This window comes from Bombina bombina, chromosome 4 (assembly GCF_027579735.1).
Source record: "Bombina bombina isolate aBomBom1 chromosome 4, aBomBom1.pri, whole genome shotgun sequence".
Classification (NCBI taxonomy): domain Eukaryota; kingdom Metazoa; phylum Chordata; class Amphibia; order Anura; family Bombinatoridae; genus Bombina; species Bombina bombina.
This window is the reverse complement of record NC_069502.1, coordinates 228143552-228215640: the sequence shown is the minus strand read 5'-3', so window position 1 is coordinate 228215640 and position 72089 is coordinate 228143552. Positions and strand designations below refer to the sequence as shown.

The 72089-nt window shown below is 38.4% G+C and overlaps 1 protein-coding gene across 1 annotated transcript; it reads left to right on the top strand.

Moving 5' to 3' along the window:
- Positions 1–39033: 39033 nt before the first annotated feature.
- Positions 39034–63046, top strand: LOC128657183 (galactose-3-O-sulfotransferase 4-like). Its single transcript, XM_053711431.1, has 2 exons — positions 39034–39252; positions 62201–63046. Exons 1-2 carry the CDS (start codon positions 39073–39075, stop codon positions 63044–63046), a joined length of 1026 nt encoding a protein of 341 aa, XP_053567406.1. The 5' UTR covers positions 39034–39072.
- Positions 63047–72089: the final 9043 nt, after the last annotated feature.

Below are 72089 nucleotides of genomic sequence, written 5' to 3'. Positions count from 1 at the left end.
AATTTATTTAAAGGTTTCTGGGTAGTTTTCTTTTCAGCTTTATGTTGTTTTTTGTTGGTGGGCATTCCCCACTATTGAAAGGGAGAGCTTAGGAGATATAGGGGGCAATGCCCTGGTGAGGGCAAAGTAATAAGCAACCTTAGGGTTAATGTCTCAATAGGTAAAGTTGTGTAGTCTGTCTTAGGAGATACCAGGCCCTGCTATTGCTATTTAATTATTGGCAGTTCTGAGCCCCTATTTCTTTTATGTGATACTGTGATGCAGTGTTTCCACGTAGGGCACCGTTTATCTCAGGCACTCTCTCAAGAGCCTGCAGTTTTAATTTTGATCTGCTTTGCAATTTTCTATCAGGCCTTGGATGTAATCTGCCTCGTGTGCGCAAGCTGCCTTGTATTTAGGGGATGATGGCAGCGTTTTAACTTCCTATATAGCCCTGTGCCTCCTGCTCGTTATGCTTGTGTGAGCGTCGTTTGGAATGGGCTTAATCAGCAGCGGCTGTGTGTATGAAGGTGCGACTCTTACCCGCTCTGGGCGCGCGGCTGCAGCAGGCTCTATGCCTGTCAGATCTGTTGCTGTTCTGCACTTGTCTGGATGCGTGAGCCGCGGTGCTGCGAAGAATCCGATCCGTCTTTGTGTCCGGGGCACTGGTGCTTAGCAGAGCCTGAAGTGTACAGGTCTCTATGTTGTGCCGACTGGGCCTCCTTTTCTGGTAACAGGTCAGTGTCCACTTTCGTTTGCAGATGCGAGGTAGTAGCTAGACAATAAGTAGCCGAGCTGTTTCAGGTCAACCCCCAGGCATAGAAAAATATTTTATAAGGTCCAGTTGGCCATATTTATTTGCTGCATAACCTCAGGGACTTGGAGCCGATCTATAGTGCGGCCATTCGCCTGCGTGGCCAAGCTCCGCCCCTGCGTGGCCAAGCTCCGCCCCCATATCCCTATTTGATGCCCAAATTATCAAAAGATCATCAATGTATCTCACATGGAATCGCTCCCACCACCCCATAAAGAGGTTGGCATAGGAGGGGGGGCAAACTTCACCCCCATTGTGGTTCCACGTCTCTGGAGGTAGAATTTACCAGAAAACATAAAGAAATTCTACTCTAGAAAAAAAATGAATAACTCTAATCAGAAAACCTTTTACTTCCAAGGACAGATTAATGTATAGATCAAGAAAAAATTCAACTGCCTCCAAACCAAATGTGTGTGGGATTGAGGAATACAGTGAAACAATGTCAGCTGCCATCCAACAGTACCCCTCATCGGACACAGTACTTTCCATTTTAGACAGAGTGTGCGTAGTATCCCTAAGATAGCTGGGGAGTTTGCATACCAAAGACTGTAGAAATTGATCCACCCAGTTCGAGAGTGGCTTGAGGAGAGAGCCTATACCCACAACTATAGGCCTCCCCTTGACATTCTCCAGGCCCTTATGTACCTTGGGGAGATGGTGGTAGATGGGTACAATTGGGTTCTCGACCAATAGATACTTCATAGTTTTCTGGTCGATTATGCCATTTCAACACCATCATCCACAAGATGTCTAAGTTGATTTTTATAACGCTCTAATTTGTCTCTATGTAGAGGGTGGTATGTTTTTGTATCCCCAAGTTGTCTAAGGGCCTCATTTATATACATTTGCCTGTCCATTACTACCACAATACCTCCTTTGTCCGATTGTTTGACTACAATATTGAGATTGTTCTGAAGTCTAGACATAGCTTCTCTCTCTCCCCTGGACAAATTTGAATGTTGGTTAAGTATATCTGATGATAGTTCCTTAAGATCTTCAACTACCTTTTTTATGAAAGACTTCTAAGGACTTACCCCTAGTGTGTATTGGATACAATTGAGATCTTTTGTGCAGACTAACTTGTGTGATGTTAGTAGTGACCTGTTTACTTATATCAGATCCTAGTAAATCCTCTAGAGAGGTTAAAGCACAAACATCAACAAAGGGTAGGTCATCATGAGCATATTCTCTAGGGCTAGTTTCGAAATTACTCCTTTCTAAGGATATTTCATCTGATGAGAAATATTTTTTCAGAGTGAGATCTCTCACAACCTTGTTCACATCCAGTATCGTCTGAAACAGGTTGAAATCTCTTGAGGGAACAAACCCTAAACCATAGGTTAGGACTTTCATTTTTGTTTCAGAGAGCTGGTGTGAAGAGAGTTTAATGACCGTATTTGTTGGTATTTTTTCTTTGATTTTTCTTTCTGCCCCCTTAATAGGTACCGTGTATTTTGTTTCCCTTTTGTGGTCCTACACTTGGGGTCTCTGTGTACTGAGTCCACCCCTGGTGGTTGTTGGTTGGCCCACTGAAAAACCTGGGTATTGGTGGTTACTTTCACAGGTGTTTGTGTCCCTATTGCTGGGCCCTGTGATTGGCAAGCCCCAGTAATAGAACTAATCTTTTGTTTAGGCTTATACCCCTGGGAACTAAATTCTTTAAGTATCCCTCTGTTATAGGTCATACAGTAGGTGTCTATTATTTCAGTCATATTATTTGTAGCCTCAGAGGAAGGTAAGCATTCATCAGTTTCCGGCTCTGGGCCCGATTGGTTATCAAAACTATATGCAAACCTGTCTTCATCAGAATGCTCAGGCTCTGAGTCGGAAAATGTAACCTTCTTCTAAGACTCATTATTCCAACGTCTATTTCTCCAATTACGTCTCCAATTATTTTTGTTTTTACCTTCCCCTGTGTTTCTGTATCTGGTTGGTTAAACCAGGATTTATTATGCTGGCAGCGGCGGCGCCATATATAGACAGTCCTTGTTATGTAATCTTTCTGATCCCTTATGAATTTTGCTTGTTTGACCTGAATAACTAGTTTTCTAGACTCCTGCATTGTGGCTCTCAGTATATCATCAAATTGGGGATAGATATCACATTGCTTGAACTTATTCATATTAATATGTAGCTTAAATCTAGAATATATATACATTTTTTTCTTCCCCCTAACAGCATTGCTATGTTAGATTATGTTATATCAAAGAATATTATTGATGTACGTGTCCCCATGTATATAAGTGTATTTACCTATGTTTGGATGTTGAATTGTTGCATTGTTTTGGATATGTACATATTTCGATATATATACAGTACATATGTATCTATAGTTATGTACATATCTCGTTATATACATTGTGCATCTATAGTTATAGTAAATTTGTCTTTGGAAATCCGTTTGTCTATTTTTATGCTGTCATAATTACAACCCATAGTTTCTATTGTTACTCTCTAGGAGAGTTTCTTTTCATTTAGTCACTTCTGTACATATAGGGTTTATCAGGATACTCATTGGTATCTACCAATGAGATTGCTTTTATTTTATTTTAAAAAGTGGCACATGTGTGTTAGTTTTAGGTCTATGATTATGGTCTAAACGATCGAAACCGGTCAGAATACTCTGTCCTTCTTCATTCCCTTTCACTTACTGTAGAGCCTGTTGCTGTTTTCTTTTAAATGGATTACTAATAATGATCATTTTTTTACTACCCTATGATGAGCCTGGACTGAGACTCTTGATACCCCTTTCTGCTATGTCTTCATTCATTCTACTTATTATTTATTCTTATTATTGGTTACTTAAGGGGCTGCTGAATACTGTAGCACTGATATATAAGATTGCCAGATGTCCTCCACAAGAATACTATACAATCTGTCAGTGACTAGGCATGATGATAGATGGGGTCACACAATGCCGCCCCCCCCCCAAAAAAAAAGTCCCTACTCTTGATTACATTATGCATATTTTTCACAACCCAGCAGTCACTATACCCCTGGGCTGTCAGTAATACAAATAAATAATTTTATCTTTTTGTCTAACAGTAGCACACATTTTTTCTGCCTCATATTTGTAATGCATTGAGACATAGGAGGCCTTTTACATTTAGCTAACTCTCAAAGACTTTAAAAGACAGTTAAGTGTCCAGTATTTTTGTGAATATTTACTAGACAGCCTGCTGATATACCAGACTGTCCGGTTGAATACCGGACACATGGCAAACCTACTGACATAAAGGCCTTTTTATCCGGGAATGCAAAAAACATATTATTTGCTTAATATTGAATTAGATAAAATGCATTAATAAATGAATAATGCATAAACCCGCACAAAATCATTTCTGGATGGATTGGAATGTTCTGTGGCAGAACCATAACATAGAGGGGTAGACTTATCCATATCATCCATATGATGCATGGACAGTTTTGACTTCAGTGATCACACTTCCCTTGACCACGTGTTTTGCACAAAATGGACACATTGAATTCAACACAAAAAGGAGGTTGTGAAAGGGCAAAGCTGTTTTGTTTTTTTACGTTTTTCAGTATTCCAAGTAAATTTTGAATAATTCTATTATGTTGCGCATGTGCAATACACTTGGAAATGGTTGCAGATGCCATTTTAGATGCAATATATGGTCTATATTCATTAAACATATATTGAGCACTACACCTATGTATATATACTTAATAGACATATACAGGTACATGATATTGCATTCAGCTAACGAAATCTGCAGGAAACCTGAGAAAACCAAAATCATGACTGCAACATCTAAAAATGGTTGCATTCTTCAAATACTTGTTTTTTTTATTTCATGCTCACAATTTTGTGATTCTACGTTACAGTAAGTTTATCATCTTAAATGGGATTTCTATTGGCAATCGTGTATTTATGATGAGGATTTAACAGTTTACCATTCTGTCTTGTTTACTGGCAACTAAAATCAAATGTATGTGTTTTTATAGGAAACTGAAATCCCAAATACAATATCTAGAACCTCATGGAGCCATCTTCTTTCAATAATATATATCTATCAAACACATCTTGTATTGTACAGTGAGGTTTGGAACTTTGTTGATATTTTCAAACTCGTTACTTAGCGTTTTTTTTATATATAAGTATTTTTATTATATTTTTGTAACATAACAATATACATTTTGGTTATTGGTTACATAAGATGTATAGAGATACATTAACACTCATTCTCTTATCTGGGCTCCAGTGTGTCTTATCATCAGTCCAGATCATCTGCTGGTCAAAGGACAGGAAACACAAACACAGCATATCGTATCAACCAGCTTTGTCCTTTGAAAATATGTCTAGCTTAAGCTAGTGACAAAAGCATAATATATGAGTAATGCAAATATGGTGTCGTGGATGTGTGTGTGTAATAGAGCTGTATGCGTGCATTAAGTGGTGTGTTCTCTGCTCCCAAATGACTATAATATCTATTATGAAGTATTTTTGGCCTGAGTAGCTATAGTATAGTTTCTCTAAGTTAAGTATGTGTGTTACCTCCTCTTGCCATTGAGAAAAAGAAGGGGCCTGATGTTTTTTTTCCATGCCCTAGGTATCAAATGCTTAGCACAGCCCACGGAGGGGGTATGCGTGAAAAGAACCATTAGTAGATCGAGGGCAGTGGATGATCCCAGAGTTTTGTTGACACAGGCCAAAATCTAGTACCACAAAAGTGTGAGTCATGGGCATGACCACCAAATATGGGACATGGTGCCTATCTCACCACATTGCCTTCAGCATAGCGGCGAAACTCTGGGATATATGGTGTGCAATATACGGGGTGCTGAGTACCATCTAGCTGTCATGTATGAAGGTTTACGTTTGGAGAAGCTGCGCCTTAAACCACTGTGAATAAGTGAAATATGGCTCTGGTAATGTCTGGAGTCTGATAGAGTTTCTCAAATGGTGTAAGTGGTCTTAATATTTCTCTCTTATAGCAACTAGTAAGGACAGTGTGTCTTGCTTGGAAATAAACGTACCATCTATGAAAAGGGTGACCTTTGTCCTCAAATAGCTCTGTTTGATTATTAAAGAGAGATTTTTTTAAAGAGATTTTTAGTCAGATGGTGTATGGAGATGTCTGGAGGAGACTCTGACTCAGAGTGCGGTATGTTAAGGTCAGGGGATAGGAAAAGGGAGTTGTTAAGGAGTGGTGTGAATGGTGAAATTGGTGTGGAGATGTCCTTGTTCTCTAGTAGTAATTTTACCCAGACTTCAAGTGTGGCTGAAACATATCTGTTATGGCTAGTGCTAGAGGGCCTGTCCTTTTTGGGTAACCAGGGAAGAGTGGATAAATGTGGAGCTTCAGTCAGTTGGGATTCCAGTTGAACCCATGGCTTAGATGGAAATTGTGATTCCAGGCTATTATACAGGCTAGATTGGCTGCTCTGTAATAATTTTTCAAGCCTAGACGTCATCTTCTTTACTAAGATATAGTGTATGTGGCGCTACTCTAGTTTCATAGTACAACCAGATAAAGTGTCAAAAAGCTATTCGGTGATGTAAAAAAGCTATTCGGGAGATTTATATGGAGGACCTAAAACAAGTATAGATATTTAGGTATAATCATCATCTTTATCATGTTTATGCGTCCTAGCCAGGAAAGGTGATTACTTAGCAGTTCTATGATTTACAGTATGAGAGCTGTTAAAGGGATATGAAACCCAAAATATTTATTTCAAAATTCATAGAGATCATACAATCATAGACAACTTTTCCAATTTACTTTTATTATCAACTTTGCTTCATTTTCTTGGTATTCTTTATTTTTAAAGGAGTAGCAATGCAATACTGGGAGCCAGCTGACCACATCTGTAAGTCAATGAAAACAGGTATATATGAGCAGCCACCAATCAGCATCTAACTCCCAGTTCCTAAGCCTACCTAGGTATTATTTTCAACAAAAGATACCAAGAGTACAAAGCAAATTTGATAATAGAAGTACATTCGAAAGTTAATTAAAATTGTATGCTCTATCTCACCGGTTCCCAAACTGTGGGGAGCCCCAGACCTCCTAAGGGGAGGCGCGTGAACAGGATAGGAAGTGTTAATTTTTTTTAAACAGTGACAAGGAGACTGAGCGCCTCCTGAGCACCTTCTAAGGATCATTGCCAGTGGAGGCTCCTCCATAGGTGCACATAGCCCCCCTATTGGAAACATTATATTTATTTACTCAGCCAAAAAAGGTCCAAGTCAGACTTTGTTTGAAGAACAAAAAAAAAGGCTTTTGTTTTAATCGCACGTGTGGTAGAGTCTAGATGCCTGGCATACCCATTTACACTTTCTCTTAAGTGCCTGCAGGACCGCTCCAACCCAGCCCCTAGCCTTTCCTAATCGCAGAGTTTTTGCTGTGCGAGTGAGATGCAAACATCACCACTCACCAGGTCACATGCCGACAGGTGATCAGTGCAAAACCGCAGTGCGGGCTAGTCTTTGAGTTGTGAGGTGCTCCTTTAGTTAGCTGCAGACTAGTTGTTTGTTACTAGATTAGTTGTAAAAAGTTTGTTTAAAAAAAAAGACAGCAGTTAACTGCTGCAGACAGGCAGGAAACCTTTTTTTGCATATTATAAGGTTTTAGTTTTTAGTCAATCTGACTGCTACATTTACTTGCATTAGCAGCCACCCAGTTTGTTTGGCTTTGTCAGTTCTAGACTGAGTCCTGACTGTGTGTTCTTTTAAATATACAAAGACGTGGTGGACGATGGGAGTCATATAATATATCAAAAGTCCACTCTACAGGATTACCCTCCTAAGGACATCTGCCTGGGTGCATAACTATATTAAATAATCCACAAAGCAAATGCACTCTCAGGTGTTTGGATGAAAAAAGGATCAAAACTTAATGAAACGTTTTCGGGGACAACCTCCCCTTCATCAGCTTAACAACACAAAAATAATTTCACACTTAAATAAAGCAAGTGAAACAAAACATCTTAATCACACACCTGTGAATTCACTCTGAAACGCCAAAATTACTGTGTTTAGAACGTAAGCCATGCGTTCCAATAGCAATCTAAACCAGAAGTGATCAGAGTATTCGTCTCTTCCGGTGTGCTCATGTCAAATCTGTGCCAGCCATATTACTATTTGAAATGTATAAACAAAATTACAATGTGTCATTATAATACATATGCCTAACTCTTGTAATGTGTCAGCAACGATAGTGTAATCTCATACATACTATTCATTAATCTTAGTTTCATATTGACTCTTATGCTGCCCACAACACGTAACCCTAGTGGGTGTGGTTATACATCTTGCATTGAACCCGCCTCTGTGCTGACCATATGCGTATGCCACAATGTGGACTGGTTGAGACGCAGATGATGCGTTCCAGCATGTAAGATATCCGGGAATGACACTCTACGTCACTTCCGGTCTGTGCCATGCATACAGCATTAGACCTGCAAACTATCTAACCTGGTTATTAACCATTCTCCAATGTTAACAACCATTTGCCCAACATGTAATAGTACACTGAGACACTACAAACGTATACACCCAGTGATCTTTATGTCAAATAGTATTCCTCCATAAGATGGGCTTATGTTTTAACGCTTATCTCCACAGTAACATACTATGCTAGTGTCAGGGCCGCCATCAGGGGGTGACAGGGGTGACTCCTGTCAGGGGCCCAATGGGCCAGGGGGGCCCCATGAGGCAAGAACTAAAAAAAAAAAGATTGGGAAATGTTATTACAAGGAGTAAAGTATTAGAATTTGAGAGGATTTCTGAATGTGCACTAAACCACTATGCACAGTGTGAGACAGACTTGGCACTTACTTTGTACAGTGTGTGTCTGACTTACTTAGAAAATGTTTTTTATTTCTTTGTGCAATTTCAGATTTTAACTTCAGTGTGGTAGTAGTTGTATGGTGGGGCCAGGGGTCCATAAAAACAATTTTTTTTAGCAGCAGTGTATTTATGATTATTTGACAATGCTGTAGAAATTAGGATGTGTGTATGTCTTTGTGTGTTTTCTGTGGCTGTCTCAGTGAGCCTAGTGTTATCACATTACAACACGTTATACTTACTATAACACTGCTGGATGATGAAAATATGTTATAAGTCCAGAAAGACTGGAAAATTAGTTAGTGAACTATAGGATCGGTAACATAGTCCCCATGGTAAGACAGTGCAACCTAACTGGTGTGACTGGAAATAATATAGTATGTCTTATACCCTTTGAGGCTATATCAAATGTGGCATTCACAAAGGAAAAATAAGAAAAAAACTTATGTCCATAAAACATAATATACATAAAGAAACAAATAAAAATATAGATTGCAAAAAACAAAAGTAATTCAGTTGCAATTGTTATAACTCATGTGTTTCCTTTTCCTGGTATTGATCACCTAGTTTATGCACATTCTATTTAACATCAAAGGTGCGATTACTCAATGGCATAGCCACGCATGAACACTACCATCTATTGGCTAAGTGATACATGAGCACTCCGTGATGACAGTATAGGGGTGTACATAAACTGGATATACCCAGATACTGATAACAGTGTGTCCCAATACAACAAATAGAATCAATACACATTCCATGTCCACAAGCAAATATTGTCCCTTGATAGGAGACTTCCATAGGTGATGAAACCTGTGTCCAGTTGTAGCCTGGATGTCTCAAATGGTATATGCACATAATAAGAGAGTGACCTATTACTGTGGTCATATGACTTAAATGGTTGTATGGGGAACCTTTCATGCCTATCCCCAATGGATGGATAGATACATACATCCGGCCGTGTGTGGCTCAAAACCCTTGACACAACAGTGGAGACAACAGTACCCGCACCCCTGGTATGTAGTGCAAGGAGCAAATCTGTAATAAAGGTGACCGAAGGTATGGAGAGAGGGGTTTTCATTATGTGCTAACACCACCTGAACAGGGTACCACTTGTATCAATAGGTAACTGGAGTGTTAACATGCTCATGGTGACTACTTGGGATGTGAGTGTCACCCCTGACATGCATAGATCTTTGGATAGTCCCGTGCATGTACAGGATAAGGGTATTATGCAGAACAGACATACCCCATTCTGAGGTAAGCTCACAACATTCCCCTTGTGTGATATACTCCGCCTATGATTGCACCCCAGGTTTGTGACTCCAACCTATATCAGTGATTTGAAATCAGGTGGTGAATTTAAACCTCCCGGGTATATAGTCCCCAGCCTCTATATCCATTCAGCCTCTCAGACGAGCAATGCTTTATTTCTATCGCCACCTTTATCCAATCTGGGTATGTGGTCGATCAAGATGTAACAAATGGATAATACTTGATGTGACATTTGGGCACAATGCCGTGCGACAGGTTGTTCCGATTCCCCTTTGTCTAACGCCAACCGTATTGCTCGTCTATGGTTTGCCATTCTTTCACAGAGTGTCCCGATGGTTTTCCCCACATGAAATTGGGAACATGGGAAAAATAACAGATATACTACATGTGTAGTATTGTAGGAAAGTGAGTGTACAATGGTATATGTCCGGTTAGTGTGCGAGTGGTGGAATGTTTTAGTGGCTATGAGACTATTGCATGCAGTGCATCCCAAACATCGATATGAACCTCTGATATTAACTCTTGCTGTAGTCATATAACTCAGTTTAAGGTCAGTTTTGACCAACATATCGTGCAAATTGGTCCCCCTTCTGAAGGCCACCATGGGAACCAAATTGTGGGCAAACGGGAGTTTGGGGTCAGAGGTGACCACCGGCCAATGTGTCCGCAAGATCTTTCCAGCATCTGTGGTGTTCGGTGCAAAAGTGGTAGCCATGATCATTCTTTTACCTTCTGTTGTTTTTGCTTCCTTATCAATGAGAGTTTGTTGGGTGAGAGATGAAACTTCCTCTAATGTGTCGTTGATAACTTGTGGTTTATATCCTCGTTGTAGGAACTTTGTTTGAATCTGCCACAATTGGGAGACAGCTGTGGCGCCATTTGCGTTCTAATCATCTGTGATTTTACTATGCCCCTGAGGAGTGCTGGAGGGTGACAGCTATTGGCGCTAAGTATATCATTCCTGTCTGTGGGTTTGCTGTACAATGTGGTACCCAATACCTGATCTTGAATAAAAATACTGAGATCCAAAAAATTAATTTCTCTGGTGTCCTATGTCATTTTGAACCTGACTGTGGTGTCCATGTTATTAAACAAGTTGAACCATTCCACAAGCCTCTATTGACCCCCACGCCAGACCAAAAAGGCATTGTCAATATATCTTACATAAAGGACAATTGAGGAATGGTCACTGCTCCAGAGGTGTTCATTTTCGAACTCAGACATGAAAATGTTGGCATAGGATGGGCCCATGTTTGACCCAATCGCTGTGCCTGCCACTTGGAGGTAAAATTTCTGTTCAAACCGGAAATAATGTTTGTGTAGACAAAATTCAATGAGGGTCAACAGAAACTCAATGGGTGGCCCAACATAATGTGTGCCCTGCTTGAGGTGTTCCCTGACAGCTAGCAATCCGATAACATGAAGAATAATTGTATATAAGCTGTTAACGTCTAAGGTTGCCAAAATGTCCCCTTGCTCAATTCTGACCTCCTTGAGTCACCTAATGAGGTCATTGGTATCTGAAATATAGGACCTAATGCGCCTCACGGTGGGTTGTAACAATATGTCAATATATTGTGCTACTGGTTGGGATAAAGATAAAGATAAACTATGGGGCGACCCGGAAGATTGTCAAGTGTTTTGTGTATTTTGGGCATAGTTAGTGTACAACACTGGGATTCTAGGATATTGTGTTGAACAGAATTCATACATATGTTCTGTCTATGTGGCCCTGTTCTAACCCCAGTGTCAAAATGCTGTCAAGTTCTTTTTTGAAAGTGGTGGTAGGATCAATAGGTAATTCTCTATATGTATTAGTGTCTGCCAGTTGCTGCATATCAGATCTGTAGTCAGTATAGTTAAATAAAACTATTGCTCTGCCCTTGTCGGCCGGTCTGATGACTCTAGATGTGTCATCCTGCAGAGACTTGATGGCCCTCTTTTCAGTGGCATTTAGATTGTTTCCAAGCCTTATTCTGTCTTTCATTGTCTAGGATTAATAAATAGTATGTATGAGATTACACTATCGTTGCTGATACATAACAAGAGTTAGGCATATGTATTATAATGGCACATTGTAATTTTGTTTATACATTTCAAAGTGTAATATGGCTGGCACAGATCTTTGACACGAGCACACACCGGAAGTGACAGTCACAGTGCCTTAGCATGCTGAGTTATCTGTCCGGTGGTTTAAATTATACCCTTATCTGGCACTAAAACTATATACAGTCCTATCAAGAAAATTAGTTAGAAAACACGATCTGAAATTGCATTTAAACACATCATTTAATCATTATGCATATTCGTTATTGCAATATAACGAAGATATACTGTTTGCAAAAGCAAACCCAAAATATTCATTTCCAAAATAAGCCACATTAGCTATATCAACACTTTAGTCTTAGCAGGTTATTGAGGGTACCCTTTGAGTAGAAATTCAGGGAGCTCCCTGATAAATAGTTGCACCCATTCACCGGTTCCGGGTTAATTTGTGTCCAAGTATTTTGTACAGATCACATCCACAGGTGTCAGGGTAATTGCTTGTGTGTAGCGTGAGGCCCCATTAGTAAGCAAGGTTAAAGTCAAGCAGTCTCCCCCATGTAAATACACAGTCTATTGGTAACATAGGTGTAGGCAGGGTAACTAGTCAGCCCTTCACATTTCCTTCAGATATTCTCACTTGACTAACGATCTGTCCATGAGTGGGGCTTAGTCTATGACTCACCTTACCCTCCTGTTATCACTCAGCATTAATCCGGTGTATAGTTGACAGCGGGCGGGGGGTTTTTTTTTGTTGCAGATTGCAAACCTTATGCTTACCAGCTCAATCCAATATGGGCATTCCAACACTTCCTTTTTGGATTTCACCTGGTTGCAGAACTTGCAAAGTTATCCAGTGTTCCTTGCAGAGGTAAAGTGTAGCTGCCTTCTAAATATATATATATATATATATACGCTTCTTGGCCGTCTGTACTTACAGCAGTGATCAGTGGCGGCTTGTGGGTTATTCAAATGGAGGTTCACTATATATATATTATGGGCTCAAAATTTCAAGAACTAAGCTACTAGCCAGGTCAAAATGTTACTCGCCACTTCTGATCCCACCCATCTTCTGACCAAACCACGCCCACTGTCTACCCACACCACGCCCATTGCCCCGCCCTGTCTTTTGCATAATTTTTGTCATTGCAAACACCTTCTTGTGCAGTAATTTTAATTTTGTGTTTATTTTATACCATAACAAATTAGTACATGCAGTAATAAATTAACAAAAAAGTGCATAACAGATAGCAACATCAACAAGGGGTTATAGGTTTATACTAATGTAATTAAATCCTTGGCTTCTGCTTGTAATTAAAGCTCTACCAGAGCTTTTCGCTGTGAAAGCTGATGTCGTTGTATGAGATTCAATCTTAATGATGGTAATGAGCAGGAACAGACTGGGATCAAAAATAGGGTCAAAGAATTAGAATACAGAATACTTTAAAAACAGGTGTACAACATTTTGGGGCTTTCAAATATGTATTTAAACTGAAGATATGTAAGGAAAGAAAGAAATGGAATATAATATAATTGAAAAAAATTAACTATTTTTATGTAGAAATTATGCAACATACTCTCCTGTCTTATTTCCTGTTAACAAAGTAAAAGCTATTGTTATACATCAGAACCACAGCCAACAATCAAGAAATGTGCTTCTATGCTCTGCAATTCTTTACAGTAATACATACAGTTTGTCACTTAAAAAGAAAAAACTATGATGGATCTGAGTAAAACATTCATCTTTAAGTCCCCTAGTTGTCAGGAAAAGATAAAATATGTTGTCTTGCATTAAAATTTTTCTATAGGTGGAGAACATTAAGCTGCAAACATAATATATTTTAAGAAATTTGAATCAGTATTATGATAAATCACTACTATTAAAGAATCTGTGGAAGCATTTGCTTGTTGCACAGATATGGGGAAATTATTTTTTGAATAATACATTTAATTATACATTTCAACTAAAGAATATTAACACAAATATTTTATCTTGGGGTTTTGAGATTAAAATATGGATTCCAGCAAAGAGTTCAGGCGTGGCCTTTTACTTTGTAGTCACTACTACAGTATATTGATGCTGTGGATCACTAACCCCTATCTTTAGATCCTGCAACAGTGCAACTGGTCTTTGCCGAAAAAAAAAAAAAACGTTATATACCTGTTAGGCTCTGGTATCCTAGGAGGGAGAAAGACATAATAGAACCTTTAGGGTTATTTAATGCGCAGCCTACTATAATTCTTTTGCACGCTGTTGGCAAAGAGGGGAATCTCTCAGTGACATTTTCTCAGTTAAGAAGTAGGTTGCACGTTAAATAACAAGTGTTTAAAAAACGGGTTAAAGGCGCTCAGAAATGTCCCCTATAAGCTCCTATCTAAACCTACCCTTCCCTAGGTAAGGTAAAGACAAGAGTAAAAACATAATTTATGTAAGAACTTACCTGATAAATTCATTTCTTTCATATTAGCAAGAGTCCATGAGCTAGTGACATATGGGATATACATTCCTACCAGGAGGGGCAAAGTTTCCCAAACCTTAAAATGCCTATAAATACACCCCTCACCACACCCACAATTCAGTTTAACGAATAGCCAAGAAGTGGGGTGATAAGAAAAAAGTGCGAAAGCATATAAAATAAGGAATTGGAATAATTGTGCTTTATACAAAAAAATCATAACCACCACAAAAAAGGGCGGGCCTCATGGACTCTTGCTAATATGAAAGAAATTAATTTATCAGGTAAGTTCTTAAATAAATTATGTTTTCTTTCATGTAATTAGCAAGAGTCCATGAGCTAGTGACGTATGGGATAATGACTACCCAAGATGTGGATCTTTCCACGCAAGAGTCACTAGAGAGGGAGGGATAAAATAAAGACAGCCAATTCCTGCTGAAAATAATCCACACCCAGAATAAAGTTTAATGAAAAACATAAGCAGAAGATTCAAACTGAAACCACTGCCTGAAGTACTTTTCTACCAAAAACTGCTTCAGAAGAAGAAAACACATCAAAATGGTAGAATTTAGTAAAAGTATGCAAAGAGGACCAAGTTGCTGCTTTGCAAATCTGATCAACCGAAGCTTCATTCCTAAACGCCCAGGAAGTAGAAAACTGACCTAGTAGAATGAGCTGTAATCCTTCGAGGCAGAATTTTACCCGACTCGACATAGGCATGATGAAATAACGATTTCAACCAAGATGCCAAAGAAATGGCAGAAGCTTTCTGGTCTTTCTAGAACCGGAAAAGATGACAAATAGACTAGAAGTCTTTCGGAAAGACTTAGTAGCTTCAACATAATATTACAAAGCTCTAACAGCATCCAAAGAATGCAATGATTTCTCCTTAGAATTCATAGGATTAGGACATAATGAAGGAACCACAATTTCTTTACTAATGTTGTTAGAATTCACAACCTTCGGTAAAAAATTCAAAAGAAGTTTGCAGCACCGCCTTATCCTGATGCAAAATCAGAAAAGGAGACTCACAAGAAAGAGCAGATAATTCAGAGACTCTTCTGGCAGAAGAGATGGCCAAAAGAAACAAAACTTTCCAAGAAAGTAATATAACGACCAAAGAATGCATGGGTTCAAAAAGGAGGAGCTTGAAGAGCCCCCAGAACCAAATTCAAACTCCAAGGAGGAGAAATTGACTTAATAACAGGTTTTATACGAACCAAAGCTTGTACAAAACAATGAATATCAGGAAGATTAGCAATCCTTCTGTGAAAAAGAACAGAAAGAGCAGAGATTTGTCTTTTCAAGGAACTTGCGGACAAACCTTTATCTAAACCATTCCTGAAGAAACTGTAAAATTCTCGGTATTCAAAAAGAATGCCAAGAAAAAAGATGAGAAAGACACTAAGAAATATAAGTCTTCCAGACTCTATAATATATCTCTCTAGATACAGATTTACGAGCCTGTCACATAGTATCAATCACAGAGTCAGAGAAACCTCTTTGACCAAGAATCAAGCGTTTAAACTCCATACCTTAAAATTTAAGGATTTGAGATCCTGATGGAAAAAAGGACCTTGCGACAGAAAGTCTGGTCTTAACGGAAGAGTCCACAGCTGGCAAGAGGCAATCCGGACAAGATCCGCATACCAAAACCTGTGAGGCCATGCCGGAGCTACCAGCAGGACAAACGAGCATTCCTTTAGAATCTTGGAGAATACTCTTGGAAGAAGAACTAGAGGCGGAAAGATATAGGCAGGATGATACTTGTAAGGAAGTGATAATGCATCCACTGCCTCCGCCCGAGGATCCCGGGATCTGGACAGATACCAGGGAAGTTTCTTGTTTAGATGAGAAGCCATCAGATCTATTTCTGGGAGTTCCCACATTTGAACAATCTGAAGAAATACCTCTGGGTGAAGAGACCATTCGCCCGGATGCAACGTTTGGCGACTGAGATAATCCGCTTCCCAATTGTCTATACCTGGGATATGAACCGCAGAGATTAGACAGGAGCTGGATTCCGCCCAAACCAAAATTCGAGATACTTCTTTCATAGCCAGAGGACTGTGAGTCCCTCCTTGATGATTGATGTATGCCACAGTTGTGACATTGTCTATCTGAAAACAAATGAACAACTCTCTCTTCAGAAGAGGCCAAGACTGAAGAGCTCTGAAAATTGCACGGAGTTCCAAAATATTGATCGGTAATCTCACCTCCTGAGATTCCCAAACCCCTTGTGCCGTCAGAGACCCCCACACAGCTCCCCAACCTGTAAGACTTGCATCTGTTGAGATTATAGTCCAGTTCGGAAGAACAAAGAAGCCCCCTGAACTAAACGATGGTGATCTGTCCACCATGTCAGAGAGTGTCGTATAATCGGTTTAAAGATATTAATTGAGATATCTTTGTGTAATCCCTGCACCATTGGTTCAGCATACAGAGCTGAAGAGGTCGCATGTGAAAACGAGCAAAGGAGATCGCATCCGATGCGGCAGTCCTAAGACCTAAAATTTCCATGCATAAGGCTACCAAAGGGAATGATTGTGACTGAAGGTTTTGACAAGCTTATATCAATGTTAAACTTCTCTTGTCTGACAAGGACAGAGTCATAGACACTGAATCTATCTGGAAACCTAAAAAGGTTACCCTTGTCTGAGGAATCAATGAACTGATTGGTAAATTGATCCTCCAACCATGATCTTGAAGAAACAACACAAGTCGATTCGTATGAGATTCTGCGAAAATGTGAAGACTGAGCAAGTACCAAGATATCGTCCAAATAAGGAAATACCAAAACCCTGTTCTCTGATTACAGACAGAAGGGCACCGAGAACCTTTGAAAAAATTCTTGGAGCTGATGCTAGGCCAAACGGTAGAGCCACAAAACTGGTAATGCTTGTCTAAAAAGAGAATCTCAGAAACTAAAAGTGATCTGGATGAATCGGAATATGCAGATATGCATCCTGTAAATCTATTGTAGACATATAATGCCCTTGCTAAACAAAAGGCAGGATAGTCCTACAGTTACCATCTTGAATGTTGGTATCCTTACATAACGATTCAATATTGATAGATCCGGAACTGGTCTGAAGGAATTGACCTTCTTTGGTACAATGAAGAGATAGAATAAAACCCCAGCCCCTGTTCCAGAACTGGAACTGGCATAATTACTCCAGCCAACTCTAGATCTGAAACACATTTCAGAAATGCTGAGCCTTTGCTGTGTTTACTGGGACACGGGAAAGAAAAAAATCTCTTTGCAGGAGGCCTTAACTTGAAGCCAATTCTGTACCTTTCTGAAACAATGTTCTGAAACCAGAGATTGTTAACGGAATTGATCCAAATTTCTTTGAAGAAAACGTAATCTGCCCCATACCAGCTGAGCTGGAATGAGGGCCGCACCTTCATGGGTACTTAGGAGCTGGCTTTAGGTTTCAATAAGGCTTGGATATATTCCAAACTGGAAATGGTTTCCAAACTGATACCGCTCCTGAGGATGAAGGATCAGGCTTTTGTTCCTTGTTGTGAGGAAAGGAACGAAAACGATTATTAGACCTAAATTTACCTTAGATTTTTTATCCTTTGGTAAAAAAGTTCCCTTCCCTCCAGTAACAGTTGAGATAATAGAATCCAACTGAGAACCGAATAATTTATTACCCTGGAAAGAAAGGGAAAGCAAAGTTGACTTAGAAGACATATCAGCATTCCAAGTTTTAAGCCATAAAGCTTTTCTAGCTAAAATAGCTAGAGACATATACCTGACATCAACTCTAATGATATCAAAAGATGGTATCACAAATAAAATTATTAGCATGTTATAGAATAATAATATTGCTATAAACTTATGATCTGTTACTTGTTGCGCTAAAGCTTCTAACCAAAAAGTTGAAGCTGCAGCAACATCCGCTAAAAATATAGCAGGTCTAAGAAGATTACCTGAACATAAGTAAGCTTTTCTTAGAAAGGATTCAATTTTCCTATCTAAAGGATCCTTAAATGAAGTACTATCTGCCGTAGGAATAGTAGTACGTTTAGCAGGAGTAGAGACAGCCCCATTAACCTTAGGGATTTTGTCCCAAAAAACTCTAATCTGTCAGATGGCACAGGATATAATTGCTTAAAAGTTTAGAAGGAGTAAATGAATTACCCAAATTATTCCATTCCCTGGAAATTACTTCAGAAATAGCATCAAGGAGATTAAACACTTCTGGAATAACTACAGGAGATTTAAAAACCTTATTTAAATGTTTAGATTTAGTATCAAGAAGACCAGAATCCTCTATTTCTAATGCAATTAATACTTCTTTAAATAAAGAACGAATAAATTCCATCTTGAACAAATACAAAGATTTATCAGCATCAACCTCTGAGACAGAAACCTCTGAACCAGAAGAACCATTATCAGTATCAGAATGATGATGTTCATTTAAAAATTCATCTGAAAAAAGAGAAGTTTTAAAAGACTTTTATGTATACTAGAAGGAGAAATAACATACATAGCCTTCTTAATGGATTTAAAAAATAAAATCTCTTATGTTATCAGGAACACTCTGAAAATTAGATGTTGACGGAACAGCAACAGGTAATGTAACAGTACTAAAGGAAATTTTATCTGCATTAATAAGTTTGTCATGACATGCAATACAAACAACAGCTGGAGAAACAGATACCAAAAATGTATAGCAGATACACTTAGCTTGGTAGCTCCAGCACCGGGCAGCGATTTTCCTGAAGTATCTTCTGACTCAGTTGCAACGTGGAACATCTTGCAATATGTAATAGAAAAAACAACATATAAAGCAAAATTGATCAAATTCCTTAAAAGACAGTTTCAGGAATGGGAAAAAAATGCCAGTGAACAAGCTTCTAGCAACCAGAAGCAATAAATGAGACTTAAATAATGTGGAGACAAAAATGACGCCCATATTTTTTAGCGCCAAATAAGACGCCCACATTATTTGGCGCCTAAATGCTTTTGACGCTACATCCGGAACGCCGACACTTTTGACGCAAAAAAACGTAAAAAAATGACGCAACTTCCGGCGACACGTATGATGCCGGAAACAGAAAAAAAAATTTGCGCCAAAAAAGTCCGCGCCAAGAATGACGCAATAAAATGAAGCATTTTCAGCCCCCGCGAGCCTAACAGCCCACAGGGAAAAAGTCAAATTTTTTAAGGTAAGAAAAAAAGATTGAAACAAATGCATTATCCCAAGTATGAAACTGACTGTCTGAAAATAAGGAATGTTGAACATCCTGAGTCAAGGCAAATAAATGTTTGAATACATATATTTAGAACTTTATAAAAAAGTGCCTAACCATAGCTTAGAGTGTCACAGAAAATAAGCTTACTTACTTACCCCAGGACACTCATCTACATGTTGTAGAAAGCCAAACCAGTACTGAAGCGAAAATCAGCAGAGGTAATGGTATATATATAAGAGTATATCGTCGATCTGAAAAGGGAGGTAAGAGATGAATCTCTACGACCGATAACAGAGAACCTATGAAATAGACCCCGTAGAAGGAGATCATTGCATTCAAATAGGCAATACTCTCCTCACATCCCTCTGACATTCACTGCACGCTGAGAGGAAAACCGGGCTCCAACCTGCTGCGGAGCGCATATCAACGTAGAATCTAGCACAAACTTACTTCACCACCTCCATAGGAGGCAACGTTTGTAAAACTGAATTGTGGGTGTGGTGAGGGGTGTATTTATAGGCATTTTAAGGTTTGGGAAACTTTGCCCCTCCTGGTAGGAATGTATATCCCATACGTCACTAGCTCATGGACTCTTGCTAATTACATGAAAGAAAACATAATTTATGTAAGAACTTACCTGATAAATTCATTTCTTTCATATTAGCAAGAGTCCATGAGCTAGTGACGTATGGGATATACATTCCTACCAGGAGGGGCAAAGTTTCCCAAACCTCAAAATGCCTATAAATACACCCCTCACCACACCCACAATTCAGTTTAACGAATAGCCAAGAAGTGGGGTGATAAAAAAGTGCGAAAGCATATAAAATAAGGAATTGGAATAATTGTGCTTTATACAAAATCATAACCACCACAAAAAAAGGGCGGGCCTCATGGACTCTTGCTAATATGAAAGAAATGAATTTATCAGGTAAGTTCTTACATAAATTATGTTTTCTTTCATGTAATTAGCAAGAGTCCATGAGCTAGTGACGTATGGGATAATGACTACCCAAGATGTGGATCTTTCCACACAAGAGTCACTAGAGAGGGAGGGATAAAATAAAGACAGCCAATTCCTGCTGAAAATAATCCACACCCAAAATAAAGTTTAACGAAAAACATAAGCAGAAGAGATTCAAACTGAAACCGCTGCCTGAAGTACTTTTCTACCAAAAACTGCTTCAGAAGAAAAAAATACATCAAAATGGTAGAATTTAGTAAAAGTATGCAAAGAGGACCAAGTTGCTGCTTTGCAGATCTGGTCAACCGAAGCTTCATTCCTAAACGCCCAGGAAGTAGAAACTGACCTAGTAGAATGAGCTGTAATTCTCTGAGGCGGAGTTTTACCCGACTCAACATAGGCAAGATGAATTAAAGATTTCAACCAAGATGCCAAAGAAATGGCAGAAGCTTTCTGGCCTTTTCTAGAACCGGAAAAGATAACAAATAGACTAGAAGTCTTACGAAAAGATTTCGTAGCTTCAACATAATATTTCAAAGCTCTAACAACATCCAAAGAATGCAACGATTTCTCCTTAGAATTCTTAGGATTAGGACATAATGAAGGAACCACAATTTCTCTACTAATGTTGTTGGAATTCACAACTTTAGGTAAAAATTCAAAAGAAGTTCGCAACACCGCCTTATCCTGATGAAAAATCAGAAAAGGAGACTCACAAGAAAGAGCAGATAATTCAGAAACTCTTCTGGCAGAAGAGATGGCCAAAAGGAACAAAACTTTCCAAGAAAGTAATTTAATGTCCAATGAATGCATAGGTTCAAACGGAGGAGCTTGAAGAGCTCCCAGAACCAAATTCAAACTCCAAGGAGGAGAAATTGACTTAATGACAGGTTTTATACGAACCAAAGCTTGTACAAAACAATGAATATCAGGAAGAATAGCAATCTTTCTGTGAAAAAGAACAGAAAGAGCAGAGATTTGTCCTTTCAAAGAACTTGCGGACAAACCCTTATCTAAACCATCCTGAAGGAACTGTAAAATTCTCGGTATTCTAAAAGAATGCCAGGAAAAATGATGAGAAAGACACCAAGAAATATAAGTCTTCCAGACTCTATAATATATCTCTCGAGATACAGATTTACGAGCCTGTAACATAGTATTAATCACAGAGTCAGAGAAACCTCTTTGACCAAGAATCAAGCGTTCAATCTCCATACCTTTAAATTTAAGGATTTCAGATCCTGATGGAAAAAAGGACCTTGTGACAGAAGGTCTGGTCTTAATGGAAGAGTCCACGGTTGACAAGAGGCCATCCGGACAAGATCCGCATACCAAAACCTGTGAGGCCATGCCGGAGCTACCAGCAGAACAAACGAGCATTCCTTCAGAATCTTGGAGATTACTCTTGGAAGAAGAACTAGAGGCGGAAAGATATAGGCAGGATGATACTTCCAAGGAAGTGATAATGCATCCACTGCCTCCGCCTGAGGATCCCGGGATCTGGACAGATACCTGGGAAGTTTCTTGTTTAGATGGGACGCCATCAGATCTATTTCTGGAAGTTCCCACATTTGAACAATCTGAAGAAATACCTCTGGGTGAAGAGACCATTCGCCCGGATGCAACGTTTGGCGACTGAGATAATCCGCTTCCCAATTGTCTACACCTGGGATATGAACCGCAGAGATTAGACAGGAGCTGGATTCCGCCCAAACCAAAATTCAAGATACTTCTTTCATAGCCAGAGGACTGTGAGTCCCTCCTTGATGATTGATGTATGCCACAGTTGTGACATTGTCTGTCTGAAAACAAATGAACGATTCTCTCTTCAGAAGAGGCCAAAACTGAAGAGCTCTGAAAATTGCACGGAGTTCCAAAATATTGATCGGTAATCTCACCTCCTGAGATTCCCAAACTCCTTGTGCCGTCAGAGATCCCCACACAGCTCCCCAACCTGTGAGACTTGCATCTGTTGAAATTACAGTCCAGGTCGGAAGCACAAAAGAAGCCCCCTGAATTAAACGATGGTGATCTGTCCACCATGTTAGAGAGTGTCGAACAATCGGTTTTAAAGATATTAATTGAGATATCTTCGTGTAATCCTTGCACCATTGCTTCAGCATACAGAGCTGAAGAGGTCGCATGTGAAAACGAGCAAAGGGGATCGCGTCCGATGCAGCAGTCATAAGACCTAGAATTTCCATGCATAAGGCTACCGAAGGGAATGATTGTGACTGAAGGTTTCGACAAGCTGTAATCAACTTTAGACGTCTCTTGTCTGTTAAAGACAGAGTCATGGACACTGAATCCATCTGGAAACCCAGAAAGGTTACCCTTGTCTGAGGAATCAAAGAACTTTTTGGTAAATTGATCCTCCAACCATGATCTTGAAGAAACAACACAAGTCGATTCGTATGAGATTCTGCTAAATGTAAAGACTGAGCAAGTACCAAGATATCGTCCAAATAAGGAAATACCACAATACCCTGTTCTCTGATTACAGACAGCAGGGCACCGAGAACCTTTGTAAAAATTATTGGAGCTGTAGCTAGGCCAAACGGCAGAGCCACAAACTGGTAATGCTTGTCCAGAAACGAGAATCTCAGGAACCGATAATGATCTGGATGAATCGGAATATGCAGATATGCATCCTGTAAATCTATTGTGGACATATAATTCCCTTGCTGAACAAAAGGTAAGATAGTCCTTACAGTTACCATCTTGAACGTTGGTATCCTTACATAACGATTCAATATTTTTAGATCCAGAACTGGTCTGAAAGAATTCTCCTTCTTTGGTACAATGAAGAGATTTGAATAAAACCCCATCCCCTGTTCCGGAACTGGAACTGGCATAATTACTCCAGTCAAACTCTAGATCTGAAACACATTTCAGAAATGCTTGAGCTTTTACTGGATTTACTGGGACACGGGAAAGAAAAAATCTCTTTGCAGGAGGTCTCAACTTGAAACCAATTCTGTACCCTTCTGAAACAATGCTCTGAATCCAAAGATTGTGAACAGAATTGATCCAAATTTCCTTGAAAAAACGTAACCTGCCCCCTACCAGCTGAGCTGGAATGAGGGCCGCACCTTCATGTGGACTTAGAAGCAGGCTTTGCCTTTCTAGCTGGCTTGGATTTATTCCAGACTGGAGATGGTCTCCAAACTGAAACTGCTCCTGAGGATGAAGGATCAGGCTTTTGTTCTTTGTTGAAACGAAAGGAACGAAAACGATTATTAGCCCTGTTTTTACCTTTAGATTTTTTATCCTGTGGTAAAAAAGTTCCTTTCCCACCAGTAACAGTTGAAATAATGGAATCCAACTGAGAACCAAATAATTTGTTACCCTGGAAAGAAATGGAAAGTAAAGTTGATTTAGAAGCCATATCAGCATTCCAAGTTTTAAGCCATAAAGCTCTTCTAGCTAAAATAGCTAGAGACATAAACCTGACATCAACTCTGATAATATCAAAAATGGCATCACAGATAAAATTATTAGCATGCTGAAGAAGAATAATAATATCATGAGAATCACGATGTGTTACTTGTTGCGCTAAAGTTTCCAACCAAAAAGTTGAAGATGCAGCAACATCAGCCAAAGATATAGCAGGTCTAAGAAGATTACCTGAACACAGATAAGCTTTTCTTAGAAAGGACTCAATTTTCCTATCTAGAGGATCCTTAAACGAAGTACCATCTGACGTAGGAATAGTAGTACGTTTAGCAAGGGTAGAAATAGCCCCATCAACTTTAGGGATCTTGTCCCAAAATTCTAATCTGTCAGACGGCACAGGATATAATTGCTTAAAACGTTTAGAAGGAGTAAATGAATTACCCAAATTATCCCATTCTTTGGAAATTACTGCAGAAATAGCATTAGGAACAGGAAAAACTTCTGGAATAACCACAGGAGCTTTAAATACCTTATCTAAACGTTTAGAATTAGTACTTCTTTAAGTAAAGAACGAATAAATTCCATTTTAAATAAATATGAAGATTTATCAGCATCAACCTCTGAGACAGAATCCTCTGAACCAGAGGAATCATCAGAATCAGAATGATGATGTTCATTTAAAAATTCATCTGTAGGGAGAGAAGTTTTAAAAGATTTTTTACGTTTACTAGAAGGAGAAATAACAGACATAGCCTTCTTTATGGATTCAGAAACAAAATCTCTTATATTATCAGGAACATTCTGCACCTTAGATGTTGAAGGAACTGCAACAGGCAATGGTACTTCACTAAAGGAAATATTATCTGCTTTAACAAGTTTGTCATGACAATCAATACAAACAACAGCTGGAGGAATAGCTACCAAAAGTTTACCGCAGATACACTTAGCTTTGGTAGATTCAGCACTTGACAGCGATTTTCCTGTAGTATCTTCTGACTCAGATGCAACGTGAGACATCTTGCAATATGTAAGAGAAAAAACAACATATATATAAAGCAAAATTGATCAAATTCCTTAAATGACAGTTTCAGGAATGGGAAAAAATGCCAAAGAACAAGCTTCTAGCAACCAGAAGCAATAAAAAATGAGACTTAAATAATGTGGAGACAAAAGTGACGCCCATATTTTTTCGCGCCAAATAAGACGCCCACATTATTTGGCGCCTAAATGCTTTTTGGCGCCAAAAATGACGCCACATCCGGAACGCCGACATTTTTGGCGCAAAATAACGTAAAAAAATGACGCAACTTCCGGCGACACGTATGACGCCGGAAACGGAAATAGAATTTTTGCGCCAAAAAAGTCCGCGCCAAGAATGACGCAATAAAATGAAGCATTTTCAGCCCCCGCGAGCCTAACAGCCCACAGGGAAAAAGTCAAATTTTAAGGTAAGAAAAATGTTAAATTAAAATGCATTATCTCAAATATGAAACTGACTGTCTGAAAATAAGGAAAGTTGAACATTCTGAGTCAAGGCAAATAAATGTTTGAATACATATATTTAGAACTTTATAAACAAAGTGCCCAACCATAGCTAGGAGTGTCACAGAAAATAAGACTTACTTACCCCAGGACACTCATCTACATATAGCAGATAGCCAAACCAGTACTGAAACGAGAATCAGCAGAGGTAATGGTATATATAAGAGTATATCGTCGATCTGAAAAGGGAGGTAAGAGATGAATCTCTACGACCGATAACAGAGAACCTATGAAATAGACCCCTTAGAAGGAGATCACTGCATTCAAATAGGCAATACTCTCCTCACATCCCTCTGACATTCACTGCACGCTGAGAGGAAAACCGGGCTCCAACTTGCTGCGGAGCGCATATCAACGTAGAATCTAGCACAAACTTACTTCACCACCTCCATCGGAGGCAAAGTTTGTAAAACTGAATTGTGGGTGTGGTGAGGGGTGTATTTATAGGCATTTTGAGGTTTGGGAAACTTTGCCCCTCCTGGTAGGAATGTATATCCCATACGTCACTAGCTCATGGACTCTTGCTAATTACATGAAAGAAATCACAGATTATATAGACAAGGAGCGCTCAACCTTAGAGCGATAGAGGACTGGAGAGTGATAACACAAATGCAATCTTAAAAAATCTTTCAACAATTTATTGATCTATTGGTTTGCAAACAAAATATTGGTAAACAAGTTATTTAAAAATTCAATCAATGCTAAAATTTAAAAAGGGGATGTCTCCCCTAAAAAATAACATAAAAGTTGCTCTCATATAACTATATTAAAAAACAAGATATAAATGCTCAAAAAACTCAAAAACTCTGACCTTTATAAACTGCTATTTAAGGCCTAGATTTGGAGTTCGGTGGTAAAAGGGCTGTTAACGCTCCGCGGGTTTTTTTCTGGCCGCACCATAAATTTAACTCTGGTATCGAGAGTTCAAACAAATGCTGCGTTAGGCTCCAAAAAAGGAGCGTAGAGCATTTTTACCGCAAATGCAACTCTCGATACCAGAGCTGCTTACGGACGCGGCCGGCATCAAAAACGTGCTCGTGCACGATTCTCCCATAGGAAACAATGGGGCTGTTTGAGCTGAAAAAAACCTAACACCTGCAAAAAAGCAGCGTTCAGCTCCTAACGCAGCCCCATTGTTTCCTATGGGGAAACACTTCCTACGTCTGCACCTAACACTCTAACATGTACCCCGAGTCTAAACACCCCTAGCCTTACACTTATTAACCCCTAATCTGCCGCCCACGCTATCGCTGACCCCTGCATTACACTTTTAACCCCTAATCTGCCGCTCCGTAAAACGCCGCCACCTACGTTATCCCTATGTACCCCTAATCTGCTACCCCTAACATCGCCGACCCCTATGTTATATTTATTAACCCCTAATCTGCCCCCCACAACGTCGCCGACACCTGCCTACACTTATTAACCCCTAATCTGCCGAGCGGACCTGAGCGCTACTATAATAAAGTTATTAACCCCTAATCCGCCTCACTAACCCTATCATAAATAGTATTAACCCCTAATCTGCCCTCCCTAACATCGCCTACACCTACCTTCAATTATTAACCCCTAAACTTCCGATCGGAGCTCACCGCTATTCTAATAAATGGATTAACCCCTAAAGCTAAGTCTAACCCTAACACTAACACCCCCCTAAGTTAAATATAATTTTTATCTAACGAAATAAATTAACTCTTATTAAATAACTTATTCCTATTTAAAGATAAATACTTACCTGTAAAATAAATCCTAATATAGCTACAATATAAATTATAATTATATTATAGCTATTTTAGGATTAATATTTATTTTACAGGCAACTTTGTAATTATTTTAACCAGGTACAATAGCTATTAAATAGTTAAGAACTATTTAATAGTTACCTAGTTAAAATAATAACAAATTTACCTGTAAAATAAATCCTAACCTAAGTTATAATTAAACCTAACACTACCCTATCAATAAAATAATTAAATAAACTACCTACAATTACCTACAATTAACCTAACACTACACTATCAATAAATAAATTAAACACAATTGCTACAAATAAATACAATTAAATAAACTAGCTAAAGTACAAAAAATAAAAAAGAACTAAGTTACAGAAAATAAAAAAATATTTACCAACATAAGAAAAATATTACAACAATTTTAAACTAATTACACCTACTCTAAGCCCCCTAATAAAATAACAAAGCCCCCCAAAATAAAAAATTCCCTACCCTATTCTAAATTAAAAAAGTTACAAGCTCTTTTACCTTACCAGCCCTGAACAGGGCCCTTTGCGGGGCATGCCCCAAGGATTTCAGCTCTTTTGCCTGTAAAAAAATAAATACAATACCCCCCCCCCCCAACATTACAACCCACCACCCACATACCCCTAATCTAACCCAAACCCCCCTTAAATAAACCTAACACTAAGCCCCTGAAGATCTTCCTACCTTGTCTTCACCATCCAGGTATCACCGATCCGTCCTGGCTCCAAGATCTTCATCCAACCCAAGCGGGGGTTGGCGATCCATAATCCGGTGCTCCAAAGTCTTCCTCCTATCCGGCAAGAAGAGGACATCCGGACCGGCAAACATCTTCTCCAAGCGGCATCTTCGATCTTCTTCCATCCGGTGCGGAGCGGGTCCATCTTGAAGCAGGCGACGCGGATCCATCCTCTTCTTCCGATGTCTCCCGACTAATGACGGTTCCTTTAAGGGACGTCATCCAAGATGGCGTCCCTCGAATTCCGATTGGCTGATAGGATTCTATCAGCCAATCGGAATTAAGGTAGGAATTTTCTGATTGGCTGATGGAATCAGCCAATCAGAATCAAGTTCAATCCGATTGGCTGATCCAATCAGCCAATCAGATTGAGCTCGCATTCTATTGGCTGTTCCGATCAGCCAATAGAATGCGAGCTCAATCTGATTGGCTGATGGGATCGGCCAATCGGATTTAACTTGATTCTGATTGGCTGATTCCATCAGCCAATCAGAAAATTCCTACCTTAATTCCGATTGGCTGATAGAATCCTATCAGCCAATCGGAATTCGAGGGACGCCATCTTGGATGACGTCCCTTAAAGGAACCGTCATTAGTCGGGAGACATCGGAAGAAGAGGATGGATCCGCGTCGCCTGCTTCAAGATGGACCCGCTCCGCACCGGATGGAAGAAGATCGAAGATGCCGCTTGGAGAAGATGTTTGCCGGTCTGGATGTCCTCTTCTTGCCGGATAGGAGGAAGACTTTGGAGCACCGGATTATGGATCGCCAACCCCCGCTTGGGTTGGATGAAGATCTTGGAGCCAGGACGGATCGGTGATACCTGGATGGTGAAGACAAGGTAGGAAGATCTTCAGGGGCTTAGTGTTAGGTTTATTTAAGGGGGGTTTGGGTTAGATTAGGGGTATGTGGGTGGTGGGTTGTAATGTTGGGGGGGGGGGGTATTGTATTTATTTTTTTACAGGCAAAAGAGCTGAAATCCTTGGGGCATGCCCCGCAAAGGGCCCTGTTCAGGGCTGGTAAGGTAAAAGAGCTTGTAACTTTTTTAATTTAGAATAGGGTAGGGAATATTTTATTTTGGGGGGCTTTGTTATTTTATTAGGGGGCTTAGAGTAGGTGTAATTAGTTTAAAATTGTTGTAATATTTTTCTTATGTTGGTAAATATTTTTTTATTTTCTGTAACTTAGTTCTTTTTTATTTTTTGTACTTTAGCTAGTTTATTTAATTGTATTTATTTGTAGCAATTGTGTTTAATTTATTTATTGATAGTGTAGTGTTAGGTTAATTGTAGGTAATTGTAGGTAGTTTATTTAATTATTTTATTGATAGGGTAGTGTTAGGTTTAATTATAACTTAGGTTAGGATTTATTTTACAGGTAAATTTGTTATTATTTTAACTAGGTAACTATTAAATAGTTCTTAACTATTTAATAGCTATTGTACCTGGTTAAAATAATTACAAAGTTGCCTGTAAAATAAATATTAATCCTAAAATAGCTATAATATAATTATAATTTATATTGTAGCTATATTAGGATTTATTTTACAGGTAAGTATTTATCTTTAAATAGGAATAAGTTATTTAATAAGAGTTAATTTATTTCGTTAGATAAAAATTATATTTAACTTAGGGGGGTGTTAGTGTTAGGGTTAGACTTAGCTTTAGGGGTTAATCCATTTATTAGAATAGCGGTGAGCTCCGATCGGAAGTTTAGGGGTTAATAATTGAAGGTAGGTGTCGGCGATGTTAGGGAGGGCAGATTAGGGGTTAATACTATTTATGATAGGGTTAGTGAGGCGGATTAGGGGTTAATAACTTTATTATAGTAGCGCTCAGGTCCGCTCGGCAGATTAGGGGTTAATAAGTGTAGGCAGGTGTCGGCGACGTTGAGGGGGGCAGATTAGGGGTTAATAAATATAATATAGGGGTCGGCGATGTTAGGGGCAGCAGATTAGGGGTACATAGGGATAACGTAGGTGGCGGCGATTTGCGGTCGGAAGATTAGGGGTTAATTATTGTAAGTAGCTGGCGGCGACGTTGTGGGGGGCAGGTTAGGGGTGAATAAATATAATATAGGGGTCGGCGGGGGTTAGGGGCAGCAGATTAGGGGTACATAAATATAACGTAGGTGGCGGTCGGCAGATTAGGGGTTAAAAATTTTAATCGAGTGGCGGCGGTGTGGGGGGACCTCGGTTTAGGGTACATAGGTAGTTTATGGGTGTTAGTGTACTTTAGGGTACAGTAGTTAAGAGCTTTATAAACCGGCGTTAGCCAGAAAGCTCTTAACTCCTGCTATTTTCAGGCGGCTGGAATTTTGTCGTTAGAGCTCTAACGCTCACTGCAGAAACTACTCTAAATACCGGCGTTAGAAAGATCCCATTGAAAAGATAGGCTACGCAAATGGCGTAGGGGGATCTGCGGTATGGAAAAGTCGCGGCTGAAAAGTGAGCGTTAGACCCTTTAATCACTGACTCCAAATACCAGCGGGCGCCCAAAACCAGCGTTAGGAGCCTCTAACGCTGGTTTTGACGGCTACCGCCGAACTCTAAATCTAGGCCTAAGCATTTTATTGCCTTTGCATATTTGAGACCAGGTATACTATAATTTTGCTCATGAGAGAGTTTTTAGAGCATTTATATCTTGTTTTTTAATATTGTTATATGAGAGCAATTTTTATGTTATTTTTTAAGGGAGACATCCCCCTTTTTAAATTTTAGCATTGATTGAATTTTTAAATAACTTATTTACCAATATTTTGTGTGCAAATCAATAAATTGTTGAAAGATTTTTTAAGATTGAATTTGTGTTATCACTCTCCAGTCCTCTACCGCTCTAAGGTTGAGCGCTCCTTGTCTATATAATCTGTGATTTTGCACATTAAATAACCCTAAAGGTTCTATTATGTCTTTCTCCCTCCTAGGATATCAGAGCCTAACAGGTATATAACGGGGGAGTTTCTCGGCAAAGAGGACAGACCACTATGCTTGGTTAATGCCCTGTCGGCAGTTGGGAATACTTATTATTGCAGACACAAGCAGTGAGGAGCTGCGGATGTTAGCAGAAGCCATGGATTTGCTTTCAGGAAAATAAAAACAAAGCATACTCACCAGCATGTTGCCCAAGCTTCTTCTTAAGTTCTCTGTGACTCCAGTTTGACGCTGTAAGGTGGCGCTACATTTTAACCATTAAACGCTGCTACACATGCTGCTAATAGTGAGTGAATGTATATTAACTCACTATTTTACTCGCCCCTGCTTAAATTTCACTCGCCAATAGCGAGTTGGTGAGTGGAATTTTTGAGCCCTGTATATATATACACACACATATACACACACATATATATATATATATATATATATATATATATATATATATATATATATATATAGTGAACCCCCATTTGAATAACCCACAAGCCACCACTGATCATTGCTGTAAGTATAGATGGCCAAGAAGCGGGCTCTGATGATAGTTTCCTTGCCTCTGGGACTGCAGCCCTTAATGTGAGTCACCGGGCATATCACTGTACTTGCTGTAACTAGGATGCCCCTCAGCTGCTACACGGATGAATGTGCTGGCTGTTCCCATTACAGAATAAGATTTTGCCTCACAGCTATATAGATATAATATTTATATATTCATTATACAAATATTATATCTATATTCTACAGTGGGAACAGCCAGCACATGCATCCATGTACCAGCTGAGGGCATCCTAGTTACAGCAAGCACAGTATAGACTGACTGACTCATAGGCAGTTATAAATAATTAATATTAAGATGTTCTCACAAGATCCTGTGTGTATGCTTGTGCATGTGGGTGTGTGTACTTGTGCATGTGTGTTTGCGTGTGTGTGTATGCTTGTGCATGTGTATGTATGCTTGTGCCTGTGTGTGAGTGCTTGTGCATGTGTGTTTGTGTGTGTGTGCTTGTGTGTGTATGTGTGTGTGTGTATGTATGTGCTTGTGCATGTGCGTGTGTGTGTGTTTTTGCGCATGGGGGGAGCTCAACTTGAAAGTTTTTGTCAAAGGGGGGACCAATATGCAAGACTTTGAAAACCTCTGCTCTATCTGAATCATGAAAGAAAAAAAATTTGGTTTCATGTCCCATTAAAGGAGATGTAATTTATAGGCACTTTCTTTTTATGGAAAATAATTTCCCATGGGTTTTTTATTTTAGATGAAAATCTTGTGCATATGGAAAACTAGGTTTTGTTATAGAATTTAAAAAAAATTAAGAACGTTCTTTTAAAATATTAAAAGCTTAAAAAATATCATTGAGTAAACATGTCCAGTATACCCATCTTGTCAAATGATAATCAGACTGTTTAAAAATTATCAGCAACACTGCTTCATCCAATTGCAAAACACACACATGGACTAGATTTACCCCGTTAACTCATTTTGGATTTCCGTGATCTGCAACCTTTGTCTGTATTTCAGGGAGCTGCTGTGGGAAAAACATAATTTATGTAAGAATTTAACTGATAAATTAATTTCTTTCATGGTGGCAAGAGACCACGAGTAAGTTACTGATGGGATATACATTCCTACCAGGAGGTGGCAAATTTCCCAAACCTCAAATGCCTATAAATACACCTCCCACCTCACTCATACCTCAGTTTAACGTATAGCCAAGTTAGTGAGGTGTATATGGAGTAAAAAGCTTAAAAAAAGAGGAACAGAATAAATAATAAATAAATGTACTTTATACAAAAAAATCATAACCCACAAAAAATGGGTGGGTCTCGTGGACTCTCAAACCCATGAAAGAAATACATTTATCAGGTAAGTTCTTACATAAATTATGTTTTCTTTCATATAGGTGGTGAGAGTCCACAAGCTAGTTACTGTTGGGATATAATACCCAAGATGTGGAAGTCCACAAGTAACTATAGAGGGAGGGATAAAATAAAAACAGCTATTTCCGCAGAGAAATTAAATCCAAAAAAATTATTGTTTTCTTCAAAATTCAAAAAACTCAAATCATAGGCACTAGAATCAAACTGAGACAGCTGCCTGAAGAACATTTCTACCAAAAGCTGCTTCCAAAGAAGCAAAAACCTCAAAATGGTAAAATTTTGTAAATGTATGGAAATAAGAGCAAGTGGCTACTTTGCAGATTTGATCAACTGAAGCTTCATTCTTGAAAGTCCAAGATGTGGCCACTGATCTTGTAGAATGAGCTGTTATTCTCTGAGGCGGAGACTGGTCTAACTTTTCTGGAACCAGAAAAAATCACAAATAGACTAGAAGTCTTTCTGAAAACTTTAGTAGCCTCAACATAATAACTCAAAGCTCATCCAAAGAATCTAAAGACCTTTCAAGAGTATTCTTAGGATTAGAACACAAGGAAGGAACAATAATTTCCCTATTAATGTTGTTAGAATTCACAACTTTTAGGCAAAAATGTAAACGAAGTCCACAAAACAGCTTTATCTTGATGGAAAATCAGATAAGGAGATTTAGAGAGAGAGCAGACAATTCAGAAACTCTTCTAGCAGAAGAGATAGCCAAGATAAATAACACTTTCCAAGAAAGTAGTTTAATGTCCAAATAATGTATAGGCTCAAAAGGAGGAGCCTGTAAAGTCTTTAATACCAAATTTAGACTCCAAGGAGGAGAAATAGATTTAATAACAGGTTTAATACAAGTCAAAACCTGAACCAAATCATGAATATCAGGAAGATTAGAAATCTTCCTGTGAAATAAAACAAAAAGAGCAGAGATTTGTTCTTTCAAAGTATTGACAGACAAACCTTTATCCAAAACATCCTGAAGAAACTGAAGAATCCTAGGAATTCTAAAAGAATGCCAGGAATAATCATGAGTGGAACATAATGAATTATAGGTTTTCCAAACCTTGTGATATATTTTTCTTGAAACAGGCTTACAAGCCTGTATCATAGTGTTAATCACAGAGTCAGAGAAACCTCTATGACTAAGGACTAAGTGTTCAATTCCCATGCCTTCAAATTTAGAGATTTGAGATCCGAATGGAAAAACAGGCCTTGAGACCGAAGGTCTGGTCTTAGAGGAAGTGACCAAGGTTGGCAACTGGATATTCGGATAAGGTTCGCATACCAGAACCTGTGAGACCATGCCGGTGCTATCAGAAACACATAAGATTGTTCCATTATGATCTTTGAGATCACTCTTGGAAGAAGAACCAGAGGTGGAAAAATGTAAGCAAGTTGGTAAAACCATGGAACTGCTAGAGTATCTATCAATTCCGCCTGAGGATCCCTGGACCTGGAGAGGTATCTGGGAAGTTTCTTGTTTAGACAAGAGGTCATCAGATCTATGTCTGGAAGACACCACATCTGCACAATCTGATAGAACACATCTGGATGAAGAGACCACTCCCCCGGGTGTAGAGTCTGGCGGCTGAGATTATCCGCTTCCCAATTGTCTACAACTGGTATATGAATCGCAGTGATTAGACAAGAGTTGGATTCCACTCAACAAAGTATGAGAGATACTTCTTTCATTGCTAGGGGACTGTGAGTCCCCCCTTGATGATTGACATATGCCACTATTGTGACATTTTCTGTTTGAAACCGAATATACGATTCTTTCTTTAATAGAGGCCAAGCCTGAAGAGCTCTGAAAATAGCATGGGGTTCTAAGATATTGATTGGTAACCTCGCCTCTTGAGGATTCCAAATTCCTTGTGCTGTCAGACATCCACAAACAGCTCCCCAACCTGTGACAATTACCTCTGTTGTGATTACAGTCCAGGTAGGACGAACAAAGGAGGCCCCTTGAACAATAAGGTGATGGTTTAACCACCAAGTCAGAGAGAGTTGAGTGTTGGGATTTAAAGGGACAGTATACACCAATTTTCATATAACTGCATGTAATAGACACTACTATAAAGAGAAATAAAAGTGCAAAAGAAAATTCTCTAATATGTTGGAGCATTTGAATATTGCACTATTGCTTACATATAGCTAACTATGGGCTAGATTACAATTTGAAAGTAAATGCATTAGCTTGAGCGTAAACTAAATTAGCGAGTGGCTGGTTTGCACGAGTGAGGCTCTTTACATAATAGGAAATGTTCTTTGTATTTTTAAATACATATTCATATTCATACCTGTATATATTCATATAGATATATAGGATACAACGTGTGACATCACATTTTGGGCGGAGACTAACCTTCTAGGCTGAGAACCGCATCTAAATAGGCATTGTTTGTTATATAACGGTCATTTGTTTGCGTACGCTTTTTGCTGTGGTTATGTTCTTATATTTATGTGACTCTTACACTTGTTTTAATCATTCAATTTTATCAAAGTTCCTACCTGAGTTCACTTCATATACTCCATTTGAAGTCTCTTATGGGCTTTTATATCTAGAGCTTGATGTGAAGCTCTAGAATATGTGAGTATTTGACTTACCATCTACCTTTCTACCAAGCTTGTTTGGGACAGATTATTTTTCATATGCACATATCAGTGGCGTATTTAGGTTTTGTGCTGCCCTAGGAATTCAGAATTCTGCTTGGACAGGTTTCTGCCTTATACAGTTAAAGAATGTTGGAGCATCTTTTGACATGCGCAAAATCCAAAATGACAGAATAATGTTACTGTATTGGTCATGAAGCCAGTCTGACCTGCACTGCCGCAAGGGAGCATGGGACTGGATTCCTGACCAATCAGGAAGTCGGGCGGGCCGGCTTCCTGATTGGCTAGGAAGCCATTTCCATGTTCCCTTGTGGCACTGCAGGTCTCTCTCTGACTGTCAGTTCCAGTATCGGAACATTTGGGCAAAAATGCTCAGGATCAGCACCATACCATACAGTACCAGTATCAGTGTATCCATAGTCAGAATCAGTTTCTTAATTTTCTCGCATGCAAGTAACAAAGACAGTACAGTTTTTCTGCTTAATCATTACACCAGTTTTTTTTATTTATTTTTTATCTGGATTTGCTTTTTTTGTAACACAGAAAATGGGTGAGAAAACATTAATTGTATACAAACACAGTACTGTAATATAAGATTAATTGCTGCATCAATGACTGTCTTCGCTTTCCTCTTCACTTCACCATTGCCAGCCAACCATTCTTCCATGATTTTCTCTTTATTTTTGATAGCTTCATAAATTTGCGTTTTGCTGCACTAAATTTTCTCAATGCATCGTTTACAGACAACTTATCTTTTGTGTAGGCCTCAATCACTTTCACTTTTGCAGCGAGAGTAAGAGTGTTGCACTTTCTAGGAGCCATTCTGTGTCCCACACCTCTTCCGTTTCAGTGTCCGTTCCCACAACCCTTCCATTTCAACGTCCTTTCCACACCCCTTCCGTTTCAGTGTCTGTCCCGTCGTTTCAGCATTCCCACACCACTTCCATTCCAGTGTTGCCACACCCCTTCCGCGTTACATTTTCCAGGTTATCCAGGTAGCTGAACATAATGTATATGCACTTAACACTGGGACTGCGTTCCGTTTCCGCATTGGACAGGTTCCGGCTTATCCAGGTAGTTAAACAACGTAAGTATAACACTAAGCGCCAGGACTTTTTTATTATATCTTTTCATGTGACAACACTGAAGAAATGACACTTTGCTACAATGTAAAGTAGTGAGTGTACAGCCTGTATAACAGTGTAAATTTGCTTTCCCCTCAAAAACTCAACACACAGCCATTAATGTCTAAACTGTTGGCAACAAAAGTGAGTACACCCCTAAGTGGAAATGTCCAAATTGGGCCCAAAGTGTCAATATTTTGTGTGGCCACCATTATTTTCCAGCCCTGCCTTAACCCTCTTGGGCATGGAGTTCACCAGAGCTTCACAGGTTGCCACTGGAGTCCTCTTCCACTCCTCCATGAGGACATCACTGAGCTGGTGGATGTTAGAGATCTTGGGCTTCCCCACCTTCCATTTGAGGATGCCCCACAGATGCTCAATAGGGTTTAGGTCTGGAGACATGCTTGGCCAGTCCATCACCTTTACCCTTAGCTTCTTTAGCAAGGCAGTGGTCGTCTTAGAGGTTATCATGTTGGAATACTGCCCTGCGGCCCAGTCTCCGAAGGGAGGGGATCATGCTCTGCTTCGGTATGTCACAGTACATGTTGGCATTCATGGTTCCCTCAATGAACTGTAGCTTCCCAGTGCCAGCAGCACTCATGCAGGCCCAGACCATGACACTCACACCACCATGCTTAACTGTAGGCAAGACACACTTGTCTTTGTACTCCTTACCTGGTTGACGCCACACACGCTTGACACCATCTGAACCAAATAAGTTTATCTTGGTCTCATCGGACCACAGGACATGGTTCCAGTAATCTATGTCCTTAGTCTGCTTGTCTTCAGCAAACTGTTTGTGGGCTTTCATTTTTAGAAGAGGCTTCCTTCTGGGACAACAGCCATGCAGACCAATTTGATGCAGTGTGTGGCGTATGGTCTGAGCACTGACAGGCTGACCCTCCCACCCCTTGAACCACTGCAGCAATGCTGGCAGCACTCATATGTCTATTTCCCAAAGACAACCTCTGGATATGATGCTGAGCATGTGCACTCAACTTCTTTGGTCGACCATGGTGAGGCTTGTTCTGAGTGGTACGGTCTTGCCCACCGTGCTGCAGCTCAGTTTCAGGGTCTTGGCAATCTTCTTATAGCCTAGGCCATCTTTATGTAGAGCAACAATTCTTTTTTTCAGATCCTCAGAGAGTTCTTTGCCATGAGGTGCTATGTTGAACTTCCAGTGACCAGTATGATAGAGTGTGAGAGCGATAACACCAAATTTAACACACCTGCTCCCCATTCACACCTGAGACCTTGTCACACTAACAAGTCACGTGACGCCGGGGAGGGAAAATGGCTAATTGGGCACAATTTGGACATAAAAAAAATATAATAAAATATTTACAAAAATGTGAGTGGTGTACTCACTTTTGTGGGATACTATATATATATATATATATATATATATATATATATATATAGCAATATATATTTAAAAATAAAAAGAACATTTTCTTCTATGCGTGGGATGTAAAATATGCATAACTACCTTCAGCTTAGAGCTGTAGGCCTAAGGCAGTGTTGGGTTAGCGCGTTAACAATATGTTAGTTTTTATTTTTAAAGCACGCTCCATTGAAGTCTATGGAGAGAAGTTAATGTGGTTGTGAAATCTGAAGTTCTGAAGATAGGGTTTCACTCGCATGCAAGCTATTTATTTCAACTTGTAATACGCGCTAATGCACTTGTGTTTAAAGTTTACTTTCAGCGATGTTTGCGAGCGAGTGAAAGAAAATAACTCCCCACTTGTAATTTGGCCCTTATGTGTTTAACCCCTGCAAAGGGGTTAAGCAACATATAGTTAGTTTCAGAGCAGTAATTCACTACTGGGAGCTAGATGAGCATTGGGAGAGCCAATGACAAGAGGCAGCCTAGAATGTATGCTTTTCAATAAGGGATACTAAAAGAACAATGAGAATTTTATAATAGAAGTAAATTGTAAAAGTGTCTTAAAATTGCATGCTGATCCATGAAAGTTTAATTTGTAAGTTCAGTTCCATTTAATTTAGTTGTAGGGACTATCATATCAGAATTGTGATGTTAATATAGCTTTGACTAAAGGAACCTTGCATTGTATCTTATTGGGATTTTTAAAGATTTCCTTTCTGGCAGCTTATAACTGTTAGGAATTATGTCCAGAAGCATGCACACAAAGAAATTGGTATTTTATCTGCACCAGTATAATTTTTCTTTTAATCATGTTTTTTTCTTTCTTTTCTCCACAGGCATAGTCAGTATTGGAAGCATAATGCATCGTTTCTACAAAGTACAATTAATTCAAAATATAACCTTGAAAAGAGTAAGCCCAGTGATCATGGAGGCATCAGTGTTATGAGTGAGAGAGATATTAGTGAAGAACCAATGCAGAATGTTGGCATCCAAGGTCCAGAGTGGACAGAGATGACTGAGAGTATGGAACTGTTACTGAAACGAAACATAGATAACATAGACACATTTATTGGTAGGGAAGCAGAAGAAATGAGGAATAGCTGTCAGCCTCACAAACACATTTTCTTCCTAAAATCTCATAAAACCGCTAGCAGCACTGTCATGAACATATTATTCCGTTTTGGAGAATTTCACAACTTGACATTTGCTTTCCCAAGAGACAATCAATTTCAGTTTTATTACCCAAGTTATTTTTCTGCTAGGTTCGTAGAGCACTACTCAAAAGAAACCATTGGACAGTTCCAGATTATGTGTCACCATATGAGGTTTTTGCTCACAGAGGTAATGTAGTAATCGTAAATAAAACTTCTGCAACTCATGTTTTATTCTTCCCTCCTATTACCATACACTTTAAGTGTAGATCAACTAATATGTCACTATGGATTACACATTACCTCTCTGTACCCCATCTTCTGCTTACTCCTCTGTCTTCCTGTTATGGCTCCAGTATATAGATTTACATGTACAGGCTGTTGGCATTCACATAACTAAATCATTGATCAGTGGGTTATCACAAGGTTTTTTTATTGATTAGAATGCTCTTTATTTGGAAACCCTTAGAAAAGCCATAGGGGTTATTTAGTAAAAGAGTTCTAATGGATTGGCTCTAAAAGGAGGCCAAGTGCTAGGAAAGACTAATACATTAAACACTATATTACTGTTTATATTGGCAGGCATTAACAAACTAAATGTGAGTAAAATCATAATTTATGCTTACCTGATAAATTTATTTAATGGTGGGGGAAGTCCATGAGTCATTACTCCAGAGAATTCCACTCCTGGCCACTAGGAGTAGGCAAATATTATTTGGATTAAGACAAAGAGATGTAAGAACAATCTCCTGATTAATCTGAAGAAACAAGGCAAATAATCAAATTTAGTCTGCCTTATCCTGGTGAACAAGATAAGGACACTCATGAGAAATATCAAACAACTCAGACACTATTCTAGCTGAATATCCAAATTGTGAATAGGTTTAAAAGGAGAAAGCTTCAAAACTTTTCAAACCAAATTAAGGTTCCAGGGAGGAGAAATTGGTTTAACCACTGACTTAATCCTGGCTAAAGCTTGAAAAATCCTCTAAATGTCAGGAATCTTAGCAATTTTCTTGTTAAACTAAAATCGAAAGAGCTGAGATCTTTAAAGAGGATAAACCCATATCCAAACCCTCCTGAAAAAATGTAAGAATTCTTGGAATTCTAAAATAATGCCAGCAAAAACCCTGTTTCTCACACAATGAAAGAAAACCATGGGATAAATCTTTCTGATGACTGGTCACAGGTTTAGGGGCCTGAATTAAGGTTTCATTGAGAGCATCAGACAAAACCTCTCTCCTTTACAACTAGGCTTTAATATCCAAGCCACCAAGTTGAGACTTGAGATCTTGATTATAACAGGGACCTTGAGATAAAAGGTTGTGGCACAGAGGAAGATTGGACAAATGGATATCTGAACAGGATCTGCAAACTAAGTTCTGCAAAGCCAAGCTGGAGCAATCACAATTACTGATGACAGCTCCTGCTTGATCTTGGCTATCACTCTTGGCAACAGAACAATTGGTGGAAAAATGTAAGCAAGATGAAACGACCAAGGAGCTACAAGATCATACACAAACCACAAACTGGATCTCCCAAAAGTGAAGCCATCCTGTCTATCTCCATGAGACTGTACCATTCTTCAATTGGATTCAAAAGCTCCAGATAAAGAGACCACTCCAAGGATGAAGATTGGCAAATAAGAAATGACACCTAGGAATGAGACTGGTTAGAGAAGAAAGAGAATTCTTTAGAAAATTGATTCTCCAGCTATGCTTTTAAAGATACAACAAGAGACTGTTGGTATGAGATACTGCTAAAGGTAAATATGGCACATGTACCAAGATATTGTCGAGGAAAGGAAACACTGAAATACCCTGAGCTCTTATTGTAGATAAGACATTAACCAAAACTTTGGTAAAATTTATTGGAGCACTAGCCAAGCAACAAATTGAAAAACAAACTTAGAAACAGGTGATGATCCTTGTGAATAGGAATATGACGGTAAGCATCCTTCAAATCTATAATAGCCATAAACCTTGTTGAACAATAGGTAGAATAGTCTAAATTGGTTTCCATTTTGAAAGCAAGAACCCTGAGAAATCTGTTAAATCCAGAACACACCTGTTATTGGGAAGAATAAAAAGGTTGGAATAAAACCCCTGACATTGTCCCAATACTGGTACTGGGACTATTACACCAATAGATTCCAGATCCAAAACTGACTGAAAAAGGCTTTTGCTTTTACAAGGTTCCTTTGGAGCATGAGAGAGAATAAACCTTCCTCGTATAAGCCTTGATTTGAAACCTATTTTGTAACCTTCTTAGACTATATTTAGAACCCATGGATCTTGAACAGACTGAGAGCAGGCCCCCTGAAAAGGCACACCCTACCAGAAATTATTTTTAGGGACCAAACCTTCATGCTGATTTAGTAAAGGTAGAGGGCTTTTTCACTGCTTAACCTTGTTCCAATTAGAATTAGATTTTGTAAGAATCCTGCTTCTGTGAAGAAGAGGATATTTTTTGATTCCTAGATTGATAAATTCTTAGACATCTTGTCCTGAGGAAGAAAACATCCTTTCCTCCAGTAACAGTAGAAATAATGGTGTCAAAACCAGCCCAAACAAAATCTAAAATATTTTCTTGAAAACGAAAAGTTGAAAGTCTAGACTTTGAAACAATATCAAGGGACCATGATTTCAACAACAAGTTCCTTCTGATCAAAACTGCTAACGTTATATTATTTTTAGTTAATCTTAATAATGTCAACAATAGCATCACAAATTAATAAGTTAGCTGACCTTAGAAGAGATGCAAAACATCTTCACCAACAGAATCATCTGATAACTGCTCAGATGAATTCTCACACCAAAGAGTAGATTGTGCTACAACACAAGCAATACTAATCGCATGTCTAAATAGAAAACCTGCCTGATGGAAAGCCTTTCTATGAAAGGACTCTAAATTCCTATCCATAGGGTCTTTGAAATAAGTACTTTCCTCTAAAGGAATAGTAGTGTGTTTAGTTAAAGTAGAAATAGCACCATCAACCTTTGAAATAGTTTTCCAAAGTGCAATACTATAAGCAGGTAAAGGAAACATCCTTTTAAATTTTACAGCTAAATAAAAAGGAATACCAGGCTTAAAGCACTCCTTAGTAATTATTTTAGAAAAAGCCTCTGGAACCAGAAAAACTTCAGGAGACTTAGCAATAGGTTTGAAAATAAAATCCAATTGCTCAATAGATTTTTCCTCAAGTGCTTTAGGATCTTGCACACCTAACATATATAAATCCTTCCTCAAAAGGGAACGGAGATGTTCAATCTTAAACATGAAAGAGGAGGCATCTGAGTCCTGATCAGAAACAGACTCCTGATCATCTGAAATTATTTCACCTTCAGGAGAACAGACCTCTTGTGCTTACTTAGAGGAGGCATAGCCGTCAGCATTTGAGTACACAACATTCTTAAATCCTCAAGCAAAATCTGAAGAACTCCACTGTATAGCACAGAGGGAGGATAGATTCCTTTAGAAGCAAGAGCAGCACTAAACTGATTGGAATGCATAAGGTGATCCATACAATATTTGCAAAGCTGAGCAGGGGCTGACTTTAAAAAGAGTCACTAAGTGTTCAGAGGATCTACACTCTAAAGGATCATTATCTAAAGTAGTGGGGACAGTTCCAGGTTGCTCCATCATACAGGAAAAAGAGAACAAAGCCAATATCAAGATAATAAATGTGGCAAACAAAACAAATCCAACATACACAGGCAGGGATTTAAGCTGAAAAATCTGAGATACAGAGTTTGAGCAAAGTACAAAACACAGCAAAGGCCCTCTAACAAATAAAAATGTGCAAAAAAACAAAAGCGACCTTTGAAGCTAAGAAAATCTTACCCCCTCCAACTAACTTAAGTGGCTGAGTGACACTGACGCATTAAGCAGGAGATGTAACTGAACTAGCGCAGCAGGAAAAAAAAACTTCCCCACTTACGTCAAAGAGTGTGCGTTAACTCGAGCTGGGAATGTGGCAAAAACACATGAAGGGGTAGCAAAGCCAGTGCACGCTAAAAAGAGTGTGGTAAATACGCAGAAAAAGATAAGGCCAACGTGCGCTACACAGAAGCACTGAAAAAAACTGTGCTGATACGCGCTATTCATCAAAGAAAAAAATGACACCCGCTAACAAGGAAAAACCAGGACAGAAAACAGCTGATGCGGGATAACTCCAATGTGTGCTGACTCTGTTGAGTGCAACCGTACCAGAGCACCCAAAAATGACGCGTGCTAAACTCCAAAGTGACGCGCTACCAAAAAATAAAATGCATATAAAATAGAAGGCCTTTATATATTACACAAAATAGTTTAGCTTGAGATTAGGGTCACAGAAAAAAGACTGCAGACATGTTTCGCGTGGTACTCCACGCTTAATTACTGCTGTCTGAACGCTGTGTATCTGGCCTCTATTTAAAGGGGAATCAATCAATAAAAACTATCGGCTAGATTACGAGTTTTGCGGTATGAGTGAAAAAGCAGTGTTAAGGCTATTTTCACTATCGCTGGTATTACGAGTCTTGCAGGTTTAAGGGCACCGCACACTTTTTTGGCCGTAACGCCACGTAACTACCGCAGCTTTCAAAAAGTCCTTTTTCAATGGGACTTCCTTTGCGCCGGTATTACAAGTCTGCCTGGGAGGCCAAAAAGTGAGCGGTACACCCTAAAACTTCAAGATCCATAAAGTAAACTGAAAGTCAGTAGTTATGGGTTTTACGCTACAAAGCCGTACCATAAAACTCATAACTAAAGTGCTAAAAAGTACACTAACACCCATAAACTACCTATTAACTGCCTAAACCGAGGCCCTCCCGCATCGCAAACACTAAAATAAAATTATTAACCCCTAATCTGCCGCTCCGGACATCGTCGCCACTATAATAAACATATTAACTCCTAAACCGCCGTACTCCCCCATTGCAAACACTAGTTAAATATTATTAACCCCTTCTGCCACCCCTTACATCGCCGCCACCTACCTACATTTATTAACCCCTAATCTGCCGCCCCCAACGTGGCCGCCACTATACTAAATTTAATAACACCTAAACCTAAGTCTAACCCTAACCCTAACACCCACTAACTTTAATGTAATTAAAATAAATCTAAATAAAACCTACTATTAATAACTAAATAATTCCTATTTAAAACTAAATACTTACCTATAAAATAAACCCTAAGCTAGCTACAATATAACTAATAGTTATATTGTATCTATCTTAGGTTTTATTTTTATTTCACAGCTAAGTTTGTATTTATTTTAACTAGGTAGAATAGTTACTAAATAGTTATTAACTATTTACTAACTACCTAGCTAAAATAAATCCAAATTTACCTGTAAAATAAAACCTAAACTGTCTTACACTAACAACTAACCTTACACTACAATTAAATAAATTACATAAATTAAATACAATTCTAAATTACAAAAAAAGAAAACACTAAATTACACAAAATAAAAAAAGAAATTATCAGATATTTAAACTAATTACACCTAATCTAATAGCCCTATCAAAATAAAAAAGCCCCCCCCCAATAAAAAAAAACCCTATCCTAAACTAAACTACCAATAGCCCTTAAAAGGGCCTTTTGCTGGGCATTACCCCAAAGAAATCAGCTCTTTTACCTGTAAAAAAAAATACAAACAACCCCCAAACAGTAAAACCCACCACCCACACAACCAACTCCCCAAATAAAATCCTATCTAAAAAACCTAAGCTCCCCATTGCCCTGAAAAGGGCATTTGGATGGGCATTGCCCTTAAAAGCGCATTTAGCTCTTATTTCAAGTGCCCAAACCCTAATCTAAAAATAAAACCCACCCAATAAACCCTTAAAAAAGCCTAACACTAACCCCAGAAGATACACTTACAGTTTTTGAAGACCCGACATCCATCCTCAACGAAGCCGGCAGATGTCCTCAACGAAGCAGCAGAAGTCTTCATCCAACCGGACAGAAGTCTTCATCCAACCGGCCAGAAGACTTCATCCAGACGGCATCTTCTATCTTCATCCATCCAGCTAGGAGCGTATCCATCTTCAAGACATCCGGCGCGGAGTATCCTCTTCAATCGACGTCTTCTTGACCAATGAATTCTCCTTTAAATTACATCATCCAAGATGGCGTCCCTTGAATTCCGATTGGCTGATAGAATTCTATCAGCCAATCGGAATTAAAGGTGAAAAAATCCTATTGGCCAATAGAATGCGAGCTCAATCCTATTGGCTGATTGCATCAGCCAATAGGATTTTTTCACCTTTAATTCTGATTGGCTGATATAATTCTATCAGCCAATCGGAATTCAAGGGACACCATCTTGGATGACGCCATTTAAAGGAGAATTCATTGTTCAAGAAGACGTTGATTGAACAGGATGCTCCGCACTGGATGTCTTGAAGATGGACCCGCTCCACGCCGGATGGATGAAGATAGAAGATGCCGTCTGGGTGAAGACTTCTGCCCGGTTAGATGAAGACTTCTGCCTGGTTGGATGAAGACTTCTGAAACTTCGTTGAGGACTTCTTCCGGCTTCATTGAGGATGGATGTCGGGTCTTCAAAAACTGTAAGTGGATCTTCAGGGGTTAGGCTTTTTTAAGGGTTTATTGGGTGGGTTTTATTTTTAGATTAGGGTTTGGGCACTTAAAAAAGAGCTTACTGCCCTTTTAAGGGCAATGCCCATCCAAATGCCCTTTTCAGGGCAATGGGAGCTTAGATTTTTTAGATAGGATTTTATTTGGGGGGTTGGTTGTGTGGTTGGTGGGTTTTACTGTTGGGGGGTTGTTTGTATTTTTTTAAAGGTAAAAGAGCTGATTTCTTTGGGGCAATGCCCCACAAAAGGCCCTTTTAAGGGCTATTGGTAGTTTAGTTTAGGATAGGGGTTTTTTTTATTTGGGGGGGGGGGGTTATTTTGATAGGGCTATTAGATTAGGTGTAATTAGTTTAAATATCTGATAATTTCTTTTTTTATTTTGTGTAATTTAGTGTTTGTTTGTTTTTGTAATTTAGAATTGTATTTAATTTATGTAATTTATTTAATTGTAGTGTAAGGTTAGGTGTTAGTGTAAGACAGGTTAGGTTTTATTTTACAGGTACATTTGTATTTATTTTAGCTAGGTAGTTAGTAAATAGTTAATAACTATTTAGTAACTATTCTACCTAGTTAAAATAAATACAAACTTGACTGTGAAATAAAAATAAAACTTAAGATAGCTACAATGTAACTATTAGTTATATTGTAGATAGCTTAGGGTTTATTTTACAGGTACGTATTTAGTTTGAAATAGGAATTATTTAGTTATTAATAGTAGGTTTTATCTAGACTTATTTTAATTACATTAAAGTTAGTGGGTGTTAGGGTTAGGGTTAGACTTAGGGTTAGGTTTAGGGGTTAACAAATTTAGTATAGTGGTGGCGACATTGGGGTGGCAGATTAGGGGTTAATAACATTATGTAGGTGTCTGCGATGTCGGGGGCAGAAGATTAGGAGTGAATAAGTATAATGTAAGTGGCGGCAATGTCGGGGGCGGCAGATTAGAGGTGTTTAGACTCTGGGTTTATGTTAGGGTGTTAGGTGTAAACATAACTTTTCTTTCCCCATAGGAATCAATAGGGCTGCGTTACAGAGCTTTACGCTCCTTTATTGCAGGTGTTAGGCTTTTTTTCAGCTGGCTCTCCCCATTGATGTCTATGGGGAAATTGTACACGAGCATGTAAAACCAGCTTACCACAACTCACCACAGCGCTGGTATTGGAGTGCGGTATGGATCTCAATTTTGCTCTACGCTCACTTCTTGCCTGCTAACGCCGGGTTTTTGTAAACCTGTAATACCAGCGCTGTAGGTAAGTGAGCGGTGACAATAACTTGCAAGTTAGTACCGAGCAGCTCTTACCGCAAAACTCGTAAACTAGCCGAAAGTTAGTTAACCCTTACCAGCTAAGATAGAATGCTTAAGGTACACACAATCATATACAGGAATAAATAAAGACCCCTATCCTTTGTGTAAATTAGTATGTGTAATATAAGATGTATGATATACATAAGATCTGGGATATTTCTAGAAATACTATACAGAAACTTATATATATATATATATATATATATATATATATATATATATATATATACAGTTGCAAGAAAAAGTATGTGAACCCTTTGGAATGATATGGATTTCTGCACAAATTGGTCATAAAATGTGATCTGATCATCATCTAAGTCACAAAAATAGACAATCACAGTCTGCTTAAACTAATAACACACAAAGAATGAAATGTTGCCATGTTTTTATTGAACACACCATGTAAACATTCACAGTGCAGGTGGAAAAAGTATGTGAACCCCTAGACTAATGACATCTCCAAGAGCTAATTGGAGTGAGATGTCAGCCAACTGGAGTCCAATCAATGAGATGAGATTGGAGGTGTTGGTTACAGCTGCCCTGCCCTATAAAAAACACACACCAGTTCTGGGTTTGCTTTTCACAAGAAGCATTGCCTGATGTGAATGATGCCTCGCACAAAAGAGCTCTCAGAAGACCTACGATTAAGAATTGTTGACTTGCATAAAGCTGTAAGGGTTAAAAAAGTATCTCCAAAAGCCTTGCTGTTCATCAGTCCACGGTAAGACAAATTGTCTATAAATGGAGAAAGTTCAGCACTGCTGCTACTCTCCCTAGAAGTGGCCGTCCTGTAAAGATGACTGCAAGAGCACAGTGCAGACTGCTCAATGAGGTGAAGAAGAATCCTAGAGTGTCAGCTAAAGACTTACAAAAGTCACTGGCAAATGCTAACATCCCTGTTAGCGAATCTACAATACGTAAAACACTAAACAAGAATGGATTTCATGGGAGAATACCACAGAGGAAGCCACTGCTGTCCAAACAAAACATTGCTGCAGGTTTACAGTTTGCACAAGAGCACCTGGATGTTCCACAGCAGTACTGGCAAAATATTCTGTGGACAGATGAAACCAAAGTTGAGTTGTTTGGAAGAAACACACAACACTATGTGTGGTGAAAAAGAGGCACAGCACACCAACATCAAAACCTCATCCCAAGTATGGTGGTGGGGGCATCATGGTTTGCTGTGTCAGGGCCTGGACAGATTGCTATCATCAAAGGAAAAATTAATTCCCAAGTTTATCAAGACATTTTGCAGGAGAACTTAAGGCCATCTTTCTACCAGCTGAAGCTCAACAGAAGATGGGTGTTGCAACAGGACAATGACCCAAAGCATAGAAGTAAATCAACAACAGAATGAAAAACAGAAGAAAATACGCCTTCTGAAGTGGCCCAGTCATAGTCCTGACCTCAACCCGATTGAGATGCTGTGGCATGACCTCAAGAAAGCGATTCACACCAGATATCCCAAGAATATTGCTGAGCTGAAACAGTTCTGTAAAGAGGAATGGTCAAGAATTACTCCTGACCGTTCTGCACGTCTGATCTGCAACTACAGGAAACGTTTGGTTGAAGTTATTGCTGCCAAAGGAGGTTCAACCAGTTATTAAATCCAAGGGTTCACATACTTTTTCCACCTGCACTGTGAATGTTTACATGGTGTGTTCAATAAAAACATGGCAACATTTCATTCTTTGTGTGTTATTAGTTTAAGCAGACTGTGATTGTCTATTGTTGTGACTTAGATGATGATCAGATCACATTTTATGACCAATTTGTGCAGAAATCCATATCATTCCAAAGGGTTCACATACTTTTTCTTGCAACTGTATATATATATATATATATATATATATATATATATATATATACCGGTATATATATATATATATATATATATATATATACCGGTATATATATATATATATATATATATATATATATATATAAAAGTAAATCAATCAGGGATACAGACATAGAGAAACCTTAAATAAATAAGTTAACATCACTTTCTTTGTTAATTCCTTTGGGGTGTCTAGTGTTTAATAGGAAGATTCATTGTGCTTCCTTATAACTGAGTTTGTACTCCCTATCCCCACCCCGTTTGTGCTGGGGAACATGAGCAATTGCTAGAATAGAGAGGAATGAGGCATCTCCCTGGTGCATAGATTTGAAGTGTTTTGACACAGGTGTATATGTATCTGGATCTTCTATGTCCCTGACATGTTCTAGGGCCCTATCCTTGAGAAGACGTTTGGTTCTATTTACGTATTGGATCTGGCACCCCCTACAGGTCAAGACATAGATGACATGGGTGGATTTGCAGTTTAATCAAAATCTAATATCATATTCACATTTGTACTGAGTACAAACTCAGTTATAAGGAAGCACAAAGGATCTTCCTATTAAACACTAGACACCCCAAAGGAATTAACTAAGAAAGTGATGTAAACGTATTTATTTAAGGTTTCTCTATGTCTGTATCCCTGATGGATTTACTTACAGTATATATATATATATATATATATATATATATATATATATATATATATATATATATATATATGTTTCTGTATAGTATTTCTAGAAATACCCCAGGTCTTATGTATATCATACAGCTTATATTACACATACTAATTTACACTAAGGATAGGGGTCTTTATTTATTCCTGTATATGATTGTGTGTACCTTAAGCATTCTATCTTAGATGGTAAGGATTAACTAACTTTGTTTTTATTGATTGATGCCCCTTTAAATAGAGGCCAGATACACAGCATTCAGACAGCAGTGATCAAACATGGAGTACCACGCAAAACATGTCTGCAGTCTTTTTGCTGTGATCCTGACCTCAAGCTAATAGAATTTCGCCTCCTTTTTGTTTTTACCATGTGCCCCAAATAAACACTGCTTAGCGTTACTTTACCCCTGTGAATCCCGGAAGTACATTTGGATCCTCTCTATACCTACTAATAGCCTGCAGGCTATGTAAGTGCAATATACGACCACCTATCTCACATGCACTCATTCTACCTTGCTGACCAGCTTCAGAAAAAAACTGTTCCCAGTAGAAAGCTCATCCAGTGCTGTATGTGTGACAGCAGAGGATCTAAATGTGGAGTATATCAATGAACCAACAGGAGGAGGCTAAGGGACCAGTCCCTGCAACACCTTTGGCAGGCTTGTGATTAACTCCTCACTGGAAGTGATTACGTCGCTACTCCTAGTCTCCCCTCTGTCCCAAGAAGCAGCTATCTTAGGGGAAAAATGGGCCTCAAATAAATCTTAACAAAAAACTGGAGCACCTAAATTCTTCACCTTTTTCCTGTAGAGACAAAGAAAAAGTGTTTAACCAGGTTTACCAGTGAGGAGGGAGGCATAATACAGTAGACTCTCAATTAACCTGCACCCATGGGGATTGGTAGATTCCGGATAAGTGTATTTCTGGTTGCTTGAGAGTTACTATTAAAAATAGGCCTAACTAGTTCTATAACCCAGATTTTACTATAAACTTTGTATTTACTTGATAGTATATTCATTTTTAAATTCGTACTGTACTTTTGAACTTTGATGATTATCCATTGAGCCGGGGCACCTTTTTTTTCTATTGGGGCAAATCCATTATATCAGTGGTGATTCGTGGATCACATGGGCAGGTGCCAGTTGCGGAGATGTAGAGGAGCACACTAGACGCAAAGTGACGACAGGATGTATTATCACTCTGAGGTGGACTTCAACAGGAAACACGTGACCGACTGGAAAGTTATCTCACTAGACAGAAAGTATAAGCGCTCTACCCTGCAGCGGTTAGTAGAAGACTGGCCACTGGAGAGGTATTCAGCGTGTACAATACAGCTGGGAAGGGTTAGTGTAGCACTCTCAGGAACAAACAACCAGCTCAATAAATTGTTAACTTGTTCTATGGCGATTTACCACCTGGGTGCAGCTTCATTTTACCTAGTAATGCTTTTCACAGAGTGAGGTGGAAGGGTTTAAATGCATTTGGAGTTTAGGGAATTCTGGTCTCCTCCTAGTTGCCAGGAGTGGAATTCCCATGAGTAATGACTTGTGGACTCTCATCACTTTCATGAATAAAGTCTGTCACCATAAGATCTGTTGAATTTAAATAATTACTGGAAGTGCAGGCAAGTCAGGAGACTTCCCAAAGAAATCCAAAATGTTTCCAATGCAACAAGAGATTCTAGGGAAAAAAAACGGATTACATTTTTGCTTTGTTTTTTAATCCCTTATGCTTGTATGTTGCATATTGATATTTATTTAGAGATGGTAGCTGGTTACTAAAAAGATAATTTATACGTACCTAATAAATTAATTTATTTCATGGTGGTGAGAGACCTCGATCCATTACTCTTGGGCATTACCCTTCTCTACTACTAGGAGGAGGCAAAGAGTCCAAAATCCCAAGAGCCGTATAAAACCCCTCCCACCTGGCACATACCTCAATCTAACATATAGCCAAGCAAGTAAGGTAAGAAAACAGAATAAGAGCCATAAAAGGAGCAGGGGAAAAAAGATGTGCTGAATAAAAAAAACTAACAGAAAAGGAGGGATTTAAAAAAACATTTTTTTCACTGAGAAATTATATCAACAACCTTGAGATAATATATATATACACCTAATTATTTAGATCCACTGAAGACTTATTCTTGAAAGTCCAAGAAGTTGTAACTGACCTAGGAAAAATAGGCAGAAATCTGATGCAGAGGAAGCAGACCTGCCTCCAAAAAAGCTTCAATGACGAAAGTTTAACAAAAAGGCTAAATAAAACAGATCCTTCCTAGGATCAAAATGAAGAACAAACTAAAAGTTTGACTAAAAACCTAGCAGCAGCAATAAATATTCAAGTGCCCAAATAATATCAAAGTAATGCAAAGATCTCTCAGAAGAATATCTAAAAAAAAAAAGGACACAAAGAAGGAACAACAATCTCTCAGCTAAAGTTCTCTGAAGAAACCACCTTAGGAAAGAAATCAAAATGAGGATCGAAAAAACAGCCTTATTTTTGTGAAACATCAGATAAGAAGGATCATAAAAAATAGCAGGTAACTCAGAAACTCTTCTAGCAGAAGAAATAGCCAAAAGAAATAACACTTCCCAAGAAAGTGTAAAAATGACCAGTCTATGCATAGGTTCAGAAAGGAGGAGCCTGCAATACCCTTAACATCAGAAAAGGATTAAATGGAGGAGAAATAGGCTTGATAACAGATTATTATGTACCAGAGCCTGAAGAAAACAATGAACATCAGAAAAATTAGTAATCTTTCTGTGGAACAAAACTGAAAAAGCAGGAAAACTGCCCCTTTAGAGATCTGGCAGATATACCCATATATCTAGACCATCCTGCAAAAACCGCAGAATTCTAGGAATTCTGAAAAAATGCCTGGAAAGAACCTTCCAAATTGTGTTAGTTACAGGCTTACAAGCCTGCATCAGGGTTCCTATTAAAGAATCAGAGAAAACCCTATGTCTTAGGATCAAGCGATCAATTCCCATGTCATCAAGTTCAAGAGACTTGAGATCTGGATGGAAAAACAGACCTTAAAGAGGTCTGACCACAGATGAGTAGGCCAATGAGGCCTACAAAAAACACAAAGATTTTTTTTTTTTTCTTTAAGAGGGACCATGATTAAAAAAATCTTGAAGAACCGCACAAAGTTCAAAACAAAAACTGGTAACCTATCCTAGAGGATACCTGACTCGTTACGCTCTACGAAAAAAAACAGACAAATAAAGAGAAATCTGCTAAACCAATTGCAGATAATCACTAACCATTGATTGTGCCTTAACAGTTAAATGCAGTGAGCTACAGATGGATTAGAAGCAGGATTCCAGGACAGACACATCTGAAATATATTCTACATGATTCCACCAGCAATAAACACATTAGGATATAATCTTAATGTCTCCTAAAAAAGACACCCTCTAAGCTAGATATGGGCATAGTTAAAAGACCATAAACAAAAAAGCCTGCACAAAAATAAGAACCTGATAAGGGACAATTAAGATTCCTAAACACTGATTACCATCAACAACCTAGAACCTTATAAAAAAAAGAAGGAGCTGCATCCAAATCAAACAGAAAGACGACAACAAACAGTGAAGTCTAAGAATGCCAACCAGAGCGAACAAAGCTAATCCTAGTTGATAAGGAAGTGCAGGTATAGACCCTAATACAAATTTCTTCCAATCTGAGACCAAGTAACCTTATTTTACATTCTAGAATTCTCAAGCCTAAAATAAACAGAAAAGACCCTTTATTTTTTGGCATAAAGATCTAGTTCAGCCCTGAGACAAAAATAGGGACAACCAACACCATGTCCTTCAGCCCTGGACACAAAAGATAAAAGCAGTCACTTTAATAGGAGTATCCCTTTTTTAAAACAAGCAGCTATAGCTGGATTAAATTTACAACCTTCAGCTTCCACGCTAAATTATATCATTCCTGCATCATCAAACTGTTCCTAAAGAGGTTCAGGTTAGCTGATCAATTAGGAGGGATCTGCTTCATACAATAAGAAAAACTCCCAATCTCCTGAAAGGCAAAACAAATAAATCCGGATGTCTGGTTAACTTCATACTGAAATATTTAAATTTATGCAAAAAAATGATTTTAAGTTTATAAAACAAGGATCAGTAAACACAAAATACCTGCATATACTATACAATATGTACAAATTCAGTAGGAAATTTGGCCTGACTGTAGACAAGCACTATGTAATTGGATATACCGCAGATACTGAGAAAAACCTGATCAGAAAGGCAGAGACTGCATTTATTAGAACACAAAGGGAAAACACTGTATATTGCTTATAGAAAATATACATGGTTACAAATTCAGCATCTACAAAGAAAATTATTCTAAAGGATCTCATTGCTACACTGAGAAAATGTAACAGTCCTGTAAGGCTGTGTTAGGAATTTAAACATGCAGAGTAAAATGTATATACCTGCAGAGGCATGGAAAATATTGTGTACACTAGATAATACTATAGGACATATAATGCCATCAATGCTACCTAGGCACAAAGGTTTACAAATAAAGACGCAATATGAGAACTGATGTACACGCAGTAGACATATACAACCTAATCAGAATTGTATATAAGTACATATTTTCCTGTACATACATATAAACAGATATCCAATGATAAATTATATGAAGGAAGACATATAGTGTGTATATATATATATATATATATATATATACATACATATATATACACACACACACACATAAGTACATATGATATAACGCACAAAGAAGAAACACATTATTTATATATATATATATATATATATATATATATATATATATATATATATAACAGATGTAAATGCACTCTCAGGACTTTCACAAACTTCTTTATTGGAACGTTTTCGGGGGTTCACAACCCCTTCATCAGCATGTTGTGAACCCCGAAAACGTTCCAATAAAGAAGTTTGTGAAAGTCCTGAGAGTGCATTTACATCTGTTATATATGCTTTCTATATTTGCACCCAGGCTATTGTCTCTTGGTGGGCTGAACTGGAAATTGGTTGTATATATATATATATATATATATATATATATATATATATATAGCAAAAACAGAATGAAGCACTCACTGGATTTCTGACATCAATGTGATAAGTTTATTTAGTGACGTTTCGGGACCTCTTCTTCTGACAATCAAAATGTGCAAATGAACAAACTTATAAGGCCCTTCAGCCCCCTCCCCCAAACCAGACTCCAATCACTGGAGATCGTGTGCAAACCTAAGGGCTAAACCATTATGTTTAGCCCTTAGGTTTGCACACGATCTCCACATTTTGATTGTCAGAAGAAGGGACGCTAGAGGTCCCGAAACGTCACTAAATAAACTTATCACATTGATGTCAGAAGTCCAGTGAGTGCTTCATTCTGTTTTTGCTGTATACTCCTCAAGAGCACCCTGGCAGCTGCAGGACGGTGGTGAGAGTTCATATACCTCTGAACTTTTGCTTTTATATATATATATATATATATATATATATATTTTTATCGGTTATTTGTAGAGCGCCAACAGATTGTGCAGCGCTATAAATAAATGCGGAGTACAACAAAAAAAATATAGGGATCAAATGGGTAGAGGGCCCTGCCAAGAGTTGCACTGTTGTAGTCAGCTCTTAAGAAGGTGATCTACAAACAGCTGGACTCTTAGGCATACATGCTAAGGGGGTTCAGGGGATAGCAATGGAGGAGAGAAACTAGTATAAAGTAAGGTTAGTGTAGGTTGTATGCATCCCTGAACAGTAGAGTCTTTAGGGAGTGCTTGAAACTTTCAAAACTATAGGAAAGTCTTGTGGAGCGAGGCAGAGAGTTCCACAAGATGGGAGCCAGTCTGGAGAAGTCCTGTAAATGGGAGTGTGATGAGGTAACAAGAGAGGAGGAGAGTAGGAGGTCATGAGCAGAGCGAAGGGGAAGGGAGGGAGAGTATCTGAAGACTAAGGCACCCATTTAACAAGCTCCGTAGTGAGCTTCTGGGCACGTGTTTCTGGCAAGCCTTCAGACTCGCCAGAAAAAGCAGTTAGGAAGCAGCAGTCACAAAGACCGCTGCTCCATAACCCTGTCCGCCTGCTCTGAGCAGGCAGACAGACATCGCCGGAATTCAACCCGATCGAGTGCGATCGGGTTGATTGACACCTCCCTGCTGGCGGCCCATTGGCCGCGAGTCTGCAGGCGGCGGCGTTGCACCAGCAGCTCTTGTGAGCTGCTGGTGCAATGCTGAATACGGAGAGCGTATTGCTCTCCGTATTCAGCGAGGTCTGGCGGACCTGATCCGCACTGTCGGATCAGGTCCGGCAGACTTTGTTGAGGCCAAGGTCTGAGCTATAGAGGGGAGCAGTGCAGTATATATATATTATGGCAAAGCCGTTGCAGGAATAGTCACTTCAGCACAAATATAGTTGTTTAGGCGGTTTTATTTTTATCAGCAGTTTTAAACATGGGGTGTACTTCCCCTTTCAATCAAACATAAAACAAACAAAATCCTACTCCTTTTTAGGAGACTAACTATACATGCAATATTTCCTCACTAACCAGTACTGGGCAGCTAAGCTGGTCCCAGTTAACAAAACATTTAAAATAAGCAAAATAGAACAATATTTGGTCACCAGTCTCTTGTTTCTGCTAGCTATAAATTTAGATATACAGCAAGGTCTCGGTTCCTCCCTCTCTGGAGTAGCCTGCACAATGAGACCCTGATTGCCTCTACAGAACTGCTTATAAAGGATCCAAATGATTTAACCAGAATCAGCTGTGGTGATATATATATATATATATATATATAAAACATACAGGAATGCACATTAAAAAAATATATGTATTATCTGTCTACTTAAAACATATTATGGCAAAACATTATTGCAAATGCATAAATGAACTACAAAATAAAAAAAAACTATCTGCATAACAATACAGTAAGTGAAAACAGTATAATCCTATAACTCTATAGTAAATAAGCATTTCCTTAATCACTTAAAAACAGTATATTATATATACTTATATATAATCTTCATAATTGCAGATAGGTATAAATGTAATAAATACATATAGATTGAAACATAAGGAAATCGTGAGAGAACCTACACACAGTAAGTTTAGCAGCAACACAGAAAATTTGGACAAATTAGACTTTCTGCACAAATAGTACAACAGAATAAGGAAAAATCCCTAGATTAGCGCTAATGCTACATCATTTTAGGGATAGCCACTGAACAATCTTGATAAATGACTTTATGTCTATATGACATAACTCACATTAACAGTATAATAACCACATCAGGTTATATATGTGATTTCTGAGCAGAGTTTCTGTACTAGATTTGAACCTGTGTCTAATGGCCCTTACCTCAGTGCTACCTACTGGCTCTATTCAGAACCTTGCACATGCTGGATTTATATTTAGGGAACACATTTGAAGACTCCTGAGTATCATAATAATAAGACAAAAATTCCTTATAGTAATAGAAAAGATTATGGCTGATTGCATGCAAAATTAGAGATGCACAACTTTGAAAATTTGGAAATAACCTAGTACTTGAACAAATTTGTATAGTACAAACAACAGTAGGGACAGTTTGTGTTCCATAATACAGTGTTTAACAGAATACAAAGACACCAGATATACACAGAAAATGAAAAAACAAGTAAAGAGCTCTGTACAAATGATCTGATACTCTTTAAGTTTAGTGTTAATACACTAAAAATACAGTCTACATTTGAAAATGCTTAATAAACCCCCCTGGCAGCCCTTTGCATAATAACTCACTACTTTCTAGCAACTAAATCCATGATTAGATGCAACAAACTGGATAAATTACAGAACCAGAGCACTGCAAAGCTTTTCCAGACTGTAGCAGACCTCAGGAAATTTGAAAAGACCAGGAAGTTGTGAGGGGGCGTGGCTAACGGCCAGCGTGAGGGTAAAAAAGAAAATCGCAAAAACACAACATTGTCTGTACTGAGCAAAATAAACATTAAAACCCATAAAAAAACACATACCCAAAAAAACATAATTTATGTAAGAACTTACCTGATAAATTAATTTATTTCATATTGGCAAGAGTCCATGAGCTAGTGACGTATGGGATATACATTCCTACCAGGAGGGGCAAAGTTTCCCAAGCCTCAAAATGCCTATAAATACACCCCTCACCACACCCACAATTCAGTTTAACGAATAGCCAAGAAGTGGGGTGATAAGAAAGGAGCGAAAGCATCAAGACAAGGAATTGGAATAATTGTGCTTTATACAAAAAAATCATAACCACCACAAAAAAAGGGTGGGCCTCATGGACTCTTGCCAATATGAAAGAAATGAATTTATCAGGTAAGTTCTTACATAAATTATGTTTTCTTTCATGTAATTGGCAAGAGTCCATGAGCTAGTCACGTATGGAATAGCAGATACCCAAGATGTGGAACTTCCACGCAAGACTCACTAGAGAGGGAGGGATAAAATAAAGACAGTCAATTCCGCTGAAAAAATAATCCACAACCCAAATCAAAGAGTTTTAATCTCATAATGAAAAAAACTGAAATTATAAGCAGAAGAATCAAACTGAAACAGCTGCCTGAAGTACTTTTCTACCAAAAACTGCTTCAGAAGAAGAAAAAACATCAAAATGGTAGAATTTAGTAAAAGTATGCAAAGAAGACCAAGTCGCTGCTTTGCAAATCTGATCAACAGAAGCTTCATTCCTAAAAGCCCAGGAAGTAGAAACTGACCTAGTAGAATGAGCCGTAATCCTTTGAGGCGGGGATTTACCCGACTCTACATAAGCATGATGAATCAAAGACTTTAACCAAGACTCCAAAGAAATGGCAGAAGCCTTTTGACCTTTCCTAGAACCAGAAAAGATAACAAATAGACTAGAAGTCTTTCTGAAATCTTTAGTAGCTTCAACATAATATTTCAAAGCTCTTACTACATCCAAAGAATGTAAAGATCTCTCCAGAGAATTTTTAGGATTAGGACACAAAGAAGGGACAACAATTTCTCTACTAATGTTGTTAGAATTCACAACTTTAGGTAAAAAAATTAAATGAAGTCCGCAACACCGCCTTATCCTGATGAAAAATCAGAAAAGGAGATTCACAAGAAAGAGCAGATAACTCAGAAACTCTTCTAGCAGAAGAGATGGCCAAAGAGAACAAAACTTTCCAAGAAAGTAATTTAATATCCAGAGAATGCATAGGTTCAAACGGAGGAGCCTGTAAAGCCCTCAGAACCAAATTAAGACTCCAAGGAGGAGAAATTGACTTAATGACAGGCTTAATATGAACCAAAGCCTGTACAAAACAATGAATATCAGGATGATTAGCAATCTTCCTGTGAAAAAGAACAGAAAGAGCAGAGATTTGTCCTTTCAAGGAACTTGCAGACAAACCTTTTTCCAAACCATCCTGAAGAAACTGTAAAATTCTAGGAATTCTAAAAGAATGCCAAGAGAATTTATGAGAAGAACACCAAGAAATGTAAGACTTCCAAACTCGGTAATAAATCTTTCTAGACACAGATTTACGAGCCTGTAACATAGTATTAATCACTGAATCAGAGAAACCTCTATGACTAAGTATTAAGCGTTCAATCTCCATACCTTCAAATTTAATGATTTGAGATCCTGATGGAAAAATGGGCCTTCAGATAGAAGGTCTGGCCTTAACGGAAGTGTCCAAGGTTGGCAACTGGCCATCCGAACGAGATCCGCATACCAAAACCTGTGTGGCCATGCTGGAGCCACCAGCAGTACAAACGAACGCTCCATTAGGATTTTGGAAATCACTTTTGGAAGAAGAACTAGATGCTGAAAGATATAAGCAGGTTGATAATTCCAAGGAAGTGACAACGCGTCCACCGCTTCCTCCAGAGGATCCCTGGATCTGGACAGATGCCTGGGAAGTTTCTTGTTTAGATGAGAAGCCATCAGATCTATTTCTGGAAGTCCCCAGATTTGAACAATCTGAAGAAATACCTCTGGGTGAAGAGACCATTCGCCCGGATGTAACGTCTGGCGACTGAGATAATCCACTTCCCAATTGTCTATACCTGGGATGTGAACCGCAGAAATCAGACAGGAGCTGGATTCCACCCATACAAGTATCCGAGATACTTCTTTCATAGCCTGAGGATTGTGAGTCCCACCTTGATGATTGACATACGCCACGGTTGTGACATTGTCTGTCTGAAAACAAATAAATGATTCTCTCTTCAGAAGAGGCCAGAACTGAAGAGCTCTGAAAATCGCACAGAGTTCCAAAATGTTGATTGGTAATCTCGCCTCCTGAGATTCCCAAACCCCCTGCACTGTCAGAGATCACCATACAGCTCCCCAGCCTGAAAGACTCGCATCTGTTGAGATCACAGTCCAGGTTGGACGAACAAAAGAGGCCCCTTGAATTAAACAATGGTGATCCAACCACCAAGTCAGAGAAGATCGAACATTGGGATTTAAGGATATTAATTGTGATATCCTTGTATAATCCCTGCACCATTGGTTCAGCATGCAAAGCTGGAGAGGTCTCATGTGAAAACGAGCAAAAGGGATCGCGTCCGATGCAGCAGTCATGAGACCTAGAATTTCCATGCAAAAAGCTACCGATGGGAATGATTAAGACTGAAGGTTTCGACAAGCTGAAAACAATTTCAGATGTCTCTTTTCTGTTAGAGACAAAGTCATGGACACTGAATCTATTTGGAAACCCAAAAAGGTTACCCTTGTCTGAGGAATCAAGGAACTCTTTGGTAAATTGATCCTCCAAGCCAAGTATGACGCTCACATTTTTGGCGCCAAGAATGACGCCCACATTTTTTGGCGCCAAAAACGTCCGTAACACACATGCGTCAAAAAAATGACGCAACCACGTGAAAATGACGAAATTTTTGCGCCAAAAAAGTCTTGCGCCAAAAATTATGCAATAAATTGTAGCATTTTCTGCACCCGCGAGCCTAACAGCCCGCAATTTAGAAGAAAAAAGTCAATTGAAAAATTTTAAGGTAAGAAAAATATTTATTCATATGCATTTTCCCAAAAAATTAAACTGACAGTCTGAAAGAAGGAACACTGATTATCCTGAATCATGGCAAATATAAGTTTAAAACATATATTTAGAACTTTACATATAAAGTGCCCAACCATAGCTTAGAGTGTCATGAATAAAATAAGACTTACTTACCCTAAGACACTCATCTACATATAGTAGATAGCCAAACCAGTACTGAAACGAGAATCAGTAGAGGTAATGGTATATAAGAGTATATCGTCGATCTGAAAAGGGTGGTAGGAGAAGAAATCTCTACGACCGATAACAGAGAACCTATGAAATAGATCCCCTAGAGGAAGACCATGGTATTCAAATAGGCAATACTCTCTTTACATCCCTCTGACATTCACTGCACTCTGAGAGGAAAACCGGGCTTCAGCCTGCTGCAAAGCGCATAGCAACGTAGAAATCTAGCACAAACTTACTTCACCACCTCCATGGGAGGCAAAGTTTGTAAAACTGAATTCTGGGTGTGGTGAGGGGTGTATTTATAGGCATTTTGAGGTTTGGGAAACTTTGCCCCTCCTGGTAGGAATGTATATCCCATACGTCACTAGCTCATGGACTCTTGCCAATTACATGAAAGAAAACTAGAGAGTGCATAACTAAACTGTTAACTGTAGAAAAATGTCAGCAGATATCTTAATGGGCCAAACACCTATTATAGAAAGGTCTTAAAGTCTTCACAGAGCTGCCAGAGAGTTAATAAAACCATTCACTATAGTATGTAATGTTTTAAAACAGGAACCTGCAAAATAGGCAAAAAAAAGTGTGTCAGGAGGAGAAAGAGTGAGTCCCCTGGCTATGTTGTAGTTGACAGAGTACCTACAAGTAGCTTCTAGGCAGTGTGTGCTAAGGAAAAGCACTTACCTGCAAAACACCCCTCCACAGGCTTACCAGTTGCAGCAGTATCCAGTAGAGAGTTCCTCCAGTGCAGATACAGGTATCGTAGTGGAAATCTTGTAGTAAATACCAGAATCCCACATTAGAAGGCTGCAGTACAAGTCCCTGTGACATCTGAGGGCAGCCATGGCAGAAATTCCATAGGAAATACCTTTACTGCTTGTTTTAAAGTGAGAGAGAAGTCAAATGCTTTAAAAACTGCAGCCTTGAATTAAAAAGATTTATGGCAGGAAGCACTACAAAAGTACTATTCAAACAAGCAGCAAACAGTCAAACCAATACTGAAACATATCATCAGAAGTTATGGAAATATGAGTATATTGTAGATTTATAAAAGGAGACAAAAGACAAGTCCCTGAGACCGAGTATATATGGTTTATGCAAAATTTCCTATAAGGTGAAACAAAGAATCATAAACCATACCCCAAAAAATCCCTCTGACAAGCACTGTACTCTGAGGGGAAACTGGACCTCGATATACAGTAGATTGAAAACCCCTTTCTCTGAAGAATCAAACGCACATCTTTATTCTTCAACCTTCTCTAACAGAAGCAAAAGTAAAGACTGAGGTATGTGTGATGTGGGAGGGGTTTTATTGGGCTCTTGGGGTTTGGAACTCTTTGCCTCCTCCTAGTGGTAGAGAAGGGTAATTCCCATGAGTAATGGATCGTGAACTCTCACCCCCTGTATGAAATAAATATTGGCATTTTTTTTTAAGAGTATAAAGTAACTCAATTATGTTATACATTTTCATAGGTGGAAAAGGTAATGCCCAGTGACACATTTTACTTTACGATCCTGCGAAACCCAGTTGATGTTATGGAATCTTCCTTCTCTTATTACAGACCATTAAACACATTCGGCAAAGCTGAGAACCTGGAAGAATTTTTTAAAAACTCTGAATTTAACCATCACAAAGAAGATATTAGTATGTATGCCAAAAACTTAATGACCTTTGACCTGGGGTTTGATCATAATGGGATAGAGAACAGTAAGCACTTTCAGTTAACCTGGCAGATGGTAGAAACAACATTTAACTTGGTGTTGATTACTGAATATTTTGATGAATCATTGATTCTACTAAAGGATGCTCTGTGTTGGTCTTTGGATGATGTGGTGGCATTTCCACTTAACATCAGAAGCAATAGCAGTAAAGTGTCCTTGAGTTTTGAAACACAGCAGAAAATTAAAAAATGGAGCCAGTCTGACTGGCAACTTTACAACTACTTTAATAAGACTTTCTGGAATAAAGTAGAGAAATTTGGAAGAGAGCGAATGCAGCATGAGGTATTGGAGCTTAAGAGGAAAAGGACTTTGTTAGCTAAGACCTGTCTACTGGGTGAGGGCATTGTGGACCCAGACAACCTGCATGATAAGTCAATGATGCCATACCAGCCTGGGTTAGCAAAGATCCTTGGTTACAACTTGAAACCAACACTGGGGAAAGCTGAACAACTTCTGTGCCAAAGAATGATAACCCCAGAGATTCAATATACTGGACTATTACACGCTAAACAGGAAACAAAAAACCCAGCACCCAAAGCCATACCGAGTTATAATAAAACCAGAATTAAACCAAATCTTCATAAAAAGCTAAACTGAAATGCCAACTAAACTTGTCTGCAGGAATCAGGGATGGATAAGCTTTGAACATTTTAAAAGGCGCAACATGATTAATGGAGTAAACATTCTGCTAATGTAAAAGAACAAAGAATCTCAGTGAGTGACACAGTCTGTTAAACCCATATTTGCTGAGACAACTGTCATTTTATCACTCTGCAGCCCAATTATTTGTTTTAATGGCTGCACAAATTTAATGATAATCTCATGCTTAGATATTACAAATGGAGAAAGCATTATTATGGTAGCCCATCATGTTGTTAATAAGTTGTTGATGTAACATACACTCCCTAACACCCATTATGCCTATAAATATAGCACACAGACTTATGACAAAATGTTTTCTACAATTTCTTATCCAATTATCCTTACAGAAGCTGCCTTCACAGCTTTTGAGGCTTTACGTTGCAGGCATGCATGACACAATTACTTTTGCCTCTTCTCCACCACAGAGTTAGCGAGATAAAGTACCTTAACAATTGTTTTGAGTTATGTGCATATTCTAAAAGGGTCAACTGAGATAAAATAGTGTGTAAAAAAAAATGTAAAATCTGCAAAATTACTTACACTTTAGTGTCCCCAGTCAAGCTTGCTCCACCCCCTCTTTTCAGTGTCTTACCTAGGAGTTAGTACTGATTGGCTAAAATGCAAGTCCCGTCAAAAGAACTGAAATAAGGAGGCAGTCTGCAGAGGCTTAGATACAAGGTAATCACAGAGGTAAGAAGTATATTACTTTAACCATGTAGGTTATGCAAAACTGGAGGTTGGGTAATAAAGGGATTATCTATCTTTTTAAACTATAACAATTTAGGAGTAGACTGTTCCTTTAACCCATTTCACACTCTTCTTCTAAACTATCTTCAAGCCTTTAGCTGCTGCTAACATTTAAACATTACTTAGTTATTTTATTGTTGGGAACCACACAGATTATGTACTATTTTTTCAAAGTAATAATATATTTACATATCATGACGTGCTAGAAGGCTACAACAAAATGTAAAAGACATATTTTTATTAAGCATTTAATAAATATCATTCGGCTAGATTATGAGTTTTGCGGTAAGAGCTGCTCGGTGCTAACTTGCAAGTTATTGCCACCGCTCACCTCCCTATAGCGCTGCTATTACAGGTTTGCAAAAACCCGGCGTTAGCAGGCAATAAGTGAGCGTTGAGCAAAATTGAGCTCCACACTGCACTCCAATACCAAGTGCTGATTTGAGCTGGTTTTACGTGCTCATGCACGATTTCCCCATAGACATCAATGGGGAGAGCCGGCTGAAAAAAAGCCTAACACCTGCAATAAAGCAGCGTAAAGCTCCGTAACGCAGCCCCATTGATTCCTATGGGGAAACAAAATGTATGTTTACACCTAACACCCTAACATAAACCCTGAGTCTAAACACCCCTAATCTGCTGCCCCATGACATCGCCTACACCTACATTATACTTATTAACCCCCTAATCTGCCACCCCTAATGTCGCCGCCACCCACCTACACTTATTAACCCCTAATATGCTGCGCCCAATGTGGCCGCCACCTACATTACACTTATTAACCCCTAATCTTCCACACCTGACACCGTGATACCTACATTACACTTATTAACCCCTCATCTGCCGCCACCGACACCTACATTACACTTATTAACCCCTAATGCCGCCCCTAACATCGGCGCCAACTACCTACACTTATTAACCCCTAATCTGCTGGCCCTGACACCACTGACACCTACATTACACTTATTAACCCCTAATCTGCCGCCCCCAACACCTACATTACACTTATTAACCCCTAATCTGCCACCCCCAACATTGCGCCACCTACCTACACTTATTAACCCCTAATCTGCCGCCCCTAACATCGCTGCCACCCACCTACACTTATTAACCCCTAATCTGCTGCCCCTAACATCGCCGCCACCTACCTACATTTATTAACCCCTAATCTTTCGCACCAACGTCGCCGCCACAATACTAAAGTTATTACCCCTAACTCTAACCCTAAGTCTAACCCTAACACCCACTAACTTTAATGTAATTAAAATAAATCTAAATAAAACCTACTATTAATAACTAAATAATTCCTATTTAAGACTAAATACTTACCTATAAAATAAACCCAAAGATAGCTACAATATAACTAATAGTTACATTGTATCTATCTTAGGTTTTATTTTTATTTCACAGCTAAGTTTGTATTTATTTTAACTAGGTAGACTAGTTAGTAAATAGTTATTAACTATTTACTAACTACCTAGCTAACATAAATACAAATTTACCTGTAAAATAAAACCTAACCTGAGTTACACTAACACCTAACCTTACACTACAATTAAATAAATTACATTTATTAAATACAATTAACTAAATAACAAAAACAAGAAAAACACTAAATTACACAAAATAAAAAACAAATTATCAAATATTTAAACTAATTACACCTAATCTAATAGCCCTATCAAAATAAAAAAGACCCCCCAAAATAAAAAAAACCCTAGCCTAAACTAAACTGCCAATGGCCCTTAAAAGGGCCTTTTGCGGGTCATTGCCCCAAAGAAATCAGCTCTTTTACCTGTAAAAAAAAATACAAACAACCCCCAACAGTAAATCCCACCACCCACACAACCAAACCCCCCAAATAAAATCCTAACTATAAAAACCTAAGCTCCCCATTGCCCTGAAAAGGGCATTTGTATGGGCATTGCCCTTAAAAGGGCATTTAGCTCTTTTCCCGCCCAAACCGTAAGCTAAAAATAAAACCTACCCAATAAACCCTTAAAAAAACCTAACACTAACCCCCGAAAATCCACTTACTGTCTTTGAAGACCGGACATCCATCCTCAACGAAGCCAGGAGAAGTCTTCATCCAAGCGGCAAGAAGTCCTCAACGAAGCCAGGAGAAGTCTTCATCCAAGCGGCAAGAAGTGGTCCTCCAGACGGACAGAAGTATTCATCCAGACGGCATCTCCTATCTTCATCCATCCAGCACGGAGCGGCTCCATCTTCAAGACATCCGGTGCGGAGCATCCTCTTCTTTCCACGGCTCTTCTCAAATTAATTTTCCTTTAAGTGACGTAATCCAAGATGGCGTCCCTTGAATTCCGATTGGCTGATAGAATTCTATCAGCCAATCGGAATTAAAGGTAAAAAAATCATATTGGCTGATGCAATCAGCCAATAGGATTGAGCTTCAATCCTATTGGCTGATCCAATCAGCCAATAGGGTTGAGCTCATATTCTATTGGCTGATTGGAACAGCCAATAGAATGCGAGCTCAATCCTATTGGCTGACTGCCCATCTGGAGGATCACTTCTTGCCGCTTGGATGAAGACTTCTCCCGGCTTTGTTGAGGACTTCTTGCCGATTAGATGAAGACTTCTCCCGGCTTTGTTGAGGATGGATGTCCGGTCTTCAAAAACAGTAAGTGGATCTTCGGGGGTTAGTGTTAGGTTTTTCTTAAGGATACAGAAAAAACAATAATATTAAACCTTTTAAACACTATAAATGTGTATACCAGCTCACATCAAACACTGAAATGCACTCTGAAAGCAATTTCAAAATATCCAAAGAAAAAAATATACAAAATAGATGTGGCGCTAATAAGCAAGGTATAATAAGGGGAGCTAAAATGATTATACTAAGTACATCAATACTATATTTTCAAAAAATTAATAGGGGGATATAATTTAAATAATCACTATTAAAAATTCTTCAATTTCACAAATAAATTTAATAAGATAGAGTAAAATCCTAAATCCTAAAGCAATATGCTAAGTCAATTAATAAGGTATAGATCAAGGTTATGCTATAAACTGTACTGTATAAATATAATATAAACAATCACTATTACAAATAAAATTGATACATACGAAGATTTATTATTTGATAAAACGGTAAAATAGTCTAATATAAATAACTAAAAAGACATACACTAACCTCCGGTGGTATTTATATAGCTAAAACATGTATAAGAGCAATGAGCCTGAAATTAACTCTAGTGAGATATACAATGATGGCTCCGGTATTTTGCGTCTTGTCAAAATTCCAAGCTAAAAAGCACAGTCTGTTAAAGGCAGTAGAGAAGGCCAACTAATTTTCCGTTATAAAGGCAGTATAGGTAGTCAGTTTAATCCCATATGGTTGAAGCTGTTATAATGTCTATCTTGTTTTCTGTAAGTAAATAACACAGTATACTACCTGAAGATTCATCGACCACCCATCGGGTCTGACTTACTTTCAAAGTCCCGACCAGGACTCACCAAGTCTAGGTGTCCGGATCTGTCAGGCAAACGGTATTGTAAAGTTATTTTCTTCCGTTACAGCGTGTAACTTTTCGGCGTGTGACGTATTCCAAATAGTCACGTGGTCCGGTTCACCCAATCAGCTGAGGGGTTTCCTCTCTGACGATCCCAGTCCGGGAGTTTTGAATACACAGAGCGCTCTGGTAGAGAAGCGGGTGACTTCAATATTGTAGATCCGATATCACAGATATACAGTTTAACATCTACGCGTTTCAGCCTTCAGAAGGCCTTTATCAAGATGTTTGATTCATGTCCTATACTGCCCTTTTATAGTGGTATCCGTTTCCTGCCTTCATTGATTGATTAGTTCATCCTAGTTTCATACATGCTTATTTCATGACTTAAAGGGGGTATTGCTCTTTTGAACATTTAATATAGTAGAATTATAATAATACTATTAAAAATATATAAACAAATTTATCCACCTTTAAAAACAATGAATAGTTATTAAATGAAAGTATATTAATTAAATTGAACAAAACAAAAGTACCATAAAACGTGATGATTATATTTCCTCTTACAATTTTAAATACTCCAATGGAAGATAAACTAAGGCTAATGAGCACATTAAAAATATTAAAAATATATATACCAAAGATTTAAAAAATATATATATCTAATATATCATCCTTCACTAGATTCATTTATAATACAAAAACCAACAAGTGTCACAGATTAAATATCTACATTTAAAGTACCGTTAACTAAAAGAATTAATATTTTCTAAAATTAATGTGAAAACATATATAAAAGAAACATCAAAATCCTAAATAATTGCCAGTACCCTTAAAAACATAAAATGCCATAAATATTTAATACTCACAAAAATATATAAAGTTATCAAAAAGTTTAGGTTTCTAGTGTAAAAACGGGTTTAAATCTAGTTCTACATTTAACCCTTCAGGTACTAATGTACCAAAATAATAGATCAATTCAGCTTCTTTGTATAAAATTAATTTTTCAAAGTCTCCACCTCTATCATCTTTTTTTACTTTTTTTAAACCCCACCATCTAAGATCTTTGATGTTGCTCCCATGGCATTCTTTAAAATGTTTAGAAACAAAGTGGCCTTCAAAGCCATTTTTGATGTTATTAACATGATCTCTAATTCTATCCCTTAGCTTTCTCTGGGTTTGACCTAAGTATTGCCTGTTACAAGTGAACTGCAGAATATAAATAACACCCTTATCACTACATCTTATTACGTCATTTATAGTATGTTTATGGTCCCTAGTAGTAGATTTAATTTCCTTCAATTTGGTGCTATATTTGCATGCCATACAACTGTAACATGGAAAAAACCCTGCTATTTTTGAGCCAGTCAGGTCTCTATCTGACTTATTTATATTTTTTCTGTACATACTGGGAGCTAAATTATTTTTTAGGTTTCTTGCTTTAGTGTAAATAATATCAGGATGTTTTTTTACATCTCCTAAAATGTGATCGTTTTTAATAAGATGCCAGTGCCTGTTTAAAATGGTTTTCATAAATCCATGTTGAGCATTAAATTTAGTAATAAAAGGAATGTCCAATTTATTTCCTTGTTCATTGGGTCTAAGGAGGCTTACTTCTTTACCTTTAAGTAAGTTATCTCTGTTTTTTAATCTAGCTTTCTCCATCGCGTCATTAACATTATTTTCATCATAACCTTTATCTAAGAACCTTTCTTTTAAAATTTGGGATTGGATATCAAAATCATCAATATTATTACAATTTTTCTTAATCCTGGTGAATTGACTCATGGGAATATTATCGGTCCATTTAGACAAATGGCAGCTTTCTATATGGACGTAGTTGTTAGCGTCAACTTTTTTAAAGAACGTTTTTGTGTGGATTTTTTGTTCAACAATATTAACCCCTTAACGACCAAGGACGTACGCCACACGTCCTCAAAAAAAATACAGTTAATGACCGAGGACGTGTGGCGTACGTCCTTGGTCTGGAAAGCAGCTGGAAGTGATCCTGCTCGCTTCCAGCTGCTTTCCGGTTATTGCAGTGATGCCTCAATATGGAGGCATCCTGCAATAACCCCCCTTGGCCATCCGATGCAGAGAGAGCCACTCTGTGGCCCTCTCTGCACCGGACATCGATGGCCGGTATCGTTGGTGGGTGGGAGCTTACGTGGGAGGCGGGTGGGCGGCCATCGATGCTCTGTATGGAGTGGAGGGGGGCGGGATCGGGGGCGGGACCCACGGGGGCGCGCACGGGAGCGCGCGCGTGCACGGGGGTTGGTGGGCGGGCGTGTGCACGGGGCGGGAGCGGGTGGGAACCGCTACACTACAGAAAAACATAAAGTTAAAAGTAAAAAAAAATAAGAAAGTTTAAATATTAAAAATATAATAATAGGGATCTGGAAGGGGTTGGGGGTTGGTCTTGGTGGGGGGGGAAAGCTACACTACAGAAAAGGGCTTTTTTTTTAAAAAAAAGGCACATTTTTTGCAAAACTGGGTACTGGCAGACAGCTGCCAGTACCCAAGATGGCGCCCATTAAGGCAGAGGGGAAGGGTTAGATAGCTGTTAGGTGGGGGATCAGTGAGGTTGGGGTCTAAGGGGGGATCATACACATCAGCATATGTAAATATGCTTCTTTTTTTTTTTTAAAAAAAAGGGCCAAATACCTTTTATTTTAGTACTGGCAGAGTTTCTGCCAGTACTTAAGATGGCGGGGACAATTGTGGGGTGGGGGAGGGAAGAGAGCTGTTTGGGAGGGATCAGGGGGTCTGATGTTTCAGGTGGGAGGCTGAGCTCTACACTAAAGATAAAATTAACCCTGCAAGCTCCCTACAAGCTACATAATTAACCCCTTCACTGCTAGCCATAATACACGTGTGATGCGCAGCGGCATTTAGAGGCCTTCTAATTACCAAAAAGCAATGCCAAAGTCATATATGTCTGCTATTTCTGAACTAAGGGGATCCCAGAGAAGCATTTACAACCATTTGTGCCATAATTGCACAAGCTGTTTGTAAATAATTTCAGTGAGAAACCTAAAATTGAGAAAAATTTAACTTTTTTTTTAATTTGATCGCATTTGGCGGTGAAATGGTGGCATAAAATATACCAAAATTGGCCTAGATCAATACTTGGGGTTGTCTACTACACTACACTAAAGCTAAAACTATCCCAAAAATCTCCCTACATGCTCCCTAATTAACCCCTTCACTGCTGGGCATAATACACGTGTGGTGCGCAGTGGCATTTAGCGGCCTTCTAATTACCAAAAAGCAACGCCAAAGTCATATATGTCTGCTATTTATGAACAAAGGGGATCCCAGATAAGAATTTACAACAATTTATGCCATAATTGCACAAGCTGTTTGTAAATAATTTAAGTTAGAAACCAAAAGTTTGTGAAAAAATTTGTGAAAAGTGAACGATTTTTTGTATTTGATTGCATTTGGCGGTGAAATGGTGGCATGAAATATACCAAAATGGGCCTAGATCAATACTTTGGGTTGTCTACTAAAAAAAATATATATACATGTCAATGGATATTCAGAGATTTCTGAAAGATATCAGTGTTCTAATGTAACTAGCGCTAATTTTGAAAAGAAATGGTTTGGAAATAGCAAAGTGCTACTTGTATTTATGGCCCTATAGTTTACAAAAAAAGCAAAGAACATGTAAACATTGGGTATTTCTAAATTCAGGACAAAATTTAGAAACTGTTTAACATGGGTGTTTTTTTGTGGTTGTAGATGTGTAACAGATTTTGGGGGTCAAAGTTAGAAAAAGTGTGTTTTTTTCCATTTTTTCCTCATATTTTATAAAAAATTTTATAGTAAATTATAAGATATGATATCTTTAGAAAGTCCATTTAATGGCGAGAAAAACGGTATATAATATGTGTGGGTACAGTAAATGAGTAAGAGGAAAATTACAGCTAAACACAAACACCTCAAAAATGTAAAAATAGCCTTGGTCCCAAACGGACATAAAATGGAAAAGTGCTGTGGTCATTAAGGGGTTAATCTCAAGATCAAGAAAGTGTATAGTAGTGCTATTTATCTCACTAGTAAATTTTAAACCTAGATTATTCATATTCAAATCCTCCAAAAATAAGTTCAAAAGTTCATAATCCCCATTCCAAACAATAAAAATGTCATCTATAAATCTTTTGTAGGCTACCAAGTTCGCACCCCATGCTCCATTAAATGAAAATGATTCCTCTAAATAACCCATAAATATATTAGCATAACTGGGTGCGAACTTGGTACCCATGGCTGTTCCCTTTTGCTGTAAATAAAATTTTCTATCAAAAACAAAATAATTGTTATTCAAAATGAATTCAATACAATCCAGAATAAATTCGCTCTGTTCTATTTTCAAATTTATGTCTTTCTTCAGAAAATGTTTAATCACCATCAACCCTAGTTTGTGTTCAATATTCGTGTATAAACTAGTTACATCACAGGTAACCATTATATATTTTTCATTCCACTTTATCTGATTTAGTATATTTAATAGATGAGTGGAGTCTTTCAAGTAAGAAGGTAATTCAATTACATATTTTTGGAGGAATTGATCTATATAGTGGGATAAGTTTGAAGTTAGTGAATTAATTCCGGATATAATCGGGCGGCCGGGTGGGTTTATGAGAGATTTGTGAATCTTGGGTAAAAAATAAAATGTAGGGGTCCTTGGAAATTTAACTGTCAAAAAATTAATTTCATTAAAATTTAATAAACCACTAGTAAGTGCTTTATTCAATAGTTTATTTAAA

Excerpts from the sequence above, each read along its gene's own strand:
- LOC128657183 (XM_053711431.1), top strand. The coding sequence starts at position 39,073 with ATGAACATATTATTCCGTTTTGGAGAATTTCACAACTTGACATTTGCT. Across the intron at positions 39,253-62,200 it reads TGAGGTTTTTGCTCACAGAG|GTGGAAAAGGTAATGCCCAG; the intron begins GTAATGTAGTAA and ends ACATTTTCATAG.